Source organism: Molossus molossus, unplaced genomic scaffold (genome assembly GCF_014108415.1).
Source record: "Molossus molossus isolate mMolMol1 unplaced genomic scaffold, mMolMol1.p scaffold_m16_p_21, whole genome shotgun sequence".
In the NCBI taxonomy this organism is placed as follows: Eukaryota; Metazoa; Chordata; class Mammalia; order Chiroptera; family Molossidae; genus Molossus; species Molossus molossus.
In genome coordinates, this window is record NW_023425357.1 from 28,560 (window position 1) to 92,568 (window position 64,009).

General features: G+C 52.1%; 6 protein-coding genes across 16 annotated transcripts; 4 read left to right on the forward strand and 2 right to left on the reverse strand.

The window, feature by feature from the left end:
* The first annotated feature begins 9,766 nt into the window (after positions 1-9,766).
* Positions 9,767-22,013, forward strand: LOC118638762 (probable histone-lysine N-methyltransferase PRDM7). Its single transcript, XM_036274887.1, is given in 10 exon segments — positions 9,767-9,835; positions 10,143-10,266; positions 10,541-10,648; positions 11,899-11,948; positions 15,263-15,419; positions 16,025-16,126; positions 16,327-16,598; positions 17,009-17,076; positions 19,381-19,564; positions 21,678-22,013. Coding segments are annotated over 10 exon segments (1,470 nt in total).
* A 2,968-nt stretch (positions 22,014-24,981) lies between these two features.
* Positions 24,982-29,680, reverse strand: LOC118638234 (tigger transposable element-derived protein 1-like). Of its 2 annotated transcripts, none has more exons than XM_036273897.1 (2): positions 29,582-29,680; positions 24,982-27,198 (listed from the first exon to the last, which is right to left on the reverse strand). In XM_036273897.1, exon 2 carries the CDS (start codon positions 26,158-26,160, stop codon positions 25,678-25,680), a length of 483 nt encoding a protein of 160 aa, XP_036129790.1. In that variant the 5' UTR covers positions 26,161-27,198; positions 29,582-29,680; the 3' UTR covers positions 24,982-25,677. Both variants share the same exon structure in this region, with proteins under 2 accessions (XP_036129790.1, XP_036129791.1).
* Positions 29,681-31,039: 1,359 nt separating this feature from the next.
* Positions 31,040-41,121, forward strand: LOC118638217 (myeloid zinc finger 1-like). 7 transcript variants are annotated; one of them, XM_036273864.1, is made up of 6 exons: positions 31,040-31,189; positions 32,562-32,989; positions 33,300-33,483; positions 34,092-34,162; positions 34,264-34,384; positions 39,142-41,121. In XM_036273864.1, the coding sequence occupies exons 1-6, from the start codon at positions 31,072-31,074 to the stop codon at positions 40,644-40,646; spliced, it is 2,427 nt and encodes an 808-aa protein (XP_036129757.1). In that variant the 5' UTR covers positions 31,040-31,071; the 3' UTR covers positions 40,647-41,121. The 7 variants fall into 7 exon arrangements, with proteins under 7 accessions (XP_036129757.1, XP_036129759.1, XP_036129758.1 ...); XM_036273866.1 differs by having other exon boundaries at positions 39,208-41,121; XM_036273865.1 differs by having other exon boundaries at positions 33,363-33,483.
* A 5,100-nt stretch (positions 41,122-46,221) lies between these two features.
* On the forward strand, positions 46,222-49,072 carry UBE2M (ubiquitin conjugating enzyme E2 M). The gene is made up of 6 exons (XM_036273895.1): positions 46,222-46,538; positions 47,633-47,727; positions 47,860-47,898; positions 48,010-48,113; positions 48,413-48,476; positions 48,562-49,072. The coding sequence occupies exons 1-6, from the start codon at positions 46,430-46,432 to the stop codon at positions 48,700-48,702; spliced, it is 552 nt and encodes a 183-aa protein (XP_036129788.1). The 5' UTR covers positions 46,222-46,429; the 3' UTR covers positions 48,703-49,072.
* A 551-nt stretch (positions 49,073-49,623) lies between these two features.
* Positions 49,624-52,532, forward strand: CHMP2A (charged multivesicular body protein 2A). Of its 3 annotated transcripts, none has more exons than XM_036273892.1 (6): positions 49,624-49,819; positions 50,827-51,018; positions 51,712-51,891; positions 51,963-52,093; positions 52,180-52,241; positions 52,328-52,532. In XM_036273892.1, the coding sequence occupies exons 2-6, from the start codon at positions 50,851-50,853 to the stop codon at positions 52,453-52,455; spliced, it is 669 nt and encodes a 222-aa protein (XP_036129785.1). In that variant the 5' UTR covers positions 49,624-49,819; positions 50,827-50,850; the 3' UTR covers positions 52,456-52,532. The 3 variants fall into 3 exon arrangements, with proteins under 3 accessions (XP_036129785.1, XP_036129784.1, XP_036129786.1); XM_036273891.1 differs by having other exon boundaries at positions 49,625-49,819; positions 50,809-51,018; XM_036273893.1 differs by lacking the exon at positions 49,624-49,819 and adding an exon at positions 49,826-49,962 and having other exon boundaries at positions 50,809-51,018.
* Positions 52,533-53,110: 578 nt separating this feature from the next.
* Positions 53,111-59,254, reverse strand: TRIM28 (tripartite motif containing 28). Of its 2 annotated transcripts, XM_036273860.1 has the most exons (17): positions 58,885-59,254; positions 58,437-58,549; positions 58,098-58,230; positions 56,139-56,274; positions 55,940-56,056; positions 55,743-55,857; positions 55,478-55,624; positions 55,282-55,396; positions 55,102-55,208; positions 54,974-55,010; positions 54,843-54,888; positions 54,518-54,767; positions 54,116-54,435; positions 53,910-54,033; positions 53,728-53,814; positions 53,515-53,652; positions 53,111-53,435 (listed from the first exon to the last, which is right to left on the reverse strand). In XM_036273860.1, exons 1-17 carry the CDS (start codon positions 59,252-59,254, stop codon positions 53,259-53,261), a joined length of 2,532 nt encoding a protein of 843 aa, XP_036129753.1. In that variant the 3' UTR covers positions 53,111-53,258. The 2 variants fall into 2 exon arrangements, with proteins under 2 accessions (XP_036129753.1, XP_036129754.1); XM_036273861.1 differs by lacking the exons at positions 53,910-54,033; positions 54,116-54,435 and having other exon boundaries at positions 53,113-53,435.
* Positions 59,255-64,009: the final 4,755 nt, after the last annotated feature.

Consider the following 64,009-nt stretch of genomic DNA (forward strand, 5'->3'; position numbering starts at 1 on the left):
ACTTGCACCATATTACAACACACAATCAACTAAAAAAAACCCCACAATTTTCCACCTCAAGCCATCCCTCTGCTGGTCCTCTGTACACTAACACACTTTCTGCCTCATCTTGCACATATGGTTTTTGGGGACTCCTCTGAATTTCATGACGATGCCTCCTGAGTGTCTGAAGTATCTCTACCTCACTTCCTGTCAAGGCTAAGCTGTCCTGGGCATTCACTGGACACCAGCACCACAGGCTGAAGGCACAAGCGCCACATGCTATTATAAAAGTGTTCTATAATCAACCATCTTGGTCTTTCAGTTGCCAGAATTCACCCTCTAAAGCAGTGGTTCTCAACCTGTGGGTCACGACCCCTTTGGGGGTCCAACGACCCTTTCACAGGGGTCGCCTAAAACCATCGGAAAACACATATTTCCGATGGTCTTAGGAACCGAGACATTGCTTCTCTATCTGTCTCCAGGTGGGTCCGCCCACATGCAGATTTGCCAACATACAACATGAGGAACTGTATTAAAGGGTCGTGGCATTAGGAAGGTTGAGAACCACTGATGTCTCAAGTTTCCCTCTTTGAAACTACAACACTTGTCATATTGTGAGTTTCTCAGGTTACCTACAAGGGACATAATGTCATTTACATAACACTTCTGATTTCTACAACACCAAGCATCCAGACCCTGAACCCATTTTATTTTATTTTTTCAAATTTTTTTTGTTTTATCCTCACCCGAGGACATTTTTGCATTTATCTTCAGATAGAGCGGGAGGGAGAAAGGTAGGAAGAAAGAGAGAGAGAAACATCTATGTAAGAGAGACACACCGAGTGGTCGCCACCCACACAACCCCAACCGGGGCCGGGGGACAAACCGCAACCGAAATACATGCCCTTATCGGGAACCGAACCCAGGACTCACTGGTCTGCGGACCAACACTTTAACCGCCGAGCCAAACCAGCCATGGCAGAGTCATCTTTATCATACAAAATTTACCTACAATTTGGGTCTATTACTACACCTCCTATTCTGATCCATTAATTCTTCTATTTGGAAGTGGTGCAGTCCTGAATCCCATCCTAAGGAGATCACAAAAAGTGGTCCCATTAGAACCCAGAGGGACTCTTCCCAGGATATCGGTCCTGAGGAAGAGCTGACTTGAAAATAGCCTTGCCCTAGTCAGTGTGTCTCTCTCCAATTGATGTTTCTCTTTCTCTCTCCCTCCCTCCCACTCTATCTTAAGATAAATGGAAAAAGGGTATCCTCCATTGAGGGTTTTATTTATTCATTTATTTATTTATTTATTTTTCAGATAGTGTGATTTTATTTATTTATTTATTTGTCAGATAGAGTGAAAGGGAGAGAAAGGAAGAGAGAGAGAGAGAGAGAGAGAGAGAGAGAGAGAAACATCGATGTGAAAGGGACACATCGAGTGGCAGCCACCCACACAAACCAACCAGGGCCAGGGACAAATTGCAACCGAGGTATGTGCCCTTAGCAGGAACCGAACCCAGGTCTCTCTGGACCGCGGACCAACGCTCCAACTGCTGAGCCAAACCTGCTGGCGCTCAGGTGAGGATTTTTTAAAAACAAAATAGCCCTGGTCGGTTTGGCTCAGCAGTTAGAGCTTCGGCCTGCGGTCCAGAGAGACCCGGGTTTGGTTCCCGCTGAGGGCACGTGCCTCGGTTGCAGTTTGTCCTGGGCCCTGGTTGGGTTGTGTGCGTGGCAACCATCTGATGTGTCCCTTTCACATCGATGTTTCTCTCTCTCTCTCTCCCTCCCTCCCACTCTATCTGAACAAAATATGGAAAAGTGTTCTCGGGTGAGGATAAAAATAAATAAAAGAAAATAGCCTGGCCCTGACCGGTTTGGCTCAGTGGTTAGAGTGTTCGGCCCACAGACTAGAGTCACAGGTTCAATTCCCACTAAGGATATATTCCTCAGTTGCAGTTCCTCCCCCCCCCCCCCCATTGTGGCCGTGTGAGTGGCAACCACTCGATGTGTCTCTCTCTTCCTCCCTGTCTCCCTTTCACTCTATCTGAAGATAAATGCAAAAATGTCCTCGGGTGAGAATTAAAAAAAAAAAAAAAAAAGAGTGCATCTAAAATAATCATAAAATTTAGTTCCACTAATCACAGATCATCAAAACAGTACTGATTCCTACCTTGTTTTTTAAGCTTCAGTCTAGAAATAGAGCTCCAAAGAGGGACATTCCGCTTTGTAAAATTGTATGTTTAAGTCATCTTGTTTGCAAATTTGGAAGTTTATAGGAATACATTTTACATTGTATGTTGAGATTTCAATAAACCTTCAACTTATTTTAATGCTCCTTCCACAATAAGAACTTGCAACTTGACCACTCAGATACATTAGTACTTGTATCTAGGTTCACATAACCTGGACAATTTTTATAGTACAAGAATTTCTACTCAACTAGAGTCATCTCTGGAAGAGAATCTTTAAGACTAAGTTGTCAAGAAAAAACATGAATAAGTAAATAGTCTTTATAGATACAAACAATAAGTTGAACATATAATCAAATTAAAAGACCCAATAGCAATGAAACCGATAAAAAAAAAAAACTCCTAGGAATAAACTTACCAATAATGCACGATCTGCATGAATGAAATTTTTTTTTTTTTCTTTTTTTATCCTCACCCGAGGACACTTTTCCATTTTTTGTTCAGGTAGAGTGGGAGGGAGAGAGAGAGAAACATCAATGTGAAAGGAACACATCGAGTGGCTGCCACCTGCACGACCGACCAGGGCCAGGGACAAACTGCAACCGAGGTACGCGCCCTTAGCGGGAACCGAACCCAGGTCTCTCAGGACTGCAGGCCGATGCTCTAACCGCTGAACCAAACAGGCCAGGGCCATGAATGAAATTTTTAAAAGGCATCCATAAAAAAGAAACTTGAAGAGAAAGTAACATTGTGTTCCTAGATACAAAAAATAATAATAATGATATCAGTTTCCCAAGGTTGTCTATAAAGTTGTGATGATATAGATTATAATATCAGAAGGATTATTTAAAAAATAAAACAAGTTTATCTTAAGTTCACCTGATAAAATTAAGAAAGAATAAAGCCGACGCTCTAACCGCTGAGCCAAACCGGCCAGGGCTCACAACTATTTTTTAAAAGTTATCTAAGACATTAGAGTACAGAGACATTGAAAGTAAAAGCATGGGAAAAGATATACAGGGTGACACAAAAATGGGTTTATACTTGCATTGTTCTTTTTTCTTTTTTTTCCTCACCTGAGGATACTTTTCTATTTATCATAAGATAGAGTGGGAGGGAGGGAGCGACAGAGAGAGACAGAGAGAAACATCCATGTGATAGAGCCACATCCACCGGTTGCCTCCCACAAGGCCCATTGACCAGGGCTGGGGATGAACCACAACCGAGGTAAGTACCCTGGACTAGAATCAAACCCGCGACTCATTGGTCCACAGGCCGACACTCTACCCGCTGAGTCAAACTGGACAGGAGCTGTTATTATTTATTATTGTTTTATTTTCCATATGAACAACTTGAAACCTACTTTTGCCTAACCATGTATTATGCAAACATAAATCTAATAATAATCATATAATAATATGCAGTAGGACTTGAACACAAAAACATTATTAGAGATGAAGAGCACTTTACATCAATCAGTTTAATTGACCAGGAAGATCAAAATTCACATACACTTGCCTGGCCCTTGTGGTTCAGTGGATGGAGCGTCGTCTCATGTACTGAGAAGTCCTGGTTTGATTCCAGTTCTGGGCACATGCCCAGGCTGTGGCCCAAATCCCCAGTGGGAGGCATGCAGCCATTTGATGTTCTCTCTCACCAATGTCTCCATCCCTCTCTCCCTCTCCCTTCCTCTCTCTCTAAAATCAAAAAAGAAAAAAATTTTTTGTAAAACATGTGTGATGACAACATAAACTAAATAAAAATTGTATAGCATACAGTACACTTGTAGGCAAAAAAAACATTGTTAGAAGTGAAAAAGAGCACTTCAGATAAATAACTATTTCACCAGGAACTTCCAAATTCACCTACACATAATACCATACTGCCCATTATATAGAAAAATAGTGACCATCAGTTAACAAACACCAGAGTCAAACTCAGGACCCCAAACACAGACCCAGGACCCACAGCAGACCCCAAAGCAAAACCTAAACCCCAGACTGGAGCCCGGACCATGAATGCCAGCCACCAGATCCCAGAGACTGACTGACACAAAACTTCATACATCAGACCCCGGAGCATTGACCCATGCACCAAGAGGTCGCCGGTTCAATTCCCACTCAAGGCACATGCCCAAGTTTAGGGCCTAATCCCCAGTGGGAGGCATGCAGGAGGCGGCCAATCGATGTTCTCTCTCATTGCTGATTCTCTCTCTCTCTCTCCCTTCCTCTCTCGCTAAAATCAATAAAGAAAAATTTTTAAAAAATAATAAAACTGTCAGCCCTGGCCGGTTTTGCTCAGTGGTTAGAGCGTCGGCCTGTGGTCCAGAGAGACCCGGGTTCGGTTCCCGCTAAGGGTACGTACCTCGGTTGCAGTTTGTCCCCAGCCCTGGTTGGGTTGTGTGCGTGGCAACCACTCAATGTGTGTCCCTTTCACGTCGATGTTTCCTTCTCTCTCTCTCTCTCTCTCTCTCTCTCTCTCTCCCCCCCCCCTCCTTTCCTCCCTCCCACTCTACCTAAACAAAAAAATGGAAAAATGTCCTTGGGTAAGGATAAAAAAAAAAATAAATAAATAAATAAATAAATAAATAAATAAATAAATACAATAAAACTGTCGGTTATTTTACCAGCAAAAAATGGGTTTATTCAGAAACAGTAAAGAATTGCAATTTAGGACAAGCAACCTCTAGGAAAAGTCATAGGCAAATTCCACAAGTAAAGGAGAGGAACGTTATTTTATAGAGGGAAAGGAGGAAGTTGGGAGAGATCAATTTGAACAAAAGTCCATTGGAGAAATGCGTTCATTCAAGGTGATGCTAGTTTCTTACTAGCTGATTTGCTGTGGAGTTGGTTTCTCCTGGGAGACACACTATACCTTTCCTGTTGTGGCTTGTAATTGACAATTTTCCCAGTAATTGACCAGGGCTGTGCTATGTGAGAGTGCTGACTTCTGACCCACCAACTCCACTTTAGTGAGCTTTCCCTTTATTGAATTTCACAGTAATAATTCCAATTAGTTGGCTTATTTCCAATGCATGAAAATTATATTTCTGTGACCTAAACTAGGTAAGAGCCAGAAACACTCTTCTCATTTTATCTTGTGAAAGCCAGTAGCAGTTAAACTGACCCTCTTCTGTGGACCCCCCTGTCCTTAAATTTGATGTTGTATTTTAATACAAAACACTTGAAGGGTTTTTTCAGGGGTTTTGGTTTGGTTTTGTTTTATCTATGTCTTTTTATTTCTGAAAAGTTTTGTTTTTATTTTTGTTTTTGTAGAGACAGCGGAAGGGAGAGGGAGAGATAGAAACATCAATGACAGAGAAGCATCAACATTGATCGGCTGCTTCCTGCATGGTCTCCACTGGGGATTGAGCCCTCAATCTGAGCATGTGCCCCTGACTGGGAATCAAACCAGTGACTTCTTTTTTTTTTTTTTTTTTTTGAGTCATTCTTTGATGCTGCTGCTGCTGCTGTTGTTAATCCTCAGCCGAGGGTATTTCCTTTTTTTTTTTTTTTTTTAATCCTCACCAGGGGACATTTTTTAATATTTTGTTGAGATAGAGTGGAAGGAAGAGAGAGAGAGAGAGAGAGAGAGAGAGAGAGAGAGAGAGAGAGAGAGAGACATCGATGTGAAAGGGACACATCGAGTGGCTGCCACCCACACAACCCAACCAGGACCGGGGACAAACGGCAACCGAGGTATATGCCCTTAGCGGGAAACCCGGGTCTCTCCTCCGGACCGCAGGCCGAGGATCTAACGCTGAGCCAAAGCGGCCAGGGCGAACCAGTGACTTCTTGGTGCATGGGTTGAAGCTCAACCACTGAGCCACACCAGTTGGGCTACTTCTGAAACCTTTTAAGACCTACATTACTTAAACATACCTATTACTCGTATTGCCACTTCTTTAAGATTTAAAATTCTCCCAGTGCCTTTTCTACTATATTTATTTCATTTGTTGTGTTTGAATCTTTGAACCCTACGGGACTTATTTTGTGTCTACAAATAGTATGTTCAGAATTTACTGACTTACAGTTTCCCCTGATATGTAATGCAGTTTTCATCACACACTGCCTGGTTATACAGTCGTCCCTCGCCACTTTGTGCTTCAAAGTTCGCGACTTCCCTCTATCGCGTTGTTTTTTTTTTTCAAATATATTCATTAAAAAGTTGATCAAGACAGTGAAAATGATACAGCATGTGCTCAGTTGTCTGAGTCAATTATACACCCCTGTATTACAATTACAATTTAAAATACTGTATGTGGACTGTAGGCATATGTATTCGAGCACCCCAGGAATCCTTCAACGCCAGGTGCAACCTCTGGACCACTCCTTGTGTGCCGGCAATAACATTTTTCCATAAATTCAGGTCTGGTGAAACCAAGCCAATCAGAGCGTGCTTTTCATGGTTGGCTAGCCTATCCTCTCCCCATCCTGGCCACTGATTGGCTCGGCCTCATGCAAGTCCTTTTCCCTCTTATAGGCTTCTACATCGCTTCCCAAGGGAAGAATCTTTGCTCTTGTGTTTGCGATTTCTGAGAACTTTTATCTAAACCCCACGATGGCTCCTAAATGTGCTGCTTCTTCTAAGCCTTCTGACGATGAAACTAAGTGCCTAAAGGGTGTTATTTCATGTCTAGAGGGTTCTAACGATGTTAAAAAACATATTTAGAAGGTCGTAAACAGGTTTTCTATGCTCTAACTGCGAAAATATTCTATTTATAAACAGAATCATACTTCACGGAAATTCATTTATCGCAGTAGAGTCTGGAACTGATTAACCACGATAAAGGAGGGCCGACTATATAGTTCTTGCTAAAACTGGGTTTTACAAGGAAGGGCACAAATGGACCTGGAGAATATTTGGGATCCTGATTACAGTATGGTGAAACGAAGACTCTGTCAGGTGCCAGGAAGGCCACGTCAACCCTAAAGACCTGCCCCAGCTCGGGGATTCCAGCTCCTGACGGAACAGTCCCTCACCAACCCCGCTCCAAAACAAGCCTTGGAAACTGTCAAGCCGCGTGTACTCGCTGAAGGCTACCTGACAGGCACTTGCTGCCAATCATTGATGGGTAAGGCGGGGTTTCCACAGGTTGTGAAGACCCGCCCTCCTGAACCAACCCCGGCATTCTGCCCTTGACTGACAGGCAGACTCCACCCTATACCCCCGGTGATCGCAGCACTGATTGGCGGCTTGCGCCAGACGCCGCTATTCCTGCGGAAGCCTTGCCTCCGCGGCTCACACCCGCTGAGGGCGGGCAGCGTGCGGGGCTCGGAGAGGGCGCTCGGGCCAGGGTGGGCAGCGCGGCTGGAGAGCGGGAGACTGACAGGAAAACGGGGACCTTACCAGGCGAAACCCTTAGCCCGAGACCTTCAGGTTCAGGCCTAAGAGGTTCTGAATGCCTCCATCTTGAGAGGCTCCAAGTCCCGTCAGTCTCGAGGGACCCCAAGTCCACTATCCCGGAGGACCTAGTCTCCTAGCCCAGATGAACCCTAAATCCACCAATTATACCCTCAAACACCATGAAAACCACCATTCCCCTCAGCCCGGGCACCCTAAACCATGCACGCCCAGAAAGACCACATTTCCCCCAACACGGAGACCTGGAATGCCCGGTGCTGGAAACTCAGTATCAAGTAGCCTGAAGCCCCTTAGTGAGAGACCCCAAATGGCCTCAGCCTCCAAAGTCCCCAAGTCTCTCACCCCGACCACCCTAAACGTCCTCGGCCGGAAAGAACCACACCTTGTCCTGAGGGACCCCAAGTCTCCTCTGGCCCTTAGACACTAGGCCAGGTGGAATTCTAAAACCCCGTTTCTGTCGCCAGTACAGCCCCTCCCAGACATCAGGGCGCCACCAGCCTCACTCCTCAGGACCCCTAAGCCGCGGGGTCGCGCCCCTCAGGATCACTGACATCCCGGCTGTGCCTCTCAGGGTTCCTTGGCCTCGCCCCGGGGCCCTCTCACACCTGGCCTCTCCCCTCAAAACCCGACAGCCGGCCTCCCCCTCGGGCCTCTCAGACCCCCGGCCTCCCCCTCAGACCCCCGGCTTCCCCCTCAGACCCCCGGCCGCTCCCTCAGACCCCCGGCCTCCCCCTCAGACCCCCGGCCTCCCCCGCAGACTCCCAGCCTCACCCTCGGGCTCCTCAGACCCCCGGCCTCCCCCTCAGACCCCCGGCCTCTCCCTCAGATCCTCGGCCTCCCCCTCAGACCCCCGGACGCTCCCTCAGACCCCCGGCCTCCCCCGCAGACTCCCGGTCTCCCCTTCAGATCCTCGGCCTCCCCCTCAGACCCCCGGCCTCCCCTTCAGACCCCCGGCCTCTCCCTCAGAGCCCCGGCCTCCCCTTCAGACCCGCGGCCTCTCCCTCAGACCCCTGGCCTCCCCTTCAGACCCCCGGCCTCTCCCTCAGACCCCCGGCCTCCCCCTCAGACCCCCGGCCTCCCCCTCAGATCCTCGGCCTCCCCCTCAGACCCCCGGCCTCCCCTTCAGACCCGCGGCCTCTTCCTCAGACCCCCGGCCTCTCCCTCAGATCCTCGGCCTCCCCCTCAGACCCCCGGCCTCCCCTTCAGACCCCCGGCCTCTCCCTCAGACCCCCGGCCTCCCCTTCAGACCCCCGGCCTCTCCCTCAGACCCCCGGCCTCCCCCTCAGATCCTCGGCCTCCCCCTCAGACCCCCGGCCTCCCCTTCAGACCCGCGGCCTCTTCCTCAGATCCTCGGCCTCCCCCTCAGACCCCCGGCCTCCCCTTCAGACCCCCGGCCTCTCCCTCAGATCCTCGGCCTCCCCCTCAGACCCCCGGCCTCCCCTTCAGACCCCCGGCCTCTCCCTCAGACCCCCGGCCTCCCCCTCAGACCCCCGGCCTCCCCCTCAGATCCTCGGCCTCCCCCTCAGACCCCTGGCCTCCCCTTCAGACCCGCGGCCTCTTCCTCAGACCCCCGGCCTCTCCCTCAGATCCTCGGCCTCCCCCTCAGACCCCCGGCCTCCCCTTCAGACCCGCGGCCTCTCCCTCAGACCCCCGGCCTCCCCTTCAGACCCCCGGCCTCTCCCTCAGACCCCCGGCCTCCCCTTCAGACCCCCGGCCTCTCCCTCAGACCCCCGGCCTCCCCTTCAGACCCGCGGCCTCTCCCTCGGACCCCCGGCCTCTCCCTCAGACCCCTGGCCTCCCCCTGGGGCCCCCGGCCTCCCCCTCAGACCCCCGGCCTCCCCTTCAGACCCCCGGCCTCTCCCTCAGACCCCCGGCCTCCCCTTCAGACCCGCGGCCTCTCCCTCAGACCCCCGGCCTCCCCCTCAGATCCTCGGCCTCCCCCTCAGACCCCCGGCCTCCCCCGCAGACCCCGGGCCTCCCCTTCGGGACACTCAGACCCCTGGCCTCCCCCTCGGACCCCCGGCCATCAACCTCAGGGCCCCTCTGCTGCCCTGGTCACAGTCTCGGTGTCCCGTCCTCCGTCCCATCCGTCCCTGCACCTGGCTGGGTCCGCGTCTTCCCATCTCGACGCCCTGCCATTCGGGGAAACGGGCTGTCACCCCCTCAGCACCTTCTCCTTCCTCAGGCACCGTGGCCTCGGCTGGCGCACTGAGGGTCGCACCACCATGAACCCCAACAGGTGCCCGCAGGAGAGCCCCGAGGGAGAAGCGGGAAGAGCCGGGTGGAAGCCCAAGGTGAGAGACGGGGGTCCCCGGGGAGCGTGGGGCCAGCACTGGGGTGCCCTCGGTGGCGCGGGGAGAACGGGGCGCGGGCGGCGGCGGGTCGGGGCTCCGCTGGGGGAAGGAAGGCCCATAGTGCGCTCAGGAGCCGGGCACCAGGCGGGGTGGGGGTGACGGAGGTCGGAGAGCTTCGCTCAGACTCCCGGAGCCCACAGAAGCCTCGGCCCCCGCCCCGCCCCGCACGCACCCGCGGTGGAGAAGGCCCGGCTCCCACTTCTCATTGCATTTGTGAGTGGTTGACGGCATCTATCATCTGCTTTAGGCCAGAGATGCTTTCAAAGACATTGCTGTCTACTTCTCCCGGGAAGAGTGGGCAGAGATGGGACAATGGGAGAAAGCCCGGTACAGGAACGTGAAGAGGAACTACGAAGCACTGCTGCACATAGGTGCGGGCGCGAGCGGGCGCGGAGCCCGGGAGGCGGGAGTGCACCGGGCTAGCTCTCTCGCACGGTTCTGCTTCTGCTCCCTCCAGGGTGGGCGCCAATCGGGTGCCCGTCGCTCCTTTGTGTCACTGTGGGACTGGCACTGACCATGCAGAGCTCACGCCTTCTTCTACCCCCCCCCCCCCCCCATCCCACGGGAGCCAGTGCTCTGGCTTTGAGGTGTTTGTTCCTCCTTCAGGCTGATCGCTTTCAGGACAAAGGCTTTGTCTCTTTCCAGGTCTCAGAGCCCCTCGACCAGCTTTCATGTGTCACCGCAGGCAGGCCGCCAAACCCCAGGTGGAAGACGCTGAGGACTCTGATGAAGAATGGACTCCAAGGCAGCAAGGTGAGGCCCCGGGAGGATTCAGAGGTGCCCTCCTGAAATGGACCTGGGTTTAGGTGGGGCTGCAGCTCAGAAGTTACCAAGGAAACCGTGTTTGTTTTTTCAGCAAACAATCGAGGTACGAAACTGTATTGTTCCATAAGGGGCTATTCATACAAACTCTTTACATGTGTAAAATAATCATATCTTTTTATTGTTGACAGTATTTCAGAGCTACCTCATTTTCCCTATTTGCCCACCTCCCCACCCAGCCCTCACCAAATACAGAGAGAGAGAGAGAGAGAGAGAGAGAGACCTCTCCCTCCCAGAGCACCCCGTGCCATTCCCTTCCCCCTCTTTTTCCCCCACAGGCGTGCATCTCCTAATCTATAATGGACCCTAGGAGACTGGCAACCAGTAGAGCAATGGGCAGCAGCAGCTCATCCTGGGCTAACCCCCTGAACCTGTCTCCAAGATCCCATTTCTCTATCTTTCCAGTGAGCCAAAGCAGCCCCACATGGGCTATCCTGTTGCTGCTTCTGACCTAAGCCCATCCTTGTTTCACTGTCCCCAGCTTTAATAAACATACCCTCTAGATAAAAATAAATAAATCAGTTATATTTATAGTTACACTAATAAGCAGTAAATGTATAAAAATATAAAAGTAAATAAGAAATAACAAATTCAGAATAGTTACCATCACAACAGAAATAGGAAGGTCTGGCAGGGAATCAGTGGTCTAAGACCTGGATGCCCAACGGCCTGAAAGGGGACATATGGGAAAAATTATTAATTATGGTGATTAAGGGTTCTAGGCCAGGGTAGGAAATAGTTCATCACTGTATCAGGTCCTGATGTCAATCAGGGCATCATTCTATCTAGTTTCATGAGGGTGTGGTTGGTAGGGTGGTCCTGCTTTCATGGGTTTGGGGTTGAAACGCTGCTGAAGTCAAGATGTTACATGACCTTATTATTTTTTTCATGAAAGGCCAATTTTATTTTTATATAAATGTACTAGAAACCATATAAACATAGCATAACTCATACATTACACTTTGTCTATTTTTTTTTTAACATTTTAAGACAATTAGTTGATGTCCCCAACAGAACCATAGGCCTTAATGAAACCTCAAAAAAAAAAAACATTTTCCAATCATCCATGGATTGATTGTCTTTAGATTATTCTCTGATTCAGAATTATGTCTTCCTACTAAAAATCTCCAAATTTTTGAAACAATTACCAACCAAAACAATGGCTTCTTATTATCTTTTAGTCAAACCTTCTTGGGTGTCCTTCACAGTGGAACAAAATCAACACCAGAAGGTGAGTATTTTCTAAATCCTGTTGACAAGAAAATCTTCCTCATGGATACAAATGCAGGTAAGAGTAGGAAAATGCAGAGAGTATCCTAGGAACTACTGCCTTCCTTTCCCAATCTCTTCAATACAATGTCTGATATCATTAACTTTTTTTTTTTTTTTTATCCTCACCCGAGGACATTTTTGTATTTATCTTCAGATAGAGTGGGAAGGAGAGAGGGAGGAAGACAGAGACAGGAACATTGATGTGAGAGAGACACATTGCATGGTTGCCACCCACACAACCCCAACCGGGGACAGGGACAAACTGCAACTGAGGTACATGCCCTTAGCAGGAACCAAACCTGGGTCTCTCTGGTCTGCAGGCCAACACTAACCGCTGAGCCAAACCAGCCAGGGCTGACATCATTATCTTAATAGTTAATAACAACAGCAACAATAGTAGCTACCACTTGTTTTATTTTCACAATGTTTCACACTTTAAGAATTCTACGTGAAGACACTCAAACCCTACCACAACCCTAGGAGTAGATCCTATAACTATCACCATTTACAAAGAGGAAACTGAGGTTTTGGACATAGAGAAATGTTGGATTATATGTCTGAAATCACAGTATCAGTGGTAGTGCAATCTAATCCATAGCTTCTTCTCTAAACCACTTACAAACTCATTAAAACTTTCACAGTTTTATAAAGTTTACATTGTCTTATCCATATATCATTACACCATTCACCTGACTGGTGACTCCAAATGCAGCTCTTTTCTGCTGTGCTACAGTGAGAGATTCACTAAGATCCTCTGACTGATGGAAAACTGACATATAGGCAGCTTGTGCAGTGCATGGTCCCAGATGAACAAGGATATAGGTTCCCCAGCATCGCAGCCTCCTGCTCTAATAAAAGAAAGTATCTCCCATCCCTGAGGAGCTTCAGGTTTGATGATTAAGAAAAAACAAATAATAAAATGACTTAAGGACTTCATATACGTTACACACTAATCATATAGGTTACACACTATTCAATAGAAACTCATCCATCCAGAACTGATTTTAAATGCCCTTTCCTATAGAAGGAAGTAGCAACTTCTTTCTCTGAGCTCTATTTAGGTCTGTCTCATCTTGTTTGGAGGGGACAGCCTGCCTATCTCTGCATTGTGAGCTCTTTGGGGAACTGGTTCATACCGGATTCTTCTCAGAAGTCCCAGGCTCAGTTCAGGGGCCCCAGAATGTGTGTTGAATGATTTCATTTTTACAAATTAAACTAGAAGGGGGTCAATTAATACTGAAGATAATTTATGTGTGATTTCAAATATGGAGATGGCTGACAGGTAAATTGACAGCAGAACTGTAATCTCACATTCATACTGTATTAAATAGCTCACAAAACGCTTTGGTGAACGTCATTATATTTCATGTTCACTATGACATTAAGAACTAGCCAGTTTGGCTCAGTGATTGAGCATTGACCCATGCACCAGGAGGTCGCCGGTTCAATTCCTGGTCAGGGCACATGCCCAAGTTGTGAGCCAAATCCCCAGTGGGGAGCATGCTGCAGGCGGCCAATTGATGTTCTCTCATCAATGGTTCTGTCGCCCTGGCCAGTTTGGCTCAGCGGTTAGAGCGTCTGCCTGCGGTCCAGAGAGACCCGGGTTCGGTTCCCGCTAAGGGCATGTACCTTGGTTGCAGTTTGTCCCCGGCCCTGGTTGGTCGTGCGGGTGGCAGCCGCTCGATGTGTCCCTTCACATCGATGTTTCTCTCTCTCTCTCTTCCTCTCTCTCCCTCCCACTCTATCTGTACAAAAAATGGAAAACTGTCCTCGGGTGAGGATAAAAAAAAATCAATGGTTCTGTCTCTCTCTCTCCTTCTACCTTTCTCTCCCTCTAAAAATCAATAAAGAAAAAATTTTTTCTTAAAGAATTAGCATGTTAGCCCTGGCCAGTTCAGCTCAGAGGTTAGGTTTCCTCTAAGGGTACGTACCTTGGTTGCAGTTTGTCCCTGGCCTGGTTAGGGTCGTGTGGGTGGCAGCCAGTCAATGTGTCTCTCTCACATCAATGTTTCTTTCTTCCTCCCTCTCTCCCTCATGCTCTATCTGAAGATAAATGCAAAAAAAAAAAAAAAAAATGTCCTTGGGTGAGAATTTAAAAAAAAAGAATTAGCATGTTAGTCCGGCTGCTGTGGCTCAATGGTTTAGCGTCGACCCATGCACTAAGAGGTCGCCAGTTCAATTCCTAGTCAGGGCACATGCCTAGGTTGTGGGCCAAATCCCCAGTGGAGGGCAAGCAGGAGGCGGCTTGTCAATGTTGTCTCTCATCTATGTTTCTATCTCTCTCTCCTCCCTTTCTCTCTCTCTAAAATCAATAAAGGGAAAAAAACCATTTTTTTAAAAGAATTAACATGTCATAAATCAGAAAACTGATGAGACAGCTTGTGGTATAACCTTATTCCAACAGAATTGGTGGGAGCCAGCTAATCTAATCACAAATATTCTCTCCATGATACAGACATTTGCAAATTTAACACCATTTTCTTTATTCTCTATATGTGTTTCTGCCAACTATTTCCTTTTTTTTTTTTTTTTTTTGCATTTCTCATACAAGAATATTTTTTCCACGGCTTTTTAGAGAGAGTGGGAGTCAGGTAGGGAGGGGGAGAAAGAGGACAGAAACATCGATGTAAGACACACACATAGATTTGTTGCCTCCAGAATGTGCCCCAACCTGGGCCAGGGATCAAACCTGCAAACCAGATACATGCCCTTGACCAGGAATTGAGCCCGTGACCCTTCAGTGCATGGACCAATGCTCTACCCACTGATCCAACCAGCCAGGGCCCAACTATTTTTTTTTTCTTAAAATATGTTTTTATAGATTTCCTTAGAGAAAGAGAAAGGGAGAGAGAGAGAGAAAAACATCTATGTGAGATAGGCACATTGATTGGCTGCCTGCTGCACACCCCCTACTGGGGATTGAGCCCACAACCAAGGCATGTGCCCCAACTATGAATTGAACTGGGACCTCTCAGTTCATGGGCTCAATCCACTGAGCCACACCAGTGGGGGCCCAACTATTTATTTATTCTCTTCCCAATATCTTTGACTCTCACATTATAAAGTTGAAAGGAAAGAGCCTTAAGGCATGGGTTCTACTCTTAGATTCACTACCCACATAGGCCCTTACTTCTCCCTCTAATATTCATGATCCCCAGGTATTTCCAAGGGTTGTTGAAGTATTAATTAAAGTCATGCATGTGAAAATATATTGTAAGCCTTAAAGCATTAATGAAATATATGTTATCTTTTAATATGACTTTCACATTGAAGGCAATGTCCAGGACACCATTAAGTAATGAATCTAGTTTGAAGGAATTGTCAGAAACAGGAAATTTGCTGACCAAAAATGGCTCAGAGCAGGCCCAGAAACCAGTGTCCCCTTCTGGAGAAGCAAGTACCTCTGGACATCACTCTAGACAAAAACTGGGTAAGAACAAGTAATTTGAAGATTTTACTTCCTCTAAGTCCTCTAGAAAGGCTGGTAAGTATGGCCTAGGTATGTGAGGTAGACTTTGCATAGGCCTAGACTGAAGACTAAGCTGAGACTGAAGTTAGCACTGGAGCTTTGAGCAAATCTTATATATTCTCTGAACTTCTGACTGCTCATATTTAAAGTGAAGATAGGGACATATAACTCATATATTGTTTGAAAGCATTAAATTAAATTTAAAACAACTGAAACATGCAAGTTGTCCAATAAATCCATCTGTGCTAATAACAATCATACTTTCTTGGAGTTATATGCCCAGACCTTTACTCAATACATAACATATAATGTACCCTCCATAAATATTTTATGAATGAATACAGGTTGGAAAATTGAATCTGATAATGAGAAAATATAGAAACTAAAATTGAATTGGCCTTCGATAGTCAGTGTGGAGTCTTAGTCTCTCTTAGTTAATGCAGGAAAATACCAGAATAGATAGAAAGACAGGTGATAATTTGAGGGGAGGAGATTGTTTTCTGACAAAACAGGGACTAACACTCCAGACCCCACCACCCTCATTCACCTGCTCTTTTCCAACTTAGAACTAAGAAGAAAGGAGATTGAAGTTAAGATGTATAGCCTACGAGAAAGAAAGGGCCATGTGTACCAAGAGGTCAACGAGCCCCAGGACGATGACTACCTCTGTAAGTGACCCTCACCAAGAAGAATATGTCTTCATAAATTATTCATCTGGTTATTGGGTCCCCAAATCATTCCTTTCCTCTGGTGACCAGGACTACAAGATTGAGGCTCAATGATGTGAGTGCCTGGGTTCTCTCTGAAGCTCTTTATGTCCAAGAACATGCTCTATACTGTCTCTAATCCCTGTTGCTTTCACCTCCAGATTGTGAAAAGTGTCAGAACTTCTTCATTGACAGCTGTGCTGTGCATGGACCTCCTACATTTATAAAAGACAGTGCAGTGGACAAGGGGCATCCCAACCACTCAGCTCTCACTCTGCCCCCTGGACTGAAAATCAGAGCATCGGGCATCCCTGAAGCTGGGCTTGGAGTGTGGAATGAGGCATCTGATCTGCCAGTGGGCCTGCACTTTGGCCCTTACGAGGGCCAGATCACAGAAGATGAAGAGGCAGCCAACAGTGGATACTCCTGGCTGGTGAGAAGCGTTTACCTTTTCCCCTTTCCTCTGGCTTCCCACACCCTTCCTGCGGTTTGGTGGGACCCCACCTTCTTTCTACATGCTAGGACATGAGTGGGGATACGGTTAGCCCTGTGTACTGAATGGACTTTGCTTGAACATAGAGCTCCTGTTTAAGGATCAGAGGGTAAGTGGTACACACACAGAGGAGTGGCTCCTCCCTTGTGGGGCTCCTGCTCTAAGTGGACAAATCGATTCAGACGTGTTGATGATGAGTAAGAAAAATACCGTGTGGTCATCATTGACAGTTGAATCCCCAGGCAGGCTGAAAGAAATTTGATGACAATAGAGTAAAATAATCCTTCTGAATATTACCTCCCCACCAAAAATAAAAATAAACAGCTTTAACTTCTTTTCCTAAAATGCAGATCACCAAAGGGAGAAACTGCTATGAGTATGTGGATGGAAAGGATGAATCCTGGGCCAACTGGATGAGGTAATGTTGATAGGTTTTTGGGTGCCAGAGACAACACTCACCTCAAAGCCCACATATCTTTCATTCCCATCACGTCTCCCGCAGTGGTTCTCCCACAATCCTCTATTCCTCTTATTTTTTTTTTTTTCCACAGTGTTTTTCAAATTGCTTGATGTTTAGAAAAGAGATAAAAGTATAGCATATGCCCTCAAAATACAAATCTCTGTGCTAGACAAAATTTGGGCACTAGTAAAAACATTGAATGTCCGGCTGGTGTCGCTCAGTGATGGAGCCTCGACCCATGCACCAAAAGGTCACCGGTTCGATTCCCAGACAGGACACATGCCCAGGTTGTGGGCCTGATCCCCGGTGGAGGGCATGCAGGAGGCGGCCAGTCAATGTTCTGCCTCATTGATGTTTCTACCTCTCTATCCCTCTCACTTCCTCTCTCTGTAAAATCAGTAAAGGGGAAAAAAAAAAACATAACTTTGAGAACCCTAGACTCAGCAGGGACACTGGATTACAATTTATCTAATGAACATTAGTTAAGCATTTACATGTTCCAGTTTAGATGAAGGTATTCATTACTTAAAAAGATCACACAACCAGCCCTGGCTGGTTTGGCTCAGCGGTTAGAGTGTCAGCCCGTGAATCAGAGAGTCCCAGGTTCGGTTCCCCGGTTGCAGTTTGTCCCCGACCCTAGTTGAGGTTATGTGGGGTCTCTCTCTCTCTTCCTCCCTCTCTCTCTTGCTCTATCTGAAGATAAATACCAAAAATGTCCTCGGATGAGGATAAAACAAAATAAATTTTTGTTTTATCCTCACCCGAGGACATTTTTCGATATTTTGTTCAGATAGAGTGAGAGGGAGAGAGAGAGAGAAACATCGACGTGAAAGCGACACATCGAGTGGTTGCCACCCACACGACCCAACCAGGCCCGGGGACAAACTGCAACCAAGGTACGTGCCCTTAGCGGGAACCGAACCCGGATCTCTCCGGACTGCAGGTCGATGCTCTAACCGCTGAGCCAAACCGGCCGGGGCCAAAATAAATTTTTTAAAAAAAGATTACACAACCCATGTCCTTATGTAGGACTTACTGCAGACAGATATAAAAAAATTAGTTTTATGCCTTGGCCGGTTTAGCTCAGAGATTAGAGCATCGGCCTGTGGTCCAGAGAGACCCGGGTTCGGTTCCTGCTAAGGGCACATACCTCGGTTGCAGTTTGTCCCAGGCCCTGGTTGGGTCGTGAGAGTGGCAACCACTTGATGTGTCCCTTTCACATCGATATTTCTCTCTCTCTCCCTCCCACTCTATCTGAACAAAAAATGGAAAAATGTCCTCAGGTGAGGATTAAAAAAAAAAAATGGTTTTATAAATATGTAACTCTCGCCCGGCCAGAGTTGTTCAGTGGATTGAGCGTCGTCCCTATGGACTGAGAGGTCCTGGTTCAATTCCCAGTCAGGGTACATGCCTGGGTTGCGGGATCAGCCCAGGGTAGGTGGTGTGCAGGAGGCAGCCAATGGATGTATCTCTCTCACATTGATGTTTCTGTCTCTTTCTCCCTTCCTCTCTCGCTAAAAAATCAACAAAAACATTTTTAAAATAAATATTTAACTGTAATTTTTCTATTTTTTGAGAAGAGCACAGTGCCCGGATAGCGTAAACCAAGCATAGCCTAAACCTGTGAGGGCAGCAAATCATTCCAGCTCCAGTTCTAACTAGAATTGGGTTTTAAGCCTGCAGAGTAATAATGATCATAGGCCCATTTCACAAGGGGCTCTCTTTTATCAGGGGATAGAGATTGTGAATAAACTACTGTTGTTCTGTGTTATTTTGCTAAGACAAAGAAACCTCCAATCTTCTGTGGGAACCTAGGGGAGGCAAGTGAATAACACCTTAAATGAAGTGTGGGGAGACTGGAGAAATGCCCCTCAAGAAGAGATAGACAAGCTGAGTATTGAATGATGTAAGCTAATCTAGAAGCAGAGTCCTAGATCAAGCACCAAGTTCTGTGGTATTAAACTGAACCTAATTTAGAGCTTAGAGAATCTAGGGCTTTATGGACAATCAGGGTAGAGGTTGTCTGGAATCGGGCTTTGAAAAATGGAATTGGGCAGGATGATTACTGTAAGCAGGACTTGGAGATAGGAATTCACATGACCCTGTGGCAGAGGCTCAGATATTGAAAAGAAAGTTCCCCAAGAGTGTTGTGGGGAGTAGGCAACATCAGAGCATCAGGACTTTAGGTGAGGAGCTGGACATGGATCTGACATGGAACTCATTGCCTGTGACTTTCTTCCTTTTCATTTGACTAAATCCCAGGTATGTGAACTGCGCCCGGGATGATGAAGAGCAGAACCTAGTGGCCTTTCAATATCACAGGCAGATTTTCTACCGAACCTGCCAGGTCATCAGGACGGGCTGTGAGCTGCTGGTCTGGTATGGGGAAGAGTACGGCCAAGAGCTGGGCATCAAGTGGGGCAGCAAGTGGAAGACAGAGCTCGCGGCTGGGAGAGGTGGGCACCACTCTTCTTCTTCAAAGTGGAAAGAAAGAGATTTCTCCTTAGAAATTATCATGGTCCCGCTCTGAAGTACAGTAAAATGCACTCTAAAGTCAGTCGAGTTTCAAATCAGATGCTTCATAAATTAATGATTCTTTACATAGGTCTTTGACTCTTAGGAATAAGTCTTACACTTTTTTAAATTTTTATGTTTTTATGGATTTTATTTTATTTTTATCCTCATCTGAGGACATTATTTTCATTTATCTTCAGATAGAGCAGGAGGGAGAGATGGAGGAAGAGAGAGAGAGAAACATCAACATGAGAGAGACACATCAACCAGCTGCCACCCACACCACCACAACTGGGGCTGGGGACAAACTGCAACCGTGGTACATGCCCTTAGCAGGAACCAAACCTGGGACTCTCTGGTCTACAGGCAGACACTTTAACCGCTCAGCCAAACCGTCCAGGGCATCAGTCTTATACTTTTAATTTTTGTTATCATTTTTTAAATACTTCATGCACAAAACACACAACAGCATATAGTGCTGAAAGGCTTAGAGTCAAAACACCAACAAATTTTCAAGCACTTACTGGCTCTCTCACAAAGGCAGTTTTTTCTTTTCTTTTTTTTTTTTATCCTTACTCAAGGAAATGTTTCCATTTTTTGTTCAGATAGAGTGGGAAGGAGAGAGAGGAAGAGAGAGAGAGAGAGAGAGAAACATCGACATGAAAAAGACATATCCAGTGGCTGCCTCCCGCACGACCCAACCAGGGCTGGGGACAAACTGCAACCGAAGTACATGCCCTTAGCGGAAACTGAACCCGGGTCTCTCTGGACCCCAGGTTGACGCTCTAACAGGTGAGCCAAACCGGCCAGGGTAAAGGCAGTTTTTTTCTGACCCATTCTAGCTGCTGCTTCTAAATGTCCTCCATGTTTCTAAATGAAAAGTGTATGTTAATATGCATTCATTCATTAATTCAGTTAGTTGTCATGTCAGTTCATACTCTGTCACACAGTGTTCCAGGAGCTGGAAATACCGATTTACACAATGAGCAGCAGACGGGTGAAGGAGGGAAACCCAGCATGCATGTGTGCATAATATTACACAGCCGTTAGTGCTTTGGAGAAAACGGATCCAGGACAGGTGCCTGGGAATCACTGTAAGAGGAGGATGTGGTGTGGCAGTTGGTCAGGGAAGGGTCCTCTCCGAAGATAACATTTGCAAAAAAATACCTGTGGGCAAAGGCTCCTCTATAGGGGGAGCAGCTAGTGCAGGGAAGGAAAGAGGTGGGGCATCGAGCCGAATGAGGGCCACTCCAGTCTTAGTCTCAGTATACAGGGTAAGAACAGAGATCGGATAGATGCCTAGCAGCCTGGAAAAACAGTGCCTATGACCCGAGCTGAGACACTGGGGACTTTCCTGAGTGAGATGGGACAATTGTGCTGTTTCCCGCAGCACACTGGTGTGTTCTCTGTTCTAAGATTGTGCTTTGTTAATTTCTGGAAAATAAACTTCAGTGGGGAATGCCCTCAGAGATCACCTCATCTCCAAGCAAGGGAGGATGGTAGATTGGCTGGACAGGGATAGGAGTCAGGTGTGTAGGAAGTATGGTTGGGTAAATACTTTGAAACCAGACTTCCTATTGTATTTGAAATGGGCTAACACTGAATGAAATCAAGTCTGATTACTTGGTGTAAGGCTTGTGGAAGGCTATATTTTCATTTTATGATTTGTGGAAAACTGAAAGAGAAGCAGTTCCTAGTTGGGGGCCTATGGTTTTTCTCTTTAACGTGACTTAGAAGATACATGAATATGGAAAGGTCACTGCAGTTTCATCCATACAAGGAGTGAAACAGTCATGAGGCTACTTGAAAGTCCCTAAACTGGCAATATGTAGAAAAAATCTTTGATATGGGCTTTCTGGAGTTCTGCAGATATAGTGCATACAAAATGGAAAAAAAAAAAATAGCCTGTGAAGGAACACTGTGGGAGACACAGTTTGCATTGTCAACACAGTAAGAATGATTCATGCTACAGGTCCTACTAGGAGACAAAGCATACAGCCCAGTAGCCTTGTCAACACCTGACCTGATAAAACTTTCTCTTTCAGCAGAACCAAAGCCATATATCCACCCATGTCTATTCTGCTTTATGGCCTTCTCCAATCAGAAATTCCTCAGCCAGCATGTGAAACACAATCACCCCTCTGAGATTCGACCAGGAACATCTGCAAGAAAACACCTCCAATCAGAGGAACACTGCCCAGATCAGAATCAGCAGCAGCAACATATTGATACACACAGCTGGAATGACAAAGCTGAAGGTCAAGAGGTCAAAGAAAGGTCCAAACCTTTTCTTAAAAGGATCAGGCAGAGGAGAATTTCAAGGGTCTTTTGCAATCCTCCTAACAGACAACTGGGGAGCTCTATTGAGCATGAGAGAATGATAAAGGAAGAGCCCAGCAAAGGCCAGAAAGTGAATCCAGAGGACACAGGCAAATTATTTGTGGGAGTAGGAATTGTAACAATCAAGTATGGAGGGTATGGGCAAGGCCTCAGTGATGGGTCACATCTCATTACATACTCAGGGGAGAAGCCCCATGTTTGCAGGGAGTGTGGGCGAGGCTTTACATGTAAGTCAAATCTCATCAGACACCAGAGGACACACTCAGGGGAGAAGCCCTATGTTTGCAGGGAGTGTGGGCGAGGCTTTACATGTAAGTCAGATCTCATCACACACCAGAGGACACACTCAGGGGAGAAGCCCTATGTTTGCAGGGAGTGTGGGCGAGGCTTTACACAGAAGTCAAATCTCATCAGACACCAGAGGACACACTCAGGGGAGAAGCCCTATGTTTGCAGGGAGTGTGGGCGAGGCTTTACATGTAAGTCAAATCTCATCACACACCAGAGGACACACTCAGGGGAGAAGCCCTATGTTTGCAGGGAGTGTGGGCGAGGCTTTACATGTAAGTCACATCTCATCACACACCAGAGGACACACTCAGGGGAGAAGCCCTATGTTTGCAGGGAGTGTGGGCGAGGCTTTACATGTAAGTCACATCTCATCACACACCAGAGGACACACTCAGGGGAGAAGCCCTATGTTTGCAGGGAGTGTGGGCGAGGCTTTACACAGAAGTCAGATCTCATCACACACCAGAGGACACACTCAGGGGAGAAGCCCTATGTTTGCAGGGAGTGTGGGCGAGGCTTTACACGGAAGTCACATCTCATCACACACCAGAGGACACACTCAGAGAAGCCTTATAGTTGCAGGGAGGGTGAGTGAGTCATTAGCATAAATTGCACCTTAACAGCCATAGGAAAAATGCAGCCACTACACCCTTCATACCCCTGCTCTGAGGGAACTTTAGAGGAAGTCTAATGGCCCTTTACCACCCCCAAGAGTGTAATTAGTACAGAGGTAACTGGTTAAACAAATCCTCCAATTTCACAACAAAAGATGAGATAAACAGTTCTTTTAAGTGCTACAGGGATGTCAGCACCAATCTACATGTTGTTTGGCCTCCTGCTCTAATAAATTTTTTGTCTGTACAATTCTGAAGCCCACCTACCTCATTCTTTCCTCATCACCGAAAGCTGAGAGTTCCAGGAGGGCCACAGAAACTCAACCCCTGGAAAGGTGTTAGTTTGGAATCAATCTAGTTAGGTTACTGCCCAGGGAGAGGGATTTGAGACAGGCTTACCATGTTTGGAAAATTCCCTGGACTTCTGGGAAGTGGTGTCAGTTCTCCTGCTAAGCTCCCTACCCTCCTCCTTTGGCTTCGCTCGGATCCCCTCCTGGTTTCCTACGACCTCTGTAGCCTCAGATGTGAAAGCCAGGGAGGGACAAGCGCATGTACCTGTGCCTGGCTCGGTCTGGGCACCTGGTCTCCCTCACGCTCTCCTTGCTGACCTTGCCTGCCGGGTCAGCATCAGTGGTACATATGGATTCCAGATCAGTCCCTAGAGGGTGTGAGTCTCAGCTCTGCCCTCACCAGCTGTGTAACCTAAGATTCTCAACATCTCTGTACCTATTTTCTAACCCATAAAATGGGAGGGGTAACCCCAGCCTTTTGATGTGACATTCAAAGCTGAGCACAGCCAGAATCTGGCACAGAAGACAGCTGAGAACAACAGTCTCTTATTGACAAGCTTTCAGTGCCCATGTTTCCAGATCTTCAGTGGTGCACAAGGGAAGACAGAGACAGGACAGGGGCCTGGGAGCCAAGTTCAGAGCTTGAGCAGAGCCCTGGACAGTGTTGTTCAGTGCATAGAGTGTTGGCCTGCACACCAAAGTGTTGCAGGTTCAATTCCCATTCAAGGGCATATACCAGGGTGGCAGATTCAATCTCCAGCCCCAGTCTGGGCATGTGTGGAAGGCAGCCAAGTGATGTGTCTCACATTGGTTTTGTTGTTGTTTTTTATTTAATTTTTTATTGATTTTTAGAGAGAGAGGTAGGGAGAGATAAAAACATCGATGAGAGAGAACATCAATTGGCCACCTCCTGCATGCCGACTGGGGATTTGGCCCACAACCTGGGCATATGCCCTGACCGGGAATCGAATAACACCTTCCCTTGCTGACTATCTGTGTTTTGGTGGCCCATGTGGTATGTCTGCAGAGTCAAATAAACACCCAAGAGTGTGTTTCTAGAGTGTGGAGGACAGAACAAGCTAGAATGAGGGGGGGATAATGACTACATCCAGGGGATCCTTGCATCACAATTAGAACTATGGGTCTGGCCCTGGCCGGTTTGGCTCAGCAGTTAGAGCGTCAGCCTGTAGTCCAGAGAGACCCGGGTTCGGTTCCCGCTAAGGGCACGTACCTTGTTTGCAGTTTGTTCCCGGCCCTGGTTGGGTCGTGTGGGTGGCAACCACTCGATGTGTCCCTTTCACATCGATGTTTCTTTCTCTCTCTCTCCCTCCCACTCTACCTGAACAAAAATATTGAAAAATGTCCTCAGGTGAGGATAAAAAAAAAAAAAGAACTATGGGTCTGACCTCAGGGAGATGCTGGGCTGCAGCCAGTATGCTTGGAGCTGATCCTGAGGTCACCACTGAGCCCTTAAAAGAGTGAACTGGACTTCCCAAAGAGAACTAGACCTCGAGACCATCAATCACAAAACACGCAGCCTCAGAAGCTGGAGAGAAGCCAAGACAACCACGCCACAGAAACCCAGGGAAGAAAACAAATCCAAATCAAGGAAGTGGACCCTGGTATCAAAAGCCACCCTAGCCGGGTGGCTCAGTATACTGAAGCATTATTCTGTACACCAAAATGTTACGGGTTTAATTCCTGGTCAGGACACATATGGGAAGCAGCCAACCCATGTTTCTCCCTCACTTCAGTGTTTCTCTCCCTTCCTCTCACTCTAAAAATAAATAAATAAACATATCCTTAGGTGAGGATTAAAAAAATAAATAAAATGATAAAGTTGGGTAGAATGGTGCAGGGAGTGAGAGATCAGGGTTGTCGAATGGGAGAGCCTGGTCTCAGCCCTGGCTGCTCACCACAAGGAGGACCACTCTGGTGGGTGTGCTGGGCCACTTTGGTGCTGCGGGGTGTGTCATGGGTGGGCATTCCTGGGCCCCGCAGCTCCTCTTTCCATCAGAGACCACCACCCTCCTTTTTCCCAAGCCTGGTGGGCTGTGTCACTGTAAAAAAGAGAACCCACAGAGCATGAGATATAAGAACCGTGAGGGAGAAATGATAGTGTCTGTCTTCCAGAGACAAAAAATATCAGACAGGGCTCATCTAAGGTCAGGCCCAAGCCCAAAATCATGCAGCCCAGCTTTAGAGGTCTGTCCTTCAGGGTGTGTGACTTTGGCCACTAGCCCACTCTCTGCAGGCTCCATCTGAGGTAAGCAGAGGCTTCCAGCCAACTCCCTCGTGGCCACCACCACAGGGCTTCCTGAGGGTGCAGTTGCCCGAGCCTGTCGCCTCCTTTCCCAGTGAAGTGCCCAGAAGCGGGCAAGGGCACAATGGACACCCTCAGACTGCGCTCCCAGTTAGGATCGTTCTCTGTGAGGACCTGCAGGCCAGCAGTGAAATGGGACATGGCCTGAGATGCACAGGGCTCAGTGCATCACATCAGCTTCCTCAGTTCATGTACCCACCACAGCTTCCATAAGATCTGAGTCTGGTCTTTTGGAGGCCAGGACTTTCCCTGCCTCCCAGGGCAGCCCAAAGCCAATGGCATCTCCATCTTCAGCATCCTGGGGTTTTCTGCAGAGTGGGGGTTCCACATGGCTCTGCAGCAGGTGGGCAAAATCAGCTTCTGCCACGTCCCCAAGGCCCACATCGCTGGTTAGTGCCACAATACGGCGGCGGAGCTGGGGCACGGTGTCAGGCTCTAAAGTGCTGGCAGGGACACACTGGGGCCAGAGCTTCCTCCAGGCACTGTTCATGGTGGCGGGCTGCAGCTCTGCCCAGGCCTGGGCGATGCTGTCTACTGCAGATGTGATGGTATAGCTGCGCCAGAACTCCTGAATGGAGGGCCAGTCTCTACTAGCCATCTCCTGGACCAGCTGGCTAAGCATGCGGCGCAGGTAATGGGCCTTGAAGGCGGCAACAAGGCCCTGGTTCATGGGCTGGATCAGGGCCGATGTGTTCTTGGGCAAGAACTCAATGCGCACGTGGGCTGAAAGACTACCTAGGTGGGCAGGGTGACAGGGTGCACCATCCAGGAGCAGCAGGGCATGGTGCAGGAGGCTGTGGCTAGCACAGTAGCTCTCCACAGCAGGGCAGAAGCAGCCAATAAACCACTCCTGTAAGAGACTGGGTGTCAGCCAGTCGTTACGGTTGGAGGGCAACACCACAGGCAGGCTGGCCTTGGAGCAGCCCTTGAGGGTACGTGGGTTCTCTGAGGGGTATACCAGCAGGGGCTTTAGCTTAAAGTCACCAGCTGCACTGCCGCCCAGTAGCAAGGTCAGGTGGTCCTTTACAGGCTCATCTCGTCCATGTTGAAGACTTGGCTTGGTGAGTAGCGGCCCTCCTCCAGAATGGTGCGCAACACTGAGGGGTAGCAGGCAGTGGCTTGGGCATCGGCCACAGTCGGCTCATCCGTCAACAGCACATTGTGGCGTGCCTTGAAGCGGGCAAACCGGCCATTGCTGGCACCAAAGGTCCCAGCCTAGGCACCATCACCCTGCTCATGCTGCAGCTGTGCAAAGAGCCTCTGCACCTGGTCCTGGATGAGCAGTGTGCTGACAGGTAGGTTCCGCCGTTTCTGCTCCTCAATCCACAGGCTCAGCAGGCATTCCATATGGCCCATAACCACACCCCCAACAGCGGGTCAGCTGCTTGGCACTGATGGACATAGATGCCTGAGAATGTGCCCGAATCTTGTCCTTGTTGACACAGATCGAGGCTACCATAGAGGTGGCCAGCCCCAGAGCCCAGGCCATCTGCGTCAGCTTCTCACCCTCTTCAAACCTCTGAAGCACCTCCAACTTCATGTGCAGGGTGATGGACTTCCAGTCCCACCTGGCACTGTGGCGGAGGCCAATCCCACCAAGGGGTGCTTTCCCCGACACCTGAAGGTGGGGGGTCATCTTCATTCCACTCCTTCCTTGCCCATCCGTAGTAGCTACCACATTGCCCATGATGGCAGCCTCTTGGCCTCTCTGTAAGAGGGGGACGTGTAAGCATTAACATGTGAGCACATGGGAGTCCCAGTCACTGCCCAACCTTCCCATGCTCTGCCACAGCACAGAGCCCTGCTCAGAGGCATGCCCAGCCCCTCCCTCCCTACTACAAAAAGCACTGCACACTTTCTTCCAAGCGTTATTTGCATCTAGAAGAGTGTGTCACTTAGTTTTAGCTCATGAGATCAAAACACAGATGTGACTTCACTCTCTTCCCCCTATCCAAACCTCCTAAAAACACAAGGGGAAGCCAAGAGCATCTAGAAGCCATGACCCACCTCCCAGAAATTCATAAGCAGATGAGCCCCATGCTTCTCACTTAGAAATACTAGTTCTCAGTTTGGGAGGCCAAACACAGACATCTCCCAAAGACAGCCACATTGTAATCCCAGGAAACAATGAATGCATTACCTTACGTAGCAAAAGAGACATTTCGGGGGTGATTAAATTGATCCTGGGTGGGCAGATTATCCGAATTGGTTCTAAATGTAATCGTTTAATCATTATAAAAGGAGGCAGAAGATTTCACTCAGAAGGCAGGGTGAGCACTGAAGCCTAGAGCCTCCAGAAGGAACCAGCCCTGCCAATATCTTGATTTAAGCCCAGTGAAAGCCACTTCAGATTTCTGACCTCCCAGACTCTAAGATGATAAATTTAGCACTAAGCTTGTGATGATATGCAACAGCTGTCATTGGAAACTCACACAGAAGGGAAGCTTCCTTATTCGTGCCAGTACCTGGGGATAGAGGAGGAAGGTGATTCTCTATATAGCAGCCAGAATAAGTCAGAAAGCACTGAATCAGATCCAATCACCCTTTGCTCAGAGCCCTTCCTGCCTCCCACCTCTCCCTGAAGAAAAGACAGCTTCCTTGAGGGCATCAAAGCCACCTCCTCTCCTTCGCTAATTCCTGACTCAGGCCTTTGGTCCTATGGTTCCTTTGGCCCAGAGCTGGGGCTCTTCCCTCTTATCTGTATAGCTCGCTCCCTCTCCTTCTGCAGATTTCTGCTTAAATGTAACCTCTGTGCCTGTGTCATTGTGTATCAGTCATACACTGCCTAAGGTCAGGAGCCATGTCTGCTGAGCTCTCTGTGTCCCCAGGACCCGGAATAGTGCCTGGCACTTTGCAGGCAACCAGTAGTTGCTTGCTGAGTAAATTACTAAATTAGGTAGAGTGCTGGGACAGACTTCTCACCTGGTCCCTTTTGCATTTTGAACCCTGTGAAAGTAGGACCTGATCAAAACAGTAAAATTGTTTTTGAAGGAGTGCCATGTGAAAATCAGGGACAAATGCCTGATGGGTCTGTGTTTTTGGAGTTGCTATAGTACCTAGAAAGAGTACATTCAGGGACCTGTGGGCTCCACCTGGTTTAAAACAAGGTGGCACAGCCCACGGGGCCCTTGAGCCAGGGAGGGAAGGAAATGTGGGGACATGGAAAGCTCCTGCCTGGAAGGACCTCTCAGGCCCATCCTTCCCTATCCGACAACCATGCCTTCGCCTGCTCGATTACAATTTTAATTTAATTCGCCCATTCATCCTTTTATTCCCTTGCTCCTGTGCTGACATGTTTATAAACCCATAATTGATGATTGGGAAAATCACTGTGTGCTCTCTAGCTCAACCTGTTTTGTACAGAATTTAATCAACAGGATAGAGATCAAAATAACCTCAGTAAATTGGAATACTCCCTGACCCAAGAAATAGTTGGGAGCCGGCTGTGTGTCTGACAGAGTCCACAGAGCCTGGAGGTCTTGAGTCAGAGACTCGATCTCCCCCACTATCTCAAGGAATCAGGCTTGCATTGTGTTTGTGCAGCTCAGGGCTAAGTGTGACCTAAAGTACACCTTGAAATACCTGAGATAACAGACTGGGTGTGCCTGGGTGTTCCTATTATCCTCAAGGCAAACTAATTCTATACAGCATTGTTGTAGCCTTGGGCATTGTATCAAGATCCTATTTTCTTATATCATTAAACTTTTGCTGTAAGGTATAAAAACATGTAATAAAGTATATTGGGCTAATCTCCTAAGACTGTCACAGGGGTGTTCGGAATCAGAGTCCGGCCGGCTAATAAACGGCTCTTATTTGGACTTAAATTCTCTGGTGGTCTTTCTTTGACTGGCGCCACAACTCCCACTCTCCAGAGCAAGTTCCCAGGTGGCCCCTGGGGAAGGCTCCCCGCCATACTCTGGAGACTACATTTCCCAGAAGGCCACGGAGTCGCCAAACGCTCCCATTAGCGTGACTCCTCCGCTACGCGGGCAGTGTCCTCTCTCCCTCCCATCCCCTGGAACAGAGCCATGAGAAAGGCTGCTGCCGCCACCCGCGAAACACCCGGCCTGCGTGGGGCGGATCGTCCTTACCTCCAGACAGAGCCGCGATCCGGCGTGCCTGGGACCCTCCCCCATGTCCGGCTTCAGGGCACCACTCCCCGAAGGCGACTGAGCTTAGCCTCCATCTTGTTGCCCGACGTGCGCAACGTTGAAGGAGGCTGCGTGCGCCGCGCCTCCGACGTCGCTCTGGGCGCTTGGGCTGCTGGGAAATGTAGTTTGGCGGTGAGGCCGCTATGCGCGGAGTTCAGGCTGTTGCTGCCGGGGGCTGGCTTTCTCGCCGCCTAATTTCTGGTTCGCATGTTTCCCGCAGTCTACTTTCTGTCAGTGTTTCCATCATCCTACCTACCGTTTTCCCCTCCTGGCTCTGTCATACTGTTTTCTCTTTCTCCCTGTCTGTTCCTCATCCCAGAGAACTGGTTCCTTTTAGAATGTCAATATATAATTTTCAAAAAAAGTTAAAACGGGCAACCTTTTCCTTCCTGTTCTTCCCCCTAGGCAGGTTACCTTTTCCTTTCTCTCGTTTGTGCTCCAAGGGACCTTCTTTTGCTTCTATAACTTGTTTCCTGAGCCTAAGCAGCCCAGCTGGGTCACTTCTACAACCTCTGTAACTTTCTAAAGAAACTACCTTATAATGTTTTTTTAAAGGTAAAAACAAACTCATTGAGCAGGATCACAGATTGATTTGCTTCATAGAGGGGACGAGGTGGATGACAGAGGTGGTTCCAGGAAGATGAGAGAGAAGGAACAAGAGAGGGTTACAGAACACATCCCTGGCCAGTTTGGCACAGCGGTTGGAGCCTCCGCCCACAGACTAGAGAGTCCAGGGTTCGGTTCCAGTCTAAGGCACGTGACTCGGTTGCAGGGCTGGGGTCGTGACGTGTGTCTTTCTCACGTCAATGTTTTCCTCTCTCTCTCTTCCCCCCTCTCTCCCTCCCGCTCTATCTGAAGATAAAAGGGAAAAGTGTCCTGGGTGAGGATAAAAAAACAAACAAAACTCAGACAGAACACAGCCCAGTGGGTGTGGCTCAGTGGTTTAGTGAGACCCATGCACCAAGAGTTGCGGCGGCTGTGGGCCCAATCCATAGTGGGGGCGTGCAGGGGGCGGCCAATCAATGTTCTCATCCATGTTTCTCTTTTCCTCTCCCTTCCTCTCTCTCTAAATTAAACAAAAATATTTTTAATAAAATAAAATGCAGGTAGGGAACTCAGAGTGCGATGGAGACCAGAGTCAGCCCCACCCCACCCCGCTCCCAGCTATGGTCGGCCAGCACCAAACGTCGTCGTGATGTGCAGACGAGCAGGAAGCGCCCGGCCAACTACACCTCCCAGAAAGCCCCAGGCGGACCCTCCCACTTTTGCGGTCCTGGGGGCGTGGAGATGCACCTTCCCCCCCCCCAAACTCGGCGGGGGTTTGCCATGGAGACCTGGTCTGACGGCGTCCTAGCGAGGGCCGCGATTGGTGGAGAACTCTGCTAATCCTCTGAAAGGCCCGTAGAGAATTGAGAGAGGTGGTGGGAGGCATGCGCGGTCGGGCAGGCAGCACTGCTGTCCGTTGCCACCTGGGAAGCTTGCGCACGTCGACGGGGTCTCCGGTGCCTGGATCAGAGACGGGGAGCGCGGAAAGAGGCAGTTGGAAGTGTGATCCGGTCACTGGGAACAACGCTACCCCGGGGAACAGGGTGGAAACATAGGCGAGGGTTGGGGAAAAGCTAGGAGGCTCTGGGACTGCTGCGCACCGCATTCCGGCACAGTCCGGCCGGGGAGGGCAGGCAGCGAGTGCGCATGCTCAGGGAAGCGGGAGCGGCCTGCTGAGCGCCCAGGTGAGGGTGGTAGCCTCAACGGGGAAGGCTTGGGCGGGGACAGGGGTGGCCACTGCGGACTCCTGGATTCTGGATGCCCTGTGGGACCGGGAGTGCACGGCAGGAGCCTGGACACCCCTGCAGGCGGCCCGGCAGTCACTGACCATTACCACGGCGACAGGCTCTGGGAAACCCGCCGCCGGTTGCCATGGCGGCACTGGGACCTGCGGCGCTCCCTAAAGCGGAAGTTGCCCGCCAAAATTTCTGGTAAATATAGTTCAGGAACCTCCGCAGGGCCCGGCTGGCTTAACGATGGCCCAGCTTTCTCCCAAGGTTTCCGGTTGGCCTGGTACCTTGAGGAGCGTAGGATTGGCTCACGGAATTAGGCGGCTTTCGAAATCGAATCCACCACCCGTAATAAACATTCCTTCACAAAGTCTAAGTTTTATAGCAGCGGAGTGGGGAGAAGGGGTAGTGGTCCTCATTTTCAGATGAGGAAACAAAGACACTACGACCTGCCATGGTTATGTGGCAAAAAAGTGAGACCAGTCTGCCAGTCCAGTGGTCGCAGGGCCTTTGTGGGACCCTGGAAGCTTCCCCATCACCTCCTATGTCCACCTAGGTCAGGAACCAGGAGACGCTGATTTGCATGGTATGATAAGCAGGGCTCAGAGGATCAGGCTGAATTGGGGGAGGATGCCACCTCGGGGCTGAGCCACAGGTGTGCGGGGGAGGGGGGGTGAAAAGTGGTGGGAGAATGCCCTGTGGAACCAAGATGGCAGAAGAATGGTCTGAGAATGAGTAGAGGAGTGGATGATGCAGTGATGGGCTGGCATGCAGGGGTGGTAGTGGTGCTCTAGGAGTCAGTCACCTGTAAGGGAGAGAGCTGCAGGGCAGGGGTGAGGTGGTGTCCATAGAAAAAGAGCAGGACTTAGGGGAGACAGGAGGTGACTTCTGAGCCTAAGAATTCCTTGGAGCTGGGGCCTACCAGAGACTCTGCAGGCCCAGCTGAAGAGACCAGGGACAGGTGGATCACCCGGAGCCTACCAGACCCACAGGGCCCTGGCATGTGATCACCTCTCTGTGTTTCAGTGACCTCATCAGCCTTCCACCCAGGCATACCTGAGGATGGGACAGCACAGCATACAGTAGGCACTCAAAAAGCATTCACTCAAATGTCACTGCAACAATTTCATCCCATTCTTCCCCAGGGTCAGGCACTAGCCTCAGAGCCCAAGCCATCCTTCCAATGAGGCCTGCAGCACTGGGTTCCCCAAAGCACACAGAAGGCAAGAGACCAGTCATGGTGAAGCTGGAAGACTCTGAAGAGGTAGAGGAGGCCACCCCATGGGATCCCGGCCCAGAGGCTGCATGCCGGTGTTTCCGGCACTTCTGCTATGAGGAGGCAGCGGGGGCCCGAGAGGCTCTGACCCTGCTCCGGAAGCTGTGCTACCAGTGGCTGCAGCCCGAGGTGCACTCCAAGGAGCAGATGCTGGAGCTACTGGTGCTAGAGCAGTTCCTGGGTGCGCTGCCCCCTGAGATCCAGGCTCCAGTGCGGAGGCAGCGGCCAGGCAGCCCTGAAGAGGCTGTGGCCCTGGTTGAGGGGCTGCTTCAGGACCCAGGAGAACCCCGGAGATGGGTGAGTCAGTTGCCCTGAGAAGAGATCAGGGTTAATCTGGGGTGATGCCATGCTCAGCTAGACACTTGCTCTTGTGGTTTGGCAGTGGTCACCTGCAGCGAACTCTATGGAAGGGTCATGGACACAGGGAGGGATGCAGGGTGGGTGTCAACACAGGATAGCAAATGCAAGTGTTTCCTTCACCCCCTGCTCATTTCCTGGGGGTTGAGGTCCCTGGAGTATCCAGTTATTCAGGACCCATAGAGTCTTGCAGTGGGGTCCACCCCAACTCCCTTCCTGGGCCCCTGATGGAGAGGGGGCACCTCTCCAGGTCACAGTCCAGGTGCAGGGCCAGGAGGTGCTATCAGAGAAGATAGAGCCCTCTGACTTCCAGCCCCTCCTTCAAACCAAGTGTTGGACTACAGAACCTGAGCCTGAGACAACCTCTGGGGCCACGCAGAGGTCAGCACTGAGCCTTCAGGTGAAAGAGGAGCCTGCAGTTTCAGAGGACCCAGGTGAGGACAGGCAAGGTAGGCAGGGCCCAAGTGGAGCAGCCTGATGCTTACTAGGCCAGTCACCTAATGGATGGAGTCATTCCCAAGCATCCCACCCAGCCAGCAGCTGTCATGAGATGAGTTGTTGGGGTTTCCATGTATGGGAGACATGTGGGGTTCACTCCCCAAGGAGATCCATTGGGGTTCATCAGATGGTTATTGGAAAGTAGACACCAGGCTGGGGTATGGATGGGTACAGATAAGGTAGGACCCCAAAGTGCTCCTGCCCCTCTCATATGCCTCCCAGGCAGGTGCCACAGCTGACCACCCACTCCACCACTCCCATGTGGTCCCTGGCCAATGCCCCTCTCCCACTCTCACTATTCGCCTGCCCAGGTCTCATGCAGGTATGCAGGGCACAGACCCGAGCCACCTACTCCTGCCACAGCTCTTCCTTGGCCTTCTAGGAGCCATGCTGTGCTCCACCCCCAAGCTGGGCCCTTGGAGCTACCCTGCCATGTCCAGCCCAAGCCTGCACCCCACCTGAATCCCAGCACTTGGTGGACCACTGAGGAGGGCATTGGGGTGGGGACAACATTGGGCCGCCTGATTCCATCCTTCCTTTCCAGACTTTCTGGATTCTGGACCTCTAGTCAGCCCCCAGGAGACCACTTCTACTCTCCTGCCTGAGGAGGCCCAGGTGAGCTCCACACAGGCCAGGAGTCTCCATGGGTGGAGATCAGGTAGGTCCCTCCCTGGGCCTAGCAGGGCACAGATGAGCAGTGACTACTGTGGTTTCAGGGCTGTAGGGTGTTGCTGGACCAGGCCTCTCCCCACAGCAAGACCGGGCCTGAGGGGCCCTCTTGGAGGGAACACCCTGGGGCCCTGTGGCAAGAGGAAGGTGGGGACATCTTCTCCCCAGGTGAGTAAGACGAGGCGTGGTGGGGCTGGGCCCTCTACATGGACAGTAACATACCTGCCTGTCCCATTCTTAGCCCCGCTCCCCCATTCCCTGGAACATCCCTTGCAGCATCAACCTTCAGCATCTCCTGGCCTCCAAAGCCAAGCTCTCCATTGACCTCATACCCCTCCAGCTGCTACTCCCCACCAGTGACACCTCCTGAGACTGGAGCCTGTGTTCACCAAACCCACACCTCCCAGCCCTGGCATCCTGGTGGGCCCTACACTCTGGGTGTCAACATGGGGAGGGTCAGGAATGGCAAGGAGAGCAGGTTAGTAGACAGGGTGGGTGGGCAGAAGGGGCCTTGACAGTGGGATCAGGCAGGACAGTGGGATTCTGACCAATCATCCAAGTGTCCATCTGGGCCACTCCCTGTTCCCTGCACCCCTCTGTGTTGGTTTATTCCCTTGTTCTGGTGGCCCTTCCTCTGAACTCTGGTGTGGGCCTTAAAGTTCTGAGATGTTACATTTCTGAGACACATTCGTCTAATACTCCACATCACATTGAAGTTTGGCTGGATAAAGATCTTTTTATTAACGCAGTCACAAACATTTTTTTTATCACATTGTTGGTGAGCCTTTTCCATTTGAAAAGCACATTGAGCCGTGGGAAACTGGCTGGAACGGTTTCTTTTCTTTCCTTCTCCATTGTTTTGTTCTGGTTTCTGGAATGCCTGTTCCTAGGCTGTTGGCACAACACTGAGACAGGTCCTCTAACAGTTTTTATTTTTTCACTCTGATCTTCCATACCTTTTTTAATGTTCTGTTGTCCAGAAACACTCTTCCATCATATCTTTCAGACATGTTGAGATGTTCGTTTCTGCTAGCATGGTTTTAATTTCCAGGAGTGTTTTATTCCCTTTTATAGCCACTTCCTCTTGTTCTTACAGTTATAATATCTTTCCTTATTTCTCTGAGAATAACAATAATTTGATTTTTTTTTTTTTTTTAATCCTCACCTGAGGACATTTTTCCATTTTTTGTACAGATAGAGTGGGAGGGAGAGAGAGGAAGAGAGAGAGAGAGGGAAACATCGATGTGAAAGGGACACATCGAGTGGCTGCCACCCGCACGACCAACCAGGGCCGGGGACAAACTGCAACCGAGGTACATGCCCTTAGCGGGAACCGAACCCGGATCTCTCCGGACCGCAGGTGGACGCTCTAACCGCTGAGCCAAACCGGCCAGGGCACAATAATTTGATTTTTAAGGTTTTTTTTTTCCTTCAGATACAGAAGGAGGGAGAGAGGGAAGAGAGACAGAGAGAGAAACATCGATGCGAGAGACACACATCGACTAGCTGCCACCCACAGGACCCCAACCGGGGCTGGGGGGAAAAACTGCAACCAAGATACACGCCCTTAGCAGGAACCGAACCCAGGCCTCTCTGGTCCACGGGTCAACCCTCTAACCAAACCAGCCAGGGCAATTTTTAACTTCTCCCAGTATGGTCTCCATTCCCTCCAAGTTGTCGGGGGACGACCAATCTGGCAGCTATGGGCAGATAGATGAGGGACTGGAAAGGACATAGGGCTCACTCCCCCAAGGAGACCCACCATTGATGTGAGCAGGTGGGAGGGTGCCAGTGCCAGTGAAGGATCTGTAGGGCTCTCTGGCTGGGCCATTTGGGGCACCCCTAATAGGTCTTTCCCAAGTCCTCCGAGAAGGCTCTTCCAGCCTCTTGACAGTATCCTGGGGTAGAGGCTGCTGTTTCAGCACACAATGTGACTTTACTTATTCCCTCAACTTCCTCTGTATGGCCTTCCACCTCAACCCAGCCTTTTGCCAAGATGAGAGGAGACACCCAGAATCCAAGCGACAGCAGTACCCACCGTTTGCTCAGCATTCAGTGCAGACAGCCCAGGGCTGGTCCATGCAGTCATCCTGCCCTGCTTCTGCTTCTAAAACAGCCTCTCCCACCTGTGTGTTGCCCCTACCCCTGCACAACCAGAAGTACCTGGAATCTCTGACTCCTTAGCTTTTTGAGTCCTCTTTGGGGTAGAACACACTTTTCTTTTTTTGTTTGTTTGTTTCCCCACTTCTTAGTATTCACCTTCTCCAGTCTGCTACACAGTCACCTGCCTATCTGCTTTTCAGAGCAGAAAATGTCAGGGGTCTGTTTGTTTCCTTTTCATCTTTGGGAATTTTTGGCCTTAAAAAAATAACCTTAGCCATGGCTGGTGGTTCCGTGGTTTGAGTGTCATCCCATGGACCTAAGGGTCGTGGGTTCAAGTCTCAGGTTCAAGTCTCAGTCAAGGGCACATACCTGGGTTGCAGGTTCAATCTCCAGCCCTAGTCATGACACATGCAGGAGGCAATCAATCCATGTGTCTCTCTCATATCGATCTTTCTTTCTCTCCCCCTCCCTCCCTCCTACTCGCTCTAGAAAGTGAATGAAAAAAATAGCCTTAGATGAGGATTAACCAAAAAAAAGAGAACATTGTTATCATCTTACTGTTGTATAAACAGATGCCATTGATTCCAAGAAGTCCCTGTTTGCTGTTATCAATAAGGATACTAACTCATTATTTTTTCACAATGTCTTTGTTTCACGGATGCCAATCCCTCCTTTGAGAATTTAGAAATAATTCCATTTCCTTCCAAGACTGACTAGTTAGCTCGGTTTTCTCAGCTGAGTTCTCCCACTGGTTGCACTGTTGATTGCTTGCCCGTCTGGGCTAAGCATGAACCTGGATGATGGACCCTGTGGTTATTCAGACTGCCACAGGGTCCATCAAAACCCTGAAGTGAAGGTTCATCTGGGCCCCAGGCCAGTAAAGGGAGATACCTCTACAGCCCCAGCCAAAAGCAAGCAGGTCATTCCTGTCCAGGTCTGTGGGTGGACTCGGCTAACCTAGCCCTTATCCAGGCTAACTCAGCCTCTAGCTTCATTCAGTTCTTGTGCTTTAGAGCTCATTCTACCAGGCTGTGGATCCCTGAACCTCACCAGCTGGCCTTTCTTACTTTGCCCAATTTTAAGTTATGTTCTATGTGTTGGAGCTGAGAGCAGGACATACCCCTTCCACTGTTTTCAGCTGCTGGCCAGGCCCAACCTGTGCCCTGTGGCTGACTACTCCCTCCAACTGGGGCCTGCTTCTCTCAGTTCACAACCCCACTCTTTCTTCATCTGGCAGCACCATCTCAGGTTCCCTCATGGGTTCTTTCTTTGCTGCTCCATTCTCTCCTCAGGCTACACTCCCCATAGAAAACCACAGCTCCCATCTTCAAATACTGGTCCCTCAGTGACCTTGGTCTCCCCATCAGGTCTCCTGGCTGCTCCCCTTGCATCTCAACTAACATTTTCTGTGTAGCCAGCATTTTCATTAGAATATTCTGAATAACCAATGTACCCACATGTTAGAGAATTCAAAAGGCAGAGGGAGTACACAGTGAATGCCTCTCTCTGTCTGTCTCACAGTCCTGCTCCCCCACAGCCAGCATTACCAGTTTCTGTGTTCTTCCAGAAAGAAGCTGTGTATACAAGAGCAGACACAAGCAAATGCATATTCATATCCCTTCTTTACAGCACCCTGTTTCACACCTGATATTCTCTGTGTAGCAAGTGCCTTGCCTTTGGACAACTGCATAGCCCCACTGTATACATGCTGTTGTCTGTCCACCCAGGCTCCTGCTGACATTTCTTTGGGTTGCTTTTCAGTGGTGAACTGAAAAACCTCATATGGAGGTCACTTCACACAGGGAGACCACAATTGTTGGACACATACCTAAAAGTCCAATTGCTGGATCAAAGTATGGGAAATTTGCCATTTTTATATATCTTGCAATATTGGCTTCCCATTTATGTTCACCAGCAACACACACAAATGCCTGGGTCTCTGCAGCAAGGGTGTGGAAATCGTAGTTGAGTGCAGCCCTTATGTATAGTGTTCATGTTGGGAAGGGAGTAAGCACATTCAATGGGATTTTAGTGTAGTGAAATTTCCTTTTCTGTTCACATCCTTTGCCCACGTTGATCAGGTTGTTGGTCTTTCTTGTTGTTTTGTTGGAATTCTTAGATTAATTACACCTTTGCCTCTGGAGAGTTTCTCATTTGTTTTTTGGATTAAAGTTGCTTTTCTGTGCATAAGTTATTTCCTTTGATATAATTCATCTACCTTTGGATAACTTAGGGATTTTTCTGTCACCCATTGAAGCCATTGCTACTTTGTCTCCTTCATTTGGCTTCCTGTTCTCCACCCCTGCTCCTCAGTGGCCTTTGCTTGTACCAGCTGTCAATCAGCATCTACTGCTTTGGAGCTCAGTGTGGCTGGGGGCTGCTCCTTTCTCCACAGACACCTGGCAACCCCATCCTGTTTCCTCTCATGCAGGTCCAGGGCTCCATATGCTGTGCATATGTCACAGCACCCACATTCATGTTTCCCTGAAGACTGGGCCCCTGACTCCCGCACCCCACAGCCTGCATGTGCACACTGTCCCTTGGATGCCCATGGGCACTGAGCAAGGCACATCAGACCCAGACAGTGCAAGGGCCACCTTGTACTACAGTCCTTCTAGATAGGTGATTTTTTTTCTGCAAACTCAAATAGGACCCGGAAAGCTTGTCCCAAGCTTCTTAGTCTTCCTCCTCATGCAAGAGTCTGTCCTGTTTGTCACCTCCTGGGGAAGCCTGTACAGATAAGAGTCCCTGTCCCTTCCCCTGCCCCTCTGTTTGCCTCCTTGGTCACTGTCAGGAGCCTCCAGTTCACATTGTTTACCCAGGGCTGGAATGTGTTGGGCACACAACGGTTTCTGTCACAAAGGAGTGGATCCCCTTGTGCAATGCAGGTTTTGTGCCCCAGATGGACAGCGTCTCTATGGGCCCGGGCACTGTGAGCCCCCACTTCCACATCCCCTGGGACCTCGGTGTAGCTGGCCTCGCGGGCCAACTCCAGTCACCCTCTCGAGAAGGTGGCTTCTCACATACGCTAGTGCTACCTAGCGACCCGGGAGGTGAGCAGGACCGCACAGAGGAGGATCCCTGCCAGGGCACAGGCCACATAATGGACACTTCCCACTGGCCAGCCCCCCGGGGTCAGAGCCGGGGCCGAGGCCGTTCCAGCACAGGTGCCGGGGCAGTGCGAGGTGGCCATTGTGACGTGTGTGGAAAAGTGTTCAGCCAGCGCAGCAACCTGCTGCGGCACCAGAAGATACACACAGGGGAGCGGCCATTTGTGTGTGGCGAGTGCGGTCGCAGCTTCAGCCGCAGCTCGCACCTTCTGCGCCACCAGCTCACGCACACGGAGGAGCGGCCATTTGTCTGCGGCGACTGTGGCCAGGGCTTCGTGCGTAGTGCACGCTTGGAGGAACACAGGCGTGTGCACACGGGTGAACAGCCCTTCCACTGCGACGACTGCGGTCAGAGCTTCCGGCAACGCTCCAACCTGCTGCAGCACCGGCGCGTTCACGGCGACCCTCTGGGTCCGGGCTCTGGACCCCCCACACCTCCCAATGCGCCGGAGCCGCCAGGCCCCTTCCCGTGCAGTGAGTGCTGTGAGAGCTTCGCGCGGCGCTCCGTGCTGCTGGAGCACCAGATTGTGCACACGGGCGACAAATCCTTCAGCTGTGTGGAATGCGGCGAGCGCTTTGGCCGCCACTCGGTGTTGCTGCAGCACCGGCGAGTGCACAGCGGGGAGCGGCCCTTTGCCTGCGTGGAGTGTGGCCAGAGTTTCCGGCAGCGCTCCAACCTCACGCAGCACCGGCGCATCCACACTGGCGAGCGTCCCTTTGCGTGCACCGAGTGCGGCAAGGCCTTCCGCCAGCGACCCACGCTCACGCAGCACCTGCGTGTACACACGGGTGAGAAGCCCTTTGCCTGCCCTGAGTGCGGCCAACGCTTCAGCCAACGTCTCAAGCTCACGCGCCACCAGCGGACGCACACAGGCGAGAAGCCCTACCACTGCGAAGAGTGCGGCCTGGGCTTCACGCAGGTGTCGCGGCTTACGGAGCACCAGCGCATCCACACTGGCGAGCGGCCCTTTGCCTGCCCCGAATGTGGCCAGAGTTTCCGGCAGCACGCCAACCTCACACAGCACCAGCGCATCCACACAGGCGAGCGGCCCTACGCCTGCCCTGAGTGTGGCAAGGCCTTCCGCCAGCGGCCCACACTCACTCAGCACCTGCGTACCCACCGGCGCGAAAAGCCCTTCGCTTGCCAAGACTGTGGCCGATGCTTCCACCAGAGCACCAAGCTCATTCAGCATCAGCGCATCCACAGTGTAGAGTAGCCAGTGCTCACTGACCACCACCACCACCATGTCCACCTCGATCTTCTGTGCCTGGGAAAGAGGGGGACATATTACCTACCTCACAGGGTTGTTGTGAGGCCTGCCATCGCATAGGTACAAGTAGGCAGGCCCAGGGCCTGACACCCACCCTCCAGTAGGTGCTCAATAAACAGTAGAAGCAACCTGGGTCTGGGTCTCAACACATGCAGTGCCATACCACCTGCTGGGGTCCCTCTCTAACAACCCCACACACTCACATTTCCACTGTAACCTTGTGGTTCCTGAGAGCCATGATCTCCTGAAGAGGTGGCTCCTAGCAGCACCTGCACACGGTCTGTCGCGTGCCCCCTCTTATGCCTCCTATAGTTTACCCAAGATGTCTTCCACGAACACACCCGAGGGCCAAGCCTGCCTACTTCTCCATGGCCAGCAAAGATCAGTGGGAGTAATAAAAGCAACAAACTGGTACGCAAATGCCAGATACGGCCTTGGATGTGTTTGTAAAACTTTAAACCTGGGAACATGTTCCTTAGCTGTAAAATCTGGAAGGTTTTATCTGGAAATACACATTTTTTCAAAACTTCCCCCTATTCTTGCGGGTTTACCTTCAGCAGATGCTGATGGTGGGGCCCCTCCTGATAGGACTCCAGCCAGTCTGGGAATAGGTCAGTGACAGGCCTGGGGCCAGTTCCCCAACCTTTTAGAGATTATTCCTATCCCCTAGGCTGCATTCTCTTCCCACCTTGGACCCATGCATATTCCCCAAGCCCCCCCCGCCGCTGGGAAGTCTCCATCAGGAGGGCAAGCCACAGGAAACATCCTGCCGGTGTGGGTTCAGCATCCTGCAGCCTTGACAGCTGGCCTTTTACCCACGGCATTGCCTCTTTTGCCCTTTTCCTTCCATCTCATTGGCCAGGCCCTTGACATAGCCCCCAACCACATAAGGAGGTGTTCTAGGTGCCAGAAACACAGGGTGAACAGCAGTGCCAAAGAAGGGATCTTCATCCCAACAGGGCCTCTGAACTGGAACCTAACCCCATTCTGGGCCCATATCAGCAGGCTGCCTTTGGCACGGTGGTTCCAGGAACAGCCTCTTAAGGCCTAGGTGTCAAAACTTCTTCCAGAGGCGCAGCTGGGCTTTTCCCTACTGCTTTGAGTTATCCTGGCCCCTAAAATTGGGGCCCTGGCATCAGGGAAAGACGACAAGCCAGCCTGGGCCAGAGGCTTCTGACTACCCTGCTACAAAAAGCAGGCTCCCTTTCTGACGCTACAAAGTCTTATTTAAAAGGGAAAAACAAAAAGTCATGCTTCTTGATCCCACCCTCTCTCTCCCCTCCATCACTCCTCCCCTCTCCCCAGCCAGGACAAGGGGCACTCTGGCATCCTCTACATCTGGCAAAATCAGCAGGTCCCCAGGCAAGGGCACTCCTGAGTGGCACAGTCCGGGAGGGGAGTGTCCCCTGGGCCCTGTAACAAAACTCACTCTCCTCTCTGACCACAAAGGGGACCTGCAGAATTACAAGAGAAGGTGGTCTGTGGGCCCTTAGGCAGAAGCTGGGAGAGTCAAGTTAGGGATGGTACTGGAACGGAGGTGGCCAGTGCTCTCAGATTGACTAACTAAACATTGCCAGAACTTTATAAATCCTGTAACAAGCCCTGGCCAGTTTGACTCAGCGGTTAGAGTGTCGGCCCATGGAACAGAGTCCTGGGTTTGGTTCCCGCTAAGGGCACATACCTGCAGCTTGTCCCCAACCCCGGTTGAGGTCATGTGGGTGGCAACTCGATGTGTCTCTCGCATTGATGTTTCTCTCTCTGTGTGTCTCTTCCTCGCTCTCTCCCTCCCGCTCTATCTGAGGATAAATGCAAAATAAATAAATGAACAAACAAAAATCCTATAACATGAATTTTATAAGTCTGTATGGCTTTTAGAAACAGAAACAGAAAACAAGAAAACTCTCATGTTTTGATCATCTTAGTGTTGTGAAAAAACCTGTACAGATACAGCTACATAAGAAATGAAATTACACACAGAATAGCAACATGAAAAGCCAGGGCCTCAAATCTGAAGCCTTGAGAAGTGCACAAATGCACCTGCAAAACCAGCCTTCTGAGAAGAAACATGAAGAGCAATGTGAGAGCCACCCATGAAAGGCTATTTCTGCAAACGGCTGGGGTTATCCTTACAAGCTGGTCGTGAGAACCCAAGTGCTACTATACTATCAGTAAGACTCAGGCCTTGAACAGAATGACCACTTGGCCCCACATGGCCAGAACCAAAGGAGGAATCCAGAAGAAAGCCCAAGGCACTGACCAACTGGTGGAAGCCACAATTGTGCCCAGCAAGCCTGTCCGTGGATCATCTGTACCTGAGCCCAGCCTCCCCATGCCACATCCATTCAGTTATTCTAACTCCAGCCTCCCAAATCTCTAGTTCACTCCCAGTACTGCTCTGATCCCTGCCACCCATATCCAGTGTGGAAGTCCACAGCACTCAGCCTCCCTTCCCTGACTACTCCTGCCCCCACCGTTCCAAAATGGATAATATTTTCCCAGTGTCAGCTCCCAGGGGCTATGCTATGCTAACATCCCCAAATGCATGACCACCCTCACTCCTCACCTATCGTGTTCTGCCCTGTCCCTCCAAGGCTCTGACCCCGACTCCTCTCAGGGCCTTTGCACATGCCAAGACCTGTGCTGCCTCCTGAGAGGCTGCAGGCCCAGGGGCTACAGGCACCCCTGACACATAAACCAGAAGTGTCCCATTGCCACTTCCGTGGCCTTAAGGGTGACAAGAAAGACATAGCGACACCACTCCAATCCAACCCCCTGCCTCAGTTCCACCGTCCCCTCCCTCCCTGGTTCAGTCCCCACAGCCTCCTTTTCCCAGTATCTTTTGCACAGCTGAATCTAAGCCACAATGTTAGAGACCACACAAGTCGTTTTGGCTAGTCCAGCATCACCTCTCCAGAGTACCCATACCCTATGCACAGATGGGCGCTCAGTTGATGGACCTCAGCAACTGGCCTGAGGATGGATACATGGACCAGGCTGGCCAAAAGAAAACCCCCCGAGACTTTGGCTACAAACATCAGGATGGTCATTAACCCTCATGTGGAAATGTGTTTTATGAAAATACCCAGCAAGAGCCGAGGGGCTGACAACAACAGAGTTAGAGAACAGTCAGAGAAAAAGAGAGCTGAGTCTGGAGGGGCCCCCCCGATTTTCAGAACCAGTCATGTTTGAAGCCTGAGAACGCTGGCATGGTTTGCAAGTACATCAGCCCCAAGTCTAAGCTTTGAGGCGTCTGAGCCCCATGGTCACCCCAGCACATCTACAGCAATCAGCTCTCACTGGACTCAAGAAAAGATGCTGGGAATGTGAGGCTAGGACAACCAGTGGGCAGAAGGGGGCATGTAAGTTGGTGGCACTGAGAACGGAAAAGCCAGAAGGGAGCAGTTACAGAAATACAGCTGGGCCCTGGCCGGTTTGGCTCAATGGTTGGATCATCTGCCCACAAACCAATGATTTGCAAGTCCGATTCCGGTCAAGGGCTTGTACCTTAGTTGCCTTGGCTGTGGTTTGTCCTACCCCTGGTGGGTCGTGTGGGAGGCAACTAGTGGATGTGGTTCTATCACATCCATGTTTCTCTGTCTTTCTCTCCCTTCCTCCTGCTCTGATAATAAATAGAAATATATATATACATACACACACACATATATATGTATGTATATACACACACACTTGAATAAGAAATAAAAATATTTTTTAAAGGGAACAAAAAAGAGGCCCTGGCCGGTTTGGCTCAGCAGTTGGAGCATCAGCCTGCAGACCAGAGTCCCGGGTTCAGTTCCTGCTAGGGGCACACGTCAAATAAAAATTAAAAAAAGAAATACAGCTGGGCCCTGGCCTTTTTTGGCTCAGCAGTTAGAGCGTGGGTCCCGCGGATTCCATTCCCGTCAAGGGCATATACCTCCGTTACTATTCATCCCCGGCCCTGGTTGGGGTCCTGCGGAGGCAGCCACACGATGTGTCCCTTTCACGTGGATGTTTCTCTGTCTCCCTCCCACTCTATCTAAACAAAAATGGAAAAATGTCCTCGGGTGAAAATTAAAAAAAATATATATATACAGCTAGGATTAGTCCACAGAGCCCAGGGACGTCAAAGGTACCCAGCACCCAAGGGGCAGAGCCTCCGCAGAGGCTGGGGTCAGGAAGGACGCCAGACCAGGATCCGAGGAGGTGGAGGCCACTCGCTGGATTGAGAAAGGGGCTGGAGTGGACCTCAGGTCCGGTCCAAGGAGGCGCTGGAGATGAGGAGGCGTCAGGGCAAGTCTGCCGAAGAGAGAACCACGAGTCTGGGCCGGGGTCGATGGCGAAGAAGAGGCCGTGAGCACGCCTACCCAACCCCAACTGGAATCAGGACTGCGTGTCCACAGCACTCCGAGAAGTCACGGCTCGTCTCCTCCGCGGCCGAAGGGGACGTGCCGCGGGAGCCGCCCTGGGACACGGAAGGTCCGAGCGTCAGAGCCCCAGCCGACCACACCGGCACCGCCTGCCGGACCTAGCTCCTCACCGCCAAACGGTTTCCGCGGTGACAGCCCGAACTCGCAGAACCGCCAACGCCTCTTCCTCCCGCCCTCCGGAACACGCCGAGCTGTGATTGGAAAAGAGGCTATGCCCGCCCACAACCCCCTGGAACACCGAACACGCCCAGGGCGGTCCCGCCCCCCAAGTTCCCCCGGCATAATTCTCCATAGTGCTAACCACGCTTTGGTACAATACATGTTTTGTTACTTTACCTCAACTAGAATCTCCGCCAGCGGGTTGTTGGGACTTGCGATGGGACACGAGGGTGCTACACCTGGCACCCTCTGGACAACGCCCCCGGCTTCATCTCAGGCTCTAGCCCGCCGCAATCACCATACTTGTCTGTGACCTCCGGGCTAAGGGCCTCATTTGACCAACCCCCGCCGCGATCGGCACGTAGGAATGGCTGGACCGCGAGCGAAGCGGCCTGCATCTGCCCCACTTAAAGATGGCGGCGACACCGTCCTGTGCCTGCACCCGCGAGCGTTCCAGGAAGTGACGAAAACGACCCGCACGAGCGGAAATACTCGAGCCCAGCCGAAGGAGCCCGAACTCTAAGCCCCATAGCTGAGCAACGCTGGGCGGGGACGGCGACGGCGGCAGGGGCTGCGCAGGCGCAGGCGCACAGCGCAGACCGAGCGGGAAGAGCCGAAGCGCACTGGAGGCGGAAATATCCGAGGTGCTGAGGCGCCCGAGGCCGTTGCGGACCTCCGCGCCGAAGCCGCTCCTACCGCGGAAGCCCAGCCTCCTCCAGTACACGGCCGCCGCCACTGCGGCCGCCACCGTCTCCTCCCACATCAAGCCGCATCCTCTTCGAGGAGGGAGCGAGTGAGCGAGAAGGCGGTGCGGCCCAGGGAGCCCGCGTCCGCAGCCACAGCTGGGCCTGAGAGACCAGAGCGGACGAGTGGGCGGAGGGAGCGACCGGCTGGGGGCGGGGCTGAGCGGGCCGAGACCAGCCGAGTCGGCCCGACTACCGCCGAGCGAGGCCGAGGCGCCGGGCCAGGCCGGAGCCGGACTACGGGAGCCGACGCGGGCCGCGCGGTGGGCGCGGAGCAGCGCGGCAGGCCGGACGGGCCGCGGCAGCAGCGGAGGAGGCCGCGTCGGTCGGTCCGAGTGGCGGAGGCGGCGCGGGCGGCGGCGGGGGGCCGGGTGGCCGGGGTCCCGGGCCCCGCAGCGGCGGCGGCGGCGGCAGCAGGATGATCAAGCTGTTCTCGCTGAAGCAGCAGAAGAAGGAGGAGGAGTCGGCGGGCGGCACCAAGGGCAGCAGCAAGAAGGCGTCGGCGGCGCAGCTGCGGATCCAAAAGGGTAGGGAGTCGGGGATGGGGTTGGGGGTCGGAAGTCAGGGCCTTGGGTAGGATGAAGAGGGAGTCAGGAGTGGGGTAATGCATTCGTCGGGAGTGAGCGGTGTCAGAGACTGGGAGGCCGAGGATGTGGGGTGTCGGAGGTCAGGGCCTGGGCTTTTGAGGCTATGGTGGATCAGAGGTGAGGTAATGCAGTCACGGGGGATTCCGAGATTGGGGGCACAGGATGGGGCATTTAAGATATTCAGAAAGTCAAGCGTTTGGTATTGGGGGCTGGGGACTTAGTCCGGAGTCAGACAGGAACCTGTATAGCAACAGAGGAGGTGGGGTTAGTAGGGTCCAGGGACTGGGGATGGGAGTGGGAGAGGATTTTGTATATTATGCTGGGGTCACTGGAATATGAGAGTCAGATGGGGTGGAGTAGGTTTCAGGACCTGGGATTCATGGGGTCTGAGGATTTGGGTAACAGTTGAAGGAGGAAGGAATGCTGGGTGTCAGAATCAGACAACAGTGGTATAGGGTAGGGGGCTGGGGACTCACAGGTCTGGTGGTCAGACAGGAACTTGGGTTTGGGATGACAGGTAGACAGAAGAGAAGAGGGACAAGTGGGACCCAGGATTGGGGAGGGAATGATTTGGGGTATGAGGGGCAGGGTCCTTAAGTTTGGGTGGACAAGTGGGGACTAGCAGGGTCCACTAGAGAGTGGAGGTCATGGCTGGGGATTCTCGGGTTTGGAGTAGTCAGAGGCTCTTGGGGACCACTTGGAAGTGGGGTCTGTTAGGAGCTGGGCTGGGGGACCTAGCTGTTGGGAGCTGTGGATTCAGAAGAGTTGGAGCTTATCCTGGGGCAGACTGTAGGACACAGCCACAATTAAATTTGCACGTTTGGGTTATGCTGTGTATCTGGAAGATCTTGCTTGGAGACTTGGGAGCAAAAAGCAGAGAGGGTTGGGGATGTGGGGCACAGCCCAGGATAGAGCCTTAGAGTCCTACAGGAGGCCATGGGGGTTCTGCTGGTATCTGCACCTACCCTGAGCACCCTCCTCTCTTCTCCCCCTTTTCCCTCTTTGTTCTCTTTCTCTGCTGTGTGCAAACCCAGACATAAACGAGCTGAACCTGCCCAAGACCTGTGATATCAGCTTCTCAGATCCGGACGACCTCCTCAACTTCAAGCTGGTTATCTGTCCTGATGAGGTGAGGGCACACTCAGCTAGATGTCCAGGCACTGGCTGGGCAAGTGGCCTCATCTTGAGTAGGGAGACCTGGTTCACCGGCCAGGCCCTGCAGGTTAGAGCCCTAAGGTCCTCCTCTTCTCTCCCCTTGCAGGGCTTCTACAAGAGCGGGAAGTTTGTGTTCAGTTTTAAGGTGAGTCTCAGATGGGCAGGGGTGGCTCCCTGGGCTGAAGAGGCAACAGCTCAGGCCCCAGCCAGGAACTACCAGGGCACCTATCCACCTTCTCTTTTTTCCTGGAGCCAGGTGGGCCAGGGTTACCCGCATGACCCCCCCAAGGTGAAGTGTGAGACGATGGTCTATCATCCCAACATTGACCTCGAGGGCAACGTCTGCCTCAACATCCTCAGGTGAACGCACTGTCTCTCCACTGTTCTCCCCAGCCCTGCCTGCCAGGCCCCCTCATGACCTTGCACTGAACCAGTGTCCATCCCTTTCCTCCCTCTGTGGTCATGTGCCCCTGTGTCTCTTCATTTCCATGCTTTCTTCCTCATGGCCTGGCTTTATCCCTGGCCTGTGCTGCTTGGCACCCACCCGCTAGCCTTACATCTGAACTGTCCTGTGCCCTGGGCCTGACCTGTCGAGTCCTAGCAGGGCTGTGGCAGCTTCCCACCCATCAGCCCCTGAACCTGATGCTCTCTACCCACAGAGAGGATTGGAAACCAGTCCTTACGATAAACTCCATAATTTATGGCCTGCAGTATCTCTTCTTGGTGAGTAGGGGTTGGTGGGTAAGGCCTGGAGAGGTTGGCTCTTCTGCCCTTTGGGCCTGTTGACCCCCACCCATACTGGCCACAGGAGCCCAACCCTGAAGACCCACTGAACAAGGAAGCTGCTGAGGTCCTGCAGAACAACCGGCGTCTGTTTGAGCAGAACGTGCAGCGTTCCATGCGGGGTGGCTACATCGGCTCCACCTATTTTGAGCGCTGCCTGAAATAGGGTCATCAAGCACCCACCCCTGCCAGGGCCACCAGCCCCGGCGTCCCCTGCAAATATTTATTGGGGGCCACAGGTGGGGGGATTGGGACAGCAGGTAGGGTAATCCCATGCCCTGCCTTTGCCTCCCCTTCCTGCCACCGGCTCCTAGTTATTTTTTTTTTAACCACCATGTGATTAAGGTCGGCACGCAGCCTCCTCCCGACCCGCTCAGCGATGGGAAATGAATTGGCTTGCCCCGCTGGGTGCCATCCAGCCTCCCACTCTGGGCTCTGGGGTGGGTGGCCAAGGGGACTGGGTGGCTGGGGCTCTGCCACCCCATTCCTCCACCACTGGAGGTCCCACCAGGCTATTAAAGGGTAATGTTACTGCATGGCCTCTGCCTCTTCCTTCTGTGGGGTGGGAGGGACTGGTGATGTCCACCAGGGCTCTTGTAACGAGTGTGGTCCCAGGTAGCACTTGGGGCACCCCTCAGTAGTGTTCCCAGTGTTGAAGGCTGGGTGGGATGATTCCACTCTGGTGAAGAAAAGGTGGGATCCAGTTACCAGTAGATTTCTCGCTAGTAAACCAACTATGGGGAAAGTAGCACCACCCACTGCTGCCCCCTTCTGCCATGAGTAGACCAGTGGAGGAGAGCCCTGCCTGGTGCTACCAAGTGCCTGAGGTCTGTAAACGTCAGAGAATGGTCAGAGTCCCTTGAATGAACTGGGTCCTCTGGTGGGTGATATGGTGGGATTTAGGGCCTCTGGGATCCGGAGGTGAGGGTGGCGGGTATTGGAAGGCGCACCGGCTCTGCCTCAGTCCACTACTCTGGGCGTGGCTCGGCTACCAGGGGCGGGACGAGAACCTGTGCACACCTTCCTGCCTACTGCGGGGAAACGGAAAACAGTGCGCATGCGCGTGGGCGCCGGCCAGTGGCAGAGCGCGTGCGCCCGCGTGCTCTTGCCACCTCCCCGCGTTCGGGATACAGGCGGGGCCTTTGACGTCAGGTTGTTTAATCCGGAAACGGCGGCGACGGCACAAGCCACAGAACCGAGGGGCTGTCGTCGGTAGGCGCAACAGAGATCCCAGCAAGAGACTCGTAACCCGGAAGCGGAAGCCGGTCCCCGTCCCAGCTTCGGTGAGTGGTCCCTGCTGGGCCTCGGGTCCCGGGTGTGCGCGTGGGCGGCCCGATACCAAGGTATTCTCCCGGATCTTGGGCAGCCTCGCCTTTCCCGGGACCCTGGCCTCACTGTCCGTGGGCCAGTCGCCTCCTTGTTCTCGGTACGCGGGGCCCCCACCGCCCAGACCCTGGTTAGACAAGAGCCCCACTGCCCACCCTCCCATCGGTGTACTGGGGTCCCCGACGCCCGTCCAAGTGTACTTTCTGCACCAGGTACCCTCAGCGTTCAGGGTCTCCCAATCCTAATTCCGTCCATATGCTGTCAGCTTGGCACTCGGGGTCTCCACGTATTTTGCCCTCTCGTAAGGAGCCCCCACTACTGTCCTCCTAGTATTCAGGGTCCCTAATACCCTCGTGTACTCCCCAACCGTCCACCTCGTCTCCATCCAATAGAGAGAACAGGGCGCCTCCCCATCCCCGCGGAGAGGGAGGCCGAAGCCTTCAGCCTCGGTGGGGCACTGTATTGGAGGAGCTGGGTGGGAACAACAGTGTGATAGCTTTTGGGCCTGGCTGTCTCCACTGTATCCCTGGGGGTACCCTGATATTTCTGGCTGCATTCCTTTGGCTTTCCATTCCCGCCTCCTCTGCCTGTTCACCCCTTCTCGTTTTTTGTGTTGGTTTTTTTTCCAATCCTCAACGGAGGACACTTCCATATTTTGTTCAGATAGAGTGGGAGGGAGGGAGAGAGAAACATCGATGTGAAAGAGACACATCGAGTGGTTGCCACCCGCACGGCCCAATCAGGGTCAGGGACAATCTGCAACCGAGGTATGTGCCCTTAAAGGGAACCGAACCCAGGTCTCTCTGGACCGCAGGCCGACGCTCTAACCGCTGAGCCAAACCAGCCAGGGCCACCTCTTCTAGTTTTGTACACCTCCAGCTGCCCCGCGCTTCCATATATACTGACTCTTGCCACCTTTCTGGGCCCCATACCAACCCACATATAGACTTCGCACTTGTCCCAGGCCCACTGGCTTGCTTCTGACGTCATGGACCTGTTATTTGGGCGCCGGAAAACGCCGGAGGAGCTGCTGAGGCAGAACCAACGGGCCCTGAACCGCGCTATGAGAGAGCTGGACCGTGAGCGGCAGAAGCTAGAGACCCAGGAGAAGAAAATCATTGCAGACATCAAAAAGATGGCGAAGCAGGGCCAGATGGTGAGCTCAGTTGGGCAGGGGCTGCAACACAGGGCTAGGTCATATGCTGGTCAGGCACTGCTAAGGACAGCAAGCAGCATAGACAGGACACCAACAGATAGGTGCTTTGAGGGAAGTGGAGTGAAGGGTGAACAAGGCTTCCCTAAGCTGGGGGTTCATAAAGGCTGCCTCCCAGGAGGTGGTATCAGAGGCAAACCTTGGTGAGAAAAAAAGAGACGGTGGAGATCCAAGCAATACTAGATGAGAGAAAGTCATAGGTGAGCTCTGTAGAAGGGGAGGTGAAGGAGTTACTGCAGGAGACATGGCCTGGAGTATTCTGACCTGCAGGCTGAGAGGAGTCTGCCTGAACCAGTAGTGAGCAGAGCCCAGGTGGGTGATGGGTTTGGGCCTAAGCAGCTGGGTTGAAGTGATGCCATTTCCTGGGATGGGGAAGGCCAATAAGAGATTTGGTAACAACAACTGTGATTTGGGTAAGTTGAAAACTCGCACGCCTACAATGAAGTAGAGGGGGAGGCAGATTTTTTTGCCCAGGATGGAAAGTCAGGAATGGTTGTGAAGTCAATGGAGGGACTCCAGACAGGGTCAGGGAAGTGAGAACCCGACGGAATGGCTGGGAGGGAGCGGTTTAGCAACATGGAGGTCTCTGAAGTTCTCTGTGTAAATTGTGGATCCCTGCCACCTTTGCTCCCTCAGGATGCTGTTCGCATCATGGCAAAGGACCTGGTGCGCACACGTCGCTATGTGCGGAAGTTTGTGCTGATGCGGGCCAATATCCAGGCTGTCTCTCTCAAGATCCAGACACTCAAGTCTAACAACTCAATGGCACAAGCCATGAAGGGGGTCACCAAGGCCATGGGCACCATGAACAGACAGGTGAGTCTTTTCCCATACCCCTCACTACCCCCAAACCTCAGGTACCACACTCACCCTCCCCCCACTTGCAGCTGAAGTTGCCCCAAATCCAGAAGATCATGATGGAGTTTGAGAGGCAGGCAGAGATCATGGACATGAAGGAGGAGATGATGAATGATGCCATTGATGATGCCATGGGTGATGAAGAAGATGAAGAGGAGAGGTTTGTGGACACCAGGTGCAAGGGTAGGAATAGAGGCCTGGACCTCACAGAGGATTAACCCTCATAGTTCCTCTTCTCTATCCCAGTGATGCTGTTGTATCCCAAGTCCTGGATGAGCTGGGACTGAGCCTGACAGATGAGCTTTCCAGTGAGTGCTCCAAATCTTGGGCTTTGACACCCCCCCCAACCCCTCCCTCCTGCTCCTACATGGGCTCTAATTCCCTCTCCCTGCAGACCTGCCCTCCACCGGAGGCTCACTCAGTGTGGCTGCCAGTGGGAAGAAAGCAGAGCCTGCAGCCTCAGCCCTGGTGGATGCTGATGCAGACCTGGAGGAAAGGCTCAAGAACCTGCGGAGGGACTGACTGCTCTGGGCCACCCCAGGGGCCCAGTGGATGCATTTTCACTGTACCCTTTCTGTAATAAAAGAGATTGGACACTAGTTCCTGAGCCTATGTGACTGGCCTTGTGTAGGCCAGACTGGGGTCCCTTGGGCAGAAGTCACTCGGGGCTCTCAATGTTGGGCGGGTCAGCAGACCTGTCAAGAGATCAAGTGCCAAATGATCTGGTGGAGGGCAGGGATGAACAACCTCTTCCCGCCTCCAGTATCTCAGCCTCAATACTATCACTCCCAAGATGGGTGGCTCCTGGGATGAGTTCAGGCCTGTCTGCCAGGTATATAGTGCCCAACTCGGCTTGGCCCAATAGGAGTCTCAGCCCACCCAGCTCATAGAAATGGTTACAACCAAGTGCAGGAACATGACCACCAGATGGCACACAACTGATGCTTCATCCTGCCCACCTACAGGGCACACAGCCTTGTGTGTGCACCTTCCCAAATACCTCCTGAGGTGCTCCCCATATACCACAGGGGTCCAAGAGGGATGGTTGCTCCTCCCAACCCCCTGGATACCCAAATGGCTGGAGACAACTGACCCTACTCAGCCCACCACAGATTGGGGAGAATAGATGTAGAGACCAGGCCCCAGGAACACTGTCCCCACCAACCAAGGCCTGAGGAACTTGTGAAGTTTTTATTAAATCCACAGAAGTAAAAACCGTATTGTGAGGGGCTGGGGAATGGGGCTACCAAGGAGTAGGAGCCAAACCACCAGAGGGAAGGGCACGGGGGTGATAGAACAGATCCAGGCTGAGCTGGTTCAAAGCTTCAGGGGCCATCACCAGGGCCACTGGACAGCTCCTGGGCACTCAGGCTGGCACCAGGAAGGCTCAGTGGCGGAGGCTCCACCAGCACAGCAGAAAACTTGGTGTCACCAAAGGCCTCATTCATGCGAGTCTCAAAGAAGCGCTGCAGGCCAATGATTGACTGGACATCTGCCTTGTCCTGGACAGGAACATTCAGGAGATGGGTTCTCACTCTCCCCCAGGCCCCAGCCCCAGCCCAAGCCCCTCCAAAGACTCACCTCTGTCAGCTTGTTGAACTGCTTGAACATACGGCCCACATCCTGGGCAAACTCTTGAGGAGAGCTGTAGGGGGGTGACAACTTCTCCTGGAGACGGGCGCGAATCAGGGTCAGGTCCAAAGTACCACCAGGCTGATCCTACAAGGCAGAGCACACACAGGCTGAAGATGAGGCCAGGCCGGAAGCCCTGCCTACCCTTGTCCCAGGACTCACCACAGAAAAGCTGGAGTCAGTTGCCAGCTGGTGCAGGGGCCGGCATGGCTCATGGCAGAACAGTGCCAGCAGGACACGCTCACACTTCTGAGGGCAGTAGAGGGAGGACAAGTTAGAGCCATGGTGGAGGGTGGGGGGTACATGCAGCTACTGGGCAACCAAGGAAGTGGCCCCACCCTGACCTGCTGGTTGGCTGGGGAAAGCTTGGCCACCACACCACTGCTGTCACCACCATCCAGGCTCAGGCTGCCATCCTCCTCCTTCAGGTCAGGGAGGACGTGGCAGAGTGAGCAGCTCCACTCCTCCCTACAGGAGACGAGAGTGAAGAATTGCGCAGGACCTGTCCCCCCCCCGTCATCCCTGGCCCCTATATTCCACAGCCTCGCACCCTGGCACATCCTGCAGGGCCGGCAGGTGGCAGTCCAGGTGGAAGCAGAACTCGCACTGGTTGCACATGACCAGGTCACCTGGCTTCTGACACACACGGCAGATGGTGGCACTGTCATCCAGGGCACCCGGGCCACCAGCTGGGGCTGAGGTGCCCTCCGGAGCCACAACCTCCAGGCCAGAACTGGTGCTGCCACTGGGTGAGACCAGGCGGGGGCCCTCAGCACCAGGACCCTCTGCCAGGGCCATCAGCACAGGCTTGGTTTCAGGGCCCTCAGTGGCAGCAGGTGGGGCTCCAATGGCGGCCTCTGTCTCCTCCTCCTAAAAGGAAACGCTAGGGATTCAGCAGGGTGCAGGCGTCAAATGTTATTTGCAAGCCACAGTCCATTAAGGGCAGACTCACCTTAACAATGGCCATGCCTGGCAGGGGCTGGACACCGGTGGCTCCAGGTACAGTCCCAGGCTGTCCAGCAGCAGCAGCTGCAGCCCCACGCTCAATAACAATCAAGTTGTAATCCTCGGTGGTGCTGCCTGGGAAGACCTTGAAGACTGGCGGCTGGCTGTCAGCCGTGAGGTCAAGATCCAGGCGCTCAAGGCTCACCCGGGGTACCTTTCGCATGAGGCCACTCACTTCACCCTCACCTGAGCGGGACCTGTAGGTGCAGCTTGGTGTGAACACCAAACCCCCATCATTATGCCCACTTGTATCCAAAAGACAGCACACTCACCGTTTCATGCCTGACACATGGGGCTCCGCACTCAGGTAAGGATCATCTACTCGGAAAACAGAGAAGACAGTAGATGGGTGGAGCTAGAGCACGGGAGCTCTCCCATCTACGGGCACACCAGACCCACTCACCTGACATGTAGCCATAGCCTTCCTGCACATCCATGGGCTGCAGACAAAGCAGGTTGGACTTAAGTGGGTAGGCATCCCAGAGGACCACACCCCCTCCTCCCCACAGGGTCCCCCCTTCCCCTGCTCACCTGACTGCTGCCAGAACCCTGCTTGCTCAAAGGCCCTGGAGCCCGTGGAGGGGCCATGGGCGCAGGGCCTGTTGAGTTGGTGCCAGGACGCTCTGCCACAATCTTGCCTGCAGGAAAAACACATAAATAACAGTTCCTGGAAGGATGGCAAGGTGCAGCAAGAGGAAGACAAGGACGCACCGAAGGCCTCAGCGCTCTTGGTCCAGGCGTTGAGGTCCCACTGGAACTTCATCTCGCCCTGGGGTTCCACAGGGTCCACGATCATCTTTAGGGCACGGTGTAACTGGAAGTAGATCTGGGGACGGGACAGTGCGTGAGCTCACAGGCAGTGACCAAGGTTCCTGCAAGCCACCACCCAGGCACCCCCAACACACACCAACTTCTTGGAGAGCAGGAGAGCTGTGTTGTTGTCACTCTCCAGGGCCCAGGAGGCAAAGCGCAAGATGTGCTCCTGGTGCTTCTGAATCTTAGTCATGGTCCAGTGCTGCCGCTCCAGGCGCTCCTGCTGCCCCTCAGTCACCTTCTGCAGGTACAAGAAGGAGGTGTCAGGAGGAAAGTGGGCCTGAGAATTCCTCCCCATTCAAGGATAACAGCAGTAGCCAGCAAAGGATGCGTGCCCAGGACCCTACCCACAGGTGTACCTGGGCATCATTGACCAGCACTCGGCCTCGCTTGTTCAGTTCCTTCATGATCTGCAAAATGGCCATCTTAACATCCACCTGTACACGCTTCTGCACGTCGGACACTTGGCGAATCCTAGGGGGAAGGCGGGCCACATCAGGTCTGCTCGGGCAGGTGCTCACCTGGGGACATCCCTATGGCACTGGCATCCACTTACGAGCTGCGAACCTCCTTGGTGTTCTTCTGCAGTGTTGCGTGCTTGTCCCCAAGACGCTTCACCAGTGAGGCCAAGAGCTTGCGCTGGTTCCTCACTGCATCCTCCAGGAACTGGTATCTGAAGGCAGACAGAGATAGGCCTGGGCACTGAGCATGGGAACAGGCAGGGCCCCTGCCCCTACCCTCGCCTCAGGACTCACTGGTGGTCCTTGTGAGCATTGAGCTGGCAGTCCCGGCAAGTGAGGGTGTCGCAGCTCTCGCAGAACAGTACGAGGGGCTCATGCTTGTGCACATTGCAATACACTGTGCGTTCACCATCTCGGGACTTGGCTGGCCCTGAGGAAGGGGTACCATAAGGACAGAGCTCTTCCTCAGTACCTCCAACTCAGCCTCACTCCTTGCCTGTACTGCAACCCTGGGCTATCTATTATGAAACCCAGAATGCCCTGCAGCACTGGTCAGGGAAGAGACCAAGTCCCAGAGGCTAGATCCTTGCTCTCAAAACTCTGCCCCAAGCCTAACCAAGAGACACACACCCCCACACAGGTCAGGCCCACTTCCAGCTTCTGGAAGTGATAAGTGTGAGAATGATGACCTTTGGCAGGAAACCTACCCCTGCTGTTCTCTCTATTGGAACTTTCGCCAGGTGGACACTGCAGAGCTTCTCTGCCTCCAAACCCTTCCAACTCAGCCTCCCCTTCTCTACTCACAGCAGGTTCGGTCCAGCAGGAGAGTGAATACTGGCTACTGTGGTATCTCAGCACAAAGAATACTTCCTTCCTGGCACACAGAAAGCAAATCAGGGCCTAGAGACACTATTCAAAGTGTTTCCTCAGGAGCCATGCCTGGTGACCACCTCTCTCCTCCTGGTAAGAGAAGGCCATGGACCTCAGCAACCCACAGGCCCACAAGGGGCCTTGCAGAGCCTTCTCACACTGGGAGAGATGAGGTGTCAAACCAGGATCCTCAGAAAGGTACCACGCCCCACTTCTGTAGAGGATCCTGGGTACTCACTTATACAACTCAAACAATATACTACCATGTGGACGCCCTCCTGTCCCACCTCACAGCCTGTCACCATTATAAAGCTGCTTGGGTCCGGCCAGTGTGGCTCAGTGGTTAAGCGTTGCCCCGTGCACCAAGAGATCGCTGGTTCGATTCCCTGTCAGGGCACATGCCCAGGTTGCGGGCCAAATCCCCAGTTGGGGGAACATGCTGGAGATGGCCAATCGATTTTCTCTGTCATCGATGTTTCAATCTCTCTTTCCCTCTCCCTTCCTCTCTCTAAAATCAATAGAAGGCAAAAAAAAAAAAAAAAGTTTCTTGGTAGTCTGTTCCACTTTCCTTTCCAAAACCAAAAACATCAAGACTATACCAATCCAGCCTAAGATAGACCAGATCTCAGCTCCTCCAATATTGCCTCCTCCTGCACCCTAACCTGTGCCTAAAACTCTAGATCCCCTGCAGACCTCTGCCCTTCCCTCCTGGGGCTCCATGCCCCACAACCACCACCTCCATTCTCATCTTCCTCTGAGCTGAAGTAGCCACAGTGTAACTACCAAAAGCCTACCAAAAACCTAGACAGATTCAGAAAACTATCAAGCCTGTCCTCATACCACTGCCAGCACACTCACAGAAAGACATATAAACCCAACTGAACTTTAAAGCATCTACAACCCCAGAACAAACACTTTCAGGACTCATTGTCAGTAGTAGCCTGAAGGTTCTCACAGCTTGTGGCCCAGAAGCCTTTCTCCTGGAGTCTAAACCAGGTGCCAGGCAACCCAGGTCAAAGCAGCCCCTCACATCCTTTCCCAGAGACCTTTCATTTCATTACCTGCATGTACTAGTTCCCCCACCACTGGGATCTACCCCCTACCTGGAGGCTTCCCTGTTGAGCTTCCATGATCCTCTGTACAACCACTGACACACTGAGGTCCCCCGTAGTACTCCCCCCCCCCCCCCCGCCTATGGCCTTTCCCCTCCCACCTAGACCAGCAGAGACTAGGTATCGGAGCCCCAGTGTCCCCAATTCTGCCACCTGAACTTTCAGGTAGTGCCCCCTAGAGAAGCTCCAGAGGCCCATCCACAATCTGCAACCGCATCATGAACAGAAGATGTACTATAGCAACCCGAGCCACTCCTTCCACTTTGCATACCAGTGGAGCGCACAGTGTGGTCCTTGGTGTACTTCACCCTCTGGTGTGCCTCCACACAAGTCTCACACAGCGGCTCGGAGCACTCCACACAGTAGCTGGTAGCTGGGGCGTTATCCTCACAGCTGGTGCAGCACTGCTAGGCAAAGACAAAATCAGGAAACAAGCAAAACGGGCCGCGGTTACATCCCAAAAAGTTTAAGGTAAGGTGGTGCCTTTACAGCCTGCCTAGAGCCTCACAGTGCAAGGAGAATAAAGCCTGGAACTGGTTAAACATGTCCCTGAACTACTACTCCCTCCCCATGGCCAAGGCATCCTGGGGGTTGCTAAGGCATGACATACCTGATTCGCATCCTGGGAGTCAGTGGGAGCCTTGCTGCCACTGTCGCGCATGAAATAATTCTCCACAATGTCTTTTGAGAAACATTGCTGTTTGCACACAGGACAGTCCACGACTGCGAAGAGTGGGAACCAATAAAATCATCTCATGTTTGTGCGCAGAATATACCCCCATCCACCTACTGGACCCAATCTCGGCCCCGTGAAGCTGCGCCACCCCTCACCTCCCACAGCAGGAGCCAAACTCTTTTACCAAACTAGAAACAGAAGCCCCATCCCAACGCACGGCGGACATCCCACTATGCGCACCCCATCCGACCCAGCGCTCCCAGGTCACTATCCTTGCGCACAGGCGACCATACACCAAGGCCACGCTTAAAAGCAAGCCCCATCCTGCGCCCGCAGACGAAATCGAAGGCGGAGTGTGGGGGAGGGGCCCTCCACGACTCACCGGCCCCGTCGCCCGCCGCCCCGGCCTCCCCCGAGCTGTTGGCGGTGGATGGCGCCGGGGGCCCGAGGCAGGCGCTGCAGGCCGAGTGCAGGCAAGGCAGCAGGCGCGGTTCCCTCTCGGGCCGCAGACGCTCCCGGCACACGCCGCAGTTCTCCAGCAGCTCCAGTGCCTCGCCGCCGCCGCCCCCAGCGGGCGACGACGCCGAGGCGGAGGCGGAGGCCGAGGCCGAGGCCGAGGCCGCAGTCGAAGTTGCGGCCGCGGCCGCAGCGGGGGCGCGTTTCTCGCCACCCGCCGAGCCTTCGCCCGGACCTGGGCTGCTCGAGGCGGCTGTCGCCGCCGCCGCGGAGGCCGCTGCCGCCGAGGCCGCCATTCACACGCCGCCGGGGGCGCCCAGGGGGGGAGGAGGGGCTCTGTGCCCGCCGCGCAGGCGCAAACGGGCTCGCCGCCAACGGCTGGATCGCCGCCGCGAGGCCGAGCGCTGCCGAGCACCGCCTGGGCCGCCGCCCGCTGCGCGCGGGGCGCTGCCGAGGACCGGTCGGCTTCTGCCTGCTCGGGTGCCGCCGCCGCCGCCGCCCGCGCTTCTTCCTCAGTGGCAGCGGAGACCCACAACACACGCCACGCGAACAGCCGCCTGCCCGCGCGCCCACTCGCAGAAAGAGCTGAGGCCGGGGGGCGGGACAGAAATAACTGGCGCCGACGCCGCCGCGCACGCGCACTGGGAGGCTTGCGGCGGGGGCGGACCCAGACCAGTCGCTGCGAACCAGCACACAAGTACGCATGCGCCTGAGCGAGTTCCTCCCACTTTCGTCTACACCACCTCCGCGGGGCCTGCGAGGCAGGGGCGTGGCATCTGTGATGTCATCGCCGCAACCCAGCTCGTGGGCGGGGCGCCCCAAGGTCCGGCCGCTGTTTTGCCCACGCCTGTGGACAGTCGGGTCCTACACTTCAATCCCTGCCCCTTCTAAGGCCGGGAGACGTCTCCAGTCGCTGCGTCACAGGCGTTCGCGAGACGGGGCGGGGCCGGGACGTGGAGGAGACGCCGGGTGGCGGAGAGGGGCTGGGGGGAGGGGGTCCCCGTCCCAGAAGGCAGTGGGTCCGAGAGGCTGACTTTGGGGTTTTTAATATTGTTGTTAACGAGAAAAACACTGGAACCTGCCTAAACCCAACAGTTCCCAAGAGATTACAGAGCAGCAGATTGGCTATGCTTTCCCGGGCGAGCGAACCGAACCTCGACGCTGCCGGATTCCAAGGAAAAAATGGGGTTGGGGGAGAATCCTGCCCGAAGGAATCGGCCCTGGGATGGATGCTGAGCTGCAGGACCTGCGCGTCCAGGCCCTGACCCTGCCCAGGTTCCCGGGCTTGCACACCCGAAGCCGCGGGGCCGCAGGCGCAGCCGCCCCCCTCCCCCGGGATGCTCCGGCGCACACACGTGGTGGCGGAGGTGTGCCCGGCGCTCTCGGGCCGGGTGTGGCTTTTGTTCCCGGCGGGGCTGAGGGCCGCGGGGCTTTGTCTCCACGTCGGCCTTTGTTCCAGCCCTGGCGCGGCCCCGCCCCCTCAACAGCGAGCCTCGGGGACCCGCCCCCGACGGGCCCGCCCCTCTTGGCAGCTGCCCCAAGGCCCAGGCTAGACCCTTGCTTCCTTCCTCAGATATCTGGGAAGGAAAGTTGCTGCCTGGCAACGCACTGGATGAGGTGTGGCATCCTTTATTTATTTATTTATTTATTATTTATTTATTATTTATTTATTTATTTATTTTTGAGGTGTGGCATCCTTTAGTAATATATGCTAGACATTCCATAACCCGATTGCGCGCTGGGGTGGGTGTAGCAGAAGGGGGGTTTGGGAACAGAGAATCGAAATAAGAAGGTAATGGTAAAGAGTGTATGAGGAGACGCCCATAGGGGCTAACCCCACACCTGCAGGAAGGACAGTTCAGGCAGGAAGAAGTGCAAAGGCCCTGAGATTAACCAGGCACTTAGGGAGCCGTTCAGTGAGGAGTGGTAGAAGGTGCTTAGAGGGGGCTGGACAGCTACCTGGTTTCCCCTATTATATACAGGCCCTTCACTAGACTAGCAACTGGTCCTGCCACAGCCCTTGCCCCTCTCTAAACAGCCCCTCCCCTCTTCCTCCTTCTGGGCCCAGGACCTTTCCTTCTAGTACATACCAGCCACACAAGCAGAGGGCCAGCAGCAGGCCTTGGAGAGACACCTTACCACCTGAGCTGGGCCACTGCCAGCCCCCTTGTCTAAATGGGGAAACCAAGGTATCTGGAAATGCCAAGACAGCTTTAGGGATGAGGGGATCAACGGGAAACCACGCTCAGGAGCACAAGTGGGCATCCCAGGACTGGCTGAGCTAGAGTGGGCATAGCCAGGGCAGAAGCCTCACGCAGAGGTCCTCTCTGAGGAGTCAGCGTATCCAGAGGTCCACAGGTGTGTGGCACTACTACAGTTGGCTCTGCCCCTGCAGTAGGCCACACCGAAGAGCAATCTGTGTCACCTTATGCTCTCATCCCCTGTGCACCTGTCGACCCTTTGCAGTGTCTCACCCTTCCCAGTCATGGACCACTGGAAACTGTCAGTAGTCTGGCTTTGCAGTCAAGACTTGAGGAGTGAGCACTGGCTGGTGTGGCTCAGCTGGTTGGGCATTGTCCTGTGCACCAAAAGGTTGCTTGTTCGATTCCCAGTCAGGACACATGCCCTGTCCGGGTGCATGTGTGCAGGAGGCAGCCAATCAATGTTTCTCTCTCTCACTCTTCCTTCATCTGTCTCTAAATAATAATTTTAAGATGTTTAAAAAAAAAAAAAAAAAAGCCCTGGCCAGTTTGACTTAGGAACCACACAGGGTTTACACATCAGTGTCTGGCTTCTTTCCTGAGGCCACATCCATGTGGCTCTGTGTGTCCCTTGTTGTGTGGGTCCCAATCACACACATACCCTTCTGTTTGTACACACAGTCCCTTGTGGACCACACTTGAACTTGGGTCTTCCTCCTGCTGTGTGGTAATGAACACAGCCACTGCACCACCTGGCTTTTGGCTGGGTTGTTCTTTAATTGTAGTGAGGAATGGCATGATCTTTTTCTCATTTCAAGGGTTCCAGGTGGGAATAGATGGGTGGGAAACAGCTATTTTTTTCTTTTCTTTTTTTCTTTTAAATCCTCACCTGAGGATACTTTTCCATTTATTTTCAGATAAAGTGAGAGGGAGGGAGGGAGAGAGAAACATCAATGTGAGAAACACATTGACTAGTTGCCTCCTGCATGACCCAACCAGGGCTGGAGACCAAACCGCAACCAAGGTACCTGCCCTTGACCAGAATCAAACCCACAACTCTTTGATCTGCAGGCCAAGGCTCTAACTGCTGAGCCAGTGACCAGGGCCAGAATGCTTTTCTGTGTGTGCGTATTTATTGATGTTATAGAAAGAGAAGATGGGAAAGAGAAACATTAATTTGTTGTTCCACTTAGTTATGCATTCATTGGATGATTCTTTTTTCTTAATTTTTTTTATTGATTTTATTTTATTTTTTAATACTCACCCGAGGTTATTTTTCCATTTATTTTTAGATAGAGTACAAGGAAGGAAGGAGGGGAGAGAGAAACATTGAGGTACATGCCCTTGGCTGGAGTCGAACCCAGGTCTCATTGATTTGTGGACCAATGCTCTAACCTCTGAGCCAAACCAGCCAGGGCTTCTTTATTGATTTTAGAGAGAGAGGAAGGGAGAGGAGAGGGAGATAGAAATATCAACATCAATGAGAGAGAACATGGATTGGCCGCCTCCTGCATGCCACCCACTGGGGGTTTGGCCTACATCCTGGCCATATGTCCTGACCGGGAATTGAACTGGCGACCTCTTGGTGCATGGGTCAATGCTCAGCCACTTAGCAAGACAGGCTGGGCAATTGGATGATTCTTGTATGTGGCCTGATCTATGATCAAATTTGCAACCTTGGCATATGGGGAAGACACTCTAACCATCTGAGCTACCCAGCCAGGGCAGATGACAAGCTTCCATGCAGGCAAGGGAGAGAAGGTACCAGATCCTCTCAATCAGCCTTTAAAATTGTTAATGGGGTTTGGCGCAGCAGTTGCAGTGTTGGCCTGCAGACCGAAGGGTTTCAGGTTCAGTTCTGGTCAAGGGCACATACCTGGGTTGCAGGTTCAACCCTGGCCCTGGGCCTTGGGTCCTGGTCAGGGTCATGTAGGAGGTAACCAATCAATGTGTCTTCCTCACATCAATGTTTCTCTCTCTCTCTCTGTTTCTCTCCCCTCCCTCCCTTCCTTCTACTCTATCTAAAAAAATAATAATAATAAAATCACTAAATCATTAATGGTGCCCAGCCCATGTGGCTAAGCAGATTGAGCACACTGATACGTCACCGGTTTCATTCCCAGTTAGGGCATGTGCCCCAGTTGCCAGCTCAATCCCCTCTTGTGGAGGGAGTGTTTTAAGGGGGTGTGGGGGCAGCCAGCTGATGTTCTCTCTTATTGATGTCTCTCTCTCTCTCTAAAATCAGTAAAAGCTGTCCAGCGGTGTGGTTCAGTGCTTGAGCATTAACCCATGCACAAAGAAGTCACCGGTTTGATTCCCAGTCAGGACACATACCCAGGTTGTGGGCCCAATCCCCAGTGTGGGGCATGCAGGAGGTGGCCAGTCGATGTTCTCTCTCATCGTGTTTCTCTCTCCTTCTCCCTTCCTCTCTCTCTAAAATCAATAAAGGGGGAAAAAAAAGAATCATTCTAAATAGGAGGGAGCTAAGGGCCACAACATGGTCAATTTACTGAAAATGACCAGATCATATGCACACTTAAAATGAGAGAATCCTTTGAGCAAATTGGTGTCCAGTGGCCATAAGGGCTGTGTAAGAGGGTGAAGATGTCAAACTGCTCCTACCCCCAGGGCCCAGCCCCAGGAGCAGTGGGTGGAGGGAAAGCCATTGAGCCAGAGGAATGAGAACAGAACATGTTAATCTGGTTTCAATGGATTTTTAAACCCAGGAAGGAACTAGAAGTCTTAAGGAATGAAACTGCCTAGGTGTGCCACCTCAAGGGGCTTTCCTTTTGCTTACAAGCTTCATTAAAAAAAAAAAAAAAAAATAAAACCACCCTGGCCGATTTGCTC

Bases quoted from the DNA above. Each gene is read 5' to 3' on its own strand.
- LOC118638234 (XM_036273897.1), bottom strand. From the start codon at position 26,160: ATGAACCAGGGCCTTGTTGCCGCCTTCAAGGCCCATTACCTGCGCCGC.
- LOC118638217 (XM_036273864.1), top strand. From the start codon at position 31,072: ATGCGCGGTCGGGCAGGCAGCACTGCTGTCCGTTGCCACCTGGGAAGC. The intron at 33,484-34,091 runs GTGAGGACAGGC...CTTCCTTTCCAG, and splicing joins TGCAGTTTCAGAGGACCCAG to ACTTTCTGGATTCTGGACCT. The intron at 34,385-39,141 runs GTGAGTAAGACG...TTGTTTACCCAG, and splicing joins TGGGGACATCTTCTCCCCAG to GGCTGGAATGTGTTGGGCAC.
- UBE2M (XM_036273895.1), top strand. From the start codon at position 46,430: ATGATCAAGCTGTTCTCGCTGAAGCAGCAGAAGAAGGAGGAGGAGTCG. The intron at 47,728-47,859 runs GTGAGGGCACAC...CTCCCCTTGCAG, and splicing joins TGGTTATCTGTCCTGATGAG to GGCTTCTACAAGAGCGGGAA. The intron at 47,899-48,009 runs GTGAGTCTCAGA...TCCTGGAGCCAG, and splicing joins AGTTTGTGTTCAGTTTTAAG to GTGGGCCAGGGTTACCCGCA.
- CHMP2A (XM_036273892.1), top strand. From the start codon at position 50,851: ATGGACCTGTTATTTGGGCGCCGGAAAACGCCGGAGGAGCTGCTGAGG. The intron at 51,892-51,962 runs GTGAGTCTTTTC...CCCCACTTGCAG, and splicing joins TGGGCACCATGAACAGACAG to CTGAAGTTGCCCCAAATCCA. The intron at 52,242-52,327 runs GTGAGTGCTCCA...CTCTCCCTGCAG, and splicing joins CCTGACAGATGAGCTTTCCA to ACCTGCCCTCCACCGGAGGC.
- TRIM28 (XM_036273860.1), bottom strand. From the start codon at position 59,254: ATGGCGGCCTCGGCGGCAGCGGCCTCCGCGGCGGCGGCGACAGCCGCC. The intron at 56,275-58,097 runs GTATGCAAAGTG...CCCCTTCCTCAG, and splicing joins CCACACTGTGCGCTCCACTG to GGCCAGCCAAGTCCCGAGAT. The intron at 53,436-53,514 runs GTGAGTCTTTGG...GTTCCTGTCCAG, and splicing joins AGTTCAACAAGCTGACAGAG to GACAAGGCAGATGTCCAGTC.